General features: G+C 40.7%; 1 long non-coding RNA gene across 1 annotated transcript; it reads right to left on the bottom strand.

The window, feature by feature from the left end:
* Positions 1 to 15,721: 15,721 nt before the first annotated feature.
* Positions 15,722 to 37,754, bottom strand: LOC125083688 (uncharacterized). The gene is made up of 3 exons (XR_007122343.1): positions 37,540 to 37,754; positions 33,975 to 34,040; positions 15,722 to 17,380 (listed from the first exon to the last, which is right to left on the bottom strand). It is a non-coding gene; the product is annotated as an uncharacterized LOC125083688 (long non-coding RNA).
* Between the last annotated feature and the right edge of the window lie 34,335 nt (positions 37,755 to 72,089).

Raw genomic sequence — 72,089 nt, forward strand, 5'->3', positions numbered from 1 at the left:
CTGAGGGTGGCCATGTGCTCAATGAGTGATTTCTTGTTGGAACCTACATTCCTATGTACCTTCGCAATAAACCTCTCTCATAGAGATGGTTTCAGTGTGGCTTTTTTCCTTGTATAGTTTAGGACTTTTATCATTATAAACTTTTTACCACTTAAATAGTTTAAAAAACGGTGATCTAACAGATAATTTTTTTTTTAAACTTCACTTGTGGTCAGTATTCCTTGGTAGTGTCAGAATTTATGAGGCATTGTATCTGTCAAAAGAGTTCTCCTCAATGCTCATCTTATCATTCTCCTGTTTAACTAGTTCCTTTTGCTCCAAGGAAAACCCCTGTTTCATGCTAAACTGACCCACGGTCCTTCCTACTAATCAGCTTTCCCCGCATGGAGTTAAAGTTCTTCCTTCTCCAGAAAGCCTCAGTAGGATATTTACAAAACTCTGGAGAGATGTAGTCAAATCTTGTGTATGCTTTCAATAAGGAAATGAATATAATGGTAAAAGAAATTAACTTCCATATAAAGTCAGGAAGACAGGCTAGGATCATGAAAAGAACCAGAACATGTTTTCCAAAAGACTCTGTGGGCAAATAAATCCATATTTCCAAATCAATGCTTTCTAAAGCTCAGGGAGAAAAATAAATAATGGTTTCAGGTCAACATGGCTTTCCAAATTTACCACCTACAATTAAATCTGTAAGTACTCCCCAATGGTGCTTCAAAAAATTCCTGAATGTGCTCTTGTCAGCTTTATTCTGAACTCCTGGGGTACAGCATTATTTTCTTCTCTATTTTTGTCAGGAGATACACATGACTAGAACATTCTCTCCTGACACTTTTTGTGAATTGGAAAGATAAACTTCTGAATGCTGGATGAGCAATCTGAACAGACCTTTTCCTCACCAGTGGGTTGATCTCTATAATATGAAGCTACAATTCCCTGTTGGGCACTATATTGATGAAATATGCGGAGAAGGGCCATCAGTGTGTACCCAACAGACATTTGAAAATATGTGTCCTCATCTAGCCTAAAATTGGATTTGCGTTTTTCTTTCTTTCTTTTTTTTTTAAGATTTATTTATTTATTTTGAGAGAGAGAGAAGAGAGAGCATGCACACACACGTGAGTGGTTGTGGGGGTGGGGGCCGGGGGCAGAGGAAAAGAGAGAAAATCTCAAGCAAACTCTCCACCAAGTGGAGCTTGACTCAGGGACTCAGGGTTCAATCTCACCACCCTGAGACCATGACTTGAGTCGAAACCAAGAGTCAGACACTCAACCAGCTGAGCCACACAGGAGCCCTGGATTTGTCTTTTTCGTGGATCGATAGTGAAATACTGTTTCCAAGGTCAAGGCTCCTAGGGATGGTGTGTAGATGTGTGTGTTTGTGTGTGAATGTGTGTGTGTGTGTGTTTGTGTGTGTGTACATGAGGGCAAGTGTGTATGTGCAGAATTTTTCATGCTCTGAATTAATTCTGGAATGATTTCTCGGAGTTACTGTAGTCGGTTTCTGCCACACAAGGAGAACAATTGGACTTTCTGTTCATTGACTGTTTCCCCTGAGAAAATGAGGCCGGGAGGGTGGAGGAGTAATTTCAGAAGGATTCAGAAGGAATTCACAAAAATGGACAAAAGGAAACAATTTTAACTGTGAAAAGGAACAGAACTCAACTGTCCAGAATGTAACAAGTTCAGGAAGGTGACTCCTAGTACAGTTACAAGTTATCCATTACAAGTTAAGATTCTCTCCTGGAGTGGCCATGCTGAGCCTGTGGGTTAGCTGAGAACTGTGTGTAGGAGACAGCAGGAAATGGCACATTTGATTGGTTTTTCTCTGGTCTCTCTCCCTTTTTCTCTCTCTCTCTCTCTCGTCTACAACCAGCCAGAGCCAAAATGATTCTATATGGACCAAGTGTGATATGACCCATAATTTTGCTATCTTGTCTTCCCATCTCCTTTGCCCCTTTTCAGTACCTATTTTCATGTACATTTCGCATAAAATTGTCCTGGTTTATGTGGTCCTGGTTATGTTATTTCTCTGTCTACTTGCTCAGACTCCTGCCCTTCCCTTTAGCTCCTTCCTTCTGTTGCCTTTCTGATCTTTCCCCATCTCCTTTCTCTACTCTCTCTTTATTATTTTTTTTAAAGATTTTATTTATTTACTAAACAGAGAGAGAGAGATCACAAGTAGGCAGAGCAGGAGGCAGAGAGAGAGGGGGAAGCAGGCTTCCCGCTAAGCAGAGAGCCCGATGGGGGTCTCGATCCCAGGACCCTGAGATCACTACCCAAGCCGAAGGCAGAGGCTTAACCCACTGAGCCACCCAGGCGCCCCTCTACTCTCTCTTTAAAGGCAGGTCTAATCCTGGGCAAAGTTATGACATTTCAGTCATTCAGCCTTTCAGACTGGAATGGTTTCCTCTCTTCAATGGTGTCTGCTTTTCTATTGTTCCATGTTATTATGTCCTTTTCCCATCAAAATTTTAAAAAGTTTGGAACTGATGTACTCCAAATATTATTTTTCTGGGATGAATGTCAGCTTAATAGCTACCAAAGTATTTAGACAAAGGGACGAAATACCAAAGTGGAATTTCTGGGGGAGACTGGCTGGGATTCTGGGGGACTTCCATGTGTCCCTGCTGTCCTGCTCCCTTTGTCTTTCATGCAATTTCTTGCAACAGTGGGAATGCAGCTTTGAGAAGCACTTTACTTCCTCTCTCAGGGTCTTGGAGTGCTAAGGAAGGAAGCATCTGAATGGCAAATATTGGAAACGAGCCTCCAGAAGCAGGAAACTGAACCAGAAGTCCAAGGAGACCCAAAGAACTGGGAGAGGGCTAACAGCTAGAACAGAGTCGCTTCCACAGGTGTGGAGAGTCTTGGGTGTGAAGATTGTTCTCAAACTGGGAAACTGCTTTGTAACAGCCCATATCTGTTAGAACATCCCCAGACCTGGGATGCAGGTGCCATTGTCTAAAAATCAGGATTTAGGCTGTTGGTCAGGAACCTGACAGACATTGTTCAGATACTGTGAATATCCATCAGCTGTTTGGAGTCCTGATCACAGGAAGATTGCTCCAACCACACCCAACACCCCTGGATGCTCTCGATGCTCTCCACAAACCCTCTCATTCAGATTTGACCTTTAAAACTCACCTTAGGTTCCCTACTCTGGAAAGCTGTCCCTGCCTTCTCAGTTAGCAGGACAGTGCCTTTCCAGATGCTTTCATAGACCTTGTTTTCATGAGTGTTCTCACCACTTTTCATCTGACTTTCCCTCTAGGGGGTTAGCAAGATGAGGGCAGAGAATGCACATGAAACCGTCCATCGTGCTGAGCGCGTGCCTGACCCAGAATGGATGCTTAACAAATGCTTGGGGAACAAATGAATGCACAGATGATGTCTGTAAGGACAGCAGACAAAGGACTCCTTAAGTTTTTGCAACACCAGGCCCAGAGCAAACTTCTCCCAAGATGAAAAAATGTGCCTTTGGGTTCAAATGATGTTTGAGATTCTTCTTTGCCTTAAAGGGAGTCAGTGAGGTTGTAGAGAGTTGCCGTAGAAATGGATGGGAAGTAAAGGAGGAGGGAGAAGCTGACTCATTCCCTTGAACTGGCAAAATATATAGTATGCACCAGACAATGGGGAGAAACCATCCATCCGCCCATAGAAATCAGTGAAACAAAAGGGGGCTGGGTAGGTCCCCTCCCTTCCCTCCTGCGCCTGCTCTGGGCCTCCCTCTATTTGTTTTCACCAAAGCTCTGTATCTCAGGGCCTTTATGTTTGGCTCTTCCCACTCTTGCTGAGATAATAAAACCAGGGGAGGAATCTTGGGACAGGTTCCAGCCTGTGCGGTTCTGTGAGAGCTAGGGAAGGGCATAGGGCATTTGCAAGTTTACAGAGGTCGAGTACAAAGTATGGAGAATTGAAATCGGGAGGGGTAGGGGACCGGCTAGGTGACTACTGCTTTTTCTTATAAGCTTTCTGTATTATAGCCATTTCCAAAATTATCTGCATGTATTACTTTGATAAACTAGTAAAAATACTTGTTTTTCCAAACAAATAAGAGGAGGATGGAGAAAGCAGTCCCAAGGCATGCAGGGCAGTTGGGGGCGAAGGCATGAGTAATCATCACACTTTGGAGAAAGGCTGGTTTCATGCCTGGCTTGGCTCCAGCTCGCCACCGATACTCTGGTGAGATGAGCTGCGTTCCAGAAGGGTGTGCTTGGTCAGTGCTCCTGGATTTGGCTCTCTCTGCTCCGCACCTTAATTACCCTTTGCCCCTCAGCTCTGGTACCTGCTGACTCTGGGGCCCACTTCCCTTCTATATAATGTGTGTGCTTACCTTCTGACCTCAGTTTCCTTTCCAGTAACATTTCATTTCTTGCCCTAGATCCGAAATTATTGACGGTTGGCTGCTCAAGTAATAGCTTTCCTGACTTGCCTTGGTTTCCCGGTTGTCTGTTCCAGATGCTTCCCCATGAGGAAGCCCCCTCCTTAGTTTGTCGCAGTCACGCGGCAGTACCTCCATGGACAGAAGAACCAGAGCAAGGGCCGAGGAGGGTTGATGACAGGCAGTTGAACCAAAGGACTCAATCTCTGTAGTCATCCCAGCCTTGCTTTCAAGGCCTGTCTCTTTCCATTCCGACCTGTGTGATGCTGTATAAATCGCAGGAGCTTCCTGAGCCTTCGTTTCTTCATTGGCGTATGGAGGATATAGAGCATACTTACCGCTTTATAAAATCTCAACATCTCCAGGGCAGTAAGGGTATGATTTCATACACATTGTTCTTAAATGTGCAAAAACAGCGAACTATGGCTCCTTTCCTCTGTAATTGGTCTGTCCTCACCAAAGAGCTCCCTCCCTCTAGCCCCTCTGCCCAAGCCAGCCGAGCTTAAGGGGTAAGGACATTTTCAGTCCCCCCAGATGAATTTCATTCAATTCTATAAAGAAAAGCATTTCTTTAGGTGAATTCTTATCTCTGTTGGATAAAGTGCTCACTTTTTCAGATTTCTGCTTCCTCCCTCTGTTTCTTTCCAAGATGGCATCTGAATGTGAGACTTAAGTGATCTCTTGGTGGCAGAGGGAGGTTGGGTGTCCTTGGTGTCCTTTGAATGCCTGGTGATCTCTGCTGTGTCATGGCTAGTCTGGGCTGCTCCCTGAATTGCTGATCACTGAGGGGGACTGGGGCTCCCCCAGGGTGTTCTGCTGATGTCTGAGTCTAAAGCCTGTAGCTGGTGTAACTCATGGACCATCCCCATTTTGTTGACTGGGTCCTGCCTTAGCACCACTGCGGAGGGCTGGTGTGACTGCTCTAGATGCTCAGGCAGGCAGTCTACCCTGCCGTGTGGCCCGTAGGCCGTGGTGTGTCACAAGATGACTAGCTACTGCTGAAGGGGGAGAGCCCTGGTTGGTAGCATTTGCGGACTTGTGTAGTTTAAATACTCCAGCCTTGGCATAGCAAGCTACTAAGATGGTGTAACTGAATGCAGATTGGGAAGAAATGTGCAATACAGACACAATCGATATAATCTCAAGAGCAAGATAATAGTAAGAGGCAGTAAAATAACTATGGAATGATAATTTTGAATATTTCATTATCTTTATTTTTAATGGAACATATTTAACTGTAAGTTCGAACAATTTATTTCTTAATAACTTCTGTGTCCAACAACTGGCTTGTAAAATTTCTGACAATGAAACGTCACCTCACTGTTCAGGGAACCAGCTCTGGTCCACCTCTGGCCGGTTACTTCCTCTGCTTCATCAGGATAGCTGCCAACACGCTCCCAGTCAAGCCTTCAACCAAGTTCTATATCCCCTTTCCGGGGCAGCTTGGGAGAGCTAAATTTAGGCCCACCCTCTGCTATCCGCAAGCTGATGCAGAAGCAACCAATGATGCAATATCTTCCCGAACACTAAAAAGGAAGCAGAGTAGAAGCTCCTCTGCCCATGGCATTCAACTTGACCCACATAACTCACATCCCCTGTGACAGAATCTGTCAAACCAGCAGAAAGTCAAATTCCCCTAGACTCTTAAAGCAAATCCACTCAATGGCCAATTCCCAGAAACTCTTTTCACTGAATGAGAAATGCAACAAATTTATTTTTATTTTGTTTTAATTGACTGTTTTTCTGAAGAACATCTTAAGGAAGAATGCTAGACCTGGTCTCTCTCAGTAGCTGGAGGAAGGAGGCTCAGAGAGGCCGTTGTGTCAAGTTTGATCCAAGCTCACCCTGACATCTCCTTCCTGCTGCTCATCTCCTAGGTGTTCTTTTTCTGCTCAGGATCACTCTTCCTTTCTCCAAAGTCTCAGTCACTTCTTCTCCCCTTTGCAGATCCCACAGCCCCACCTCTTCTTGGGAGCTCTCAGGGGTCATGAAGGAGAAGGCCACTGCTCTAACTTTCCCACCTGGTGGCTGCTCAAACAAAACAAACTCCAAAGCCATTGGCAAAGCTAACAAGCCCACGAGAGCCCTGGAGATGAAGTCAGCACAGAGCGTTCCTCACAGCAGTGATCTGTTTATAGCATGATCTCACAGTCTTTTTTTCAACCACTCAGGCGTTTTTAAACGTTGGGCCCAAGCATCAGGGTATGAGGCATTGAGAAACCACCGCAGGCTTTAGTAGAGGACCGACAAGATGTGATCTGCTTTAGAAACTTGACTACAGTAGCCACATGTGAGAAGGACCAAAAGGTGAAATTTGGAAGCAGGGAACTTGTTCGAGTTCCTCAGAAGCCAGGCACAAATGACAGCCTGGAGTCTGGGATTGGAGAGGATGGAATTGGAAGAGCCCTTTCCTGGGTACTCTTACTTGGTGGACCTCCTCCCCTTTTATTCTCTCACTGTGCCCCATTTGTTTCCTTCCTAGCATCTGTGGCAATTTGTAATGTTATATTCATCATCCTCTGCTCTTCCACTAGCCTGGGTGCTCCATGGAGGGAGGCCTCTTTCAGGCCCCGAAGTATTCCCTCCATCGGGTACAGAGTTGGGTTCATACTAGGTGCTCCACAAATGTCTGTGGAAGAGGGAATGGGGCTGAGAAGAAAGCAAGGGTCGTGGGAGAAGCTTAGCTATGGTTCAGGGAAGGGAAAGGTGCTCACAGAGAAGAGATAAGAGAGATGGCCCAGATTCCAGAAAAACAGGACAGAAAGTGAAAGCAGAGGCATTAGCTTTGCCTGGGAGAAGGACTGTGCCTCTGACCTAGGAGGAAAGGAAGAATGCATGAGTGTTGACTGGATTTATAAGACCAGTGGTCTGTGTTTCCTGGGGAAACAGTAGGCCTAATTATCAGCTAAGAAAGAGAGGGAGAATAGGAGTAAGAATAAAGAGGAGAAGGAGAAGAAGGAAAGAAAGAGAAGGTGAAGGAGGAGGAGGGAGAGGAAGGAGAGGGGAAGAAGAGAGAGAGATGGGGAAGAGGAAAAGAGGAAGGGGAACTGAGCATTTAAGGAGGTAGTGAGAAATTTTAACAGAACGACTCCAAGGAAAGGAATAATTCAATGACCAGCAATGCCTAAAAAGATTTCTGAGGGAGGGCCCAGCTGAGAAATAATGTGACCAAATTAGCCCGGCCCCAAATCTCCCAGGTGAGAGGCAGGGAAGCGGAACAGGAAGGTGGGGGGTGGGGTCGGTGTTGGCTGTGGTCAGGATCTGCAGGATGCCATCTCTCTTCCTAGTTAATCTTGTGTCTAGCTCCAACAAAGAAAAAGGTTTCATGACTCCCAAAATGGGTTCAGATGAAGCATTCATCTCTCCAGATATTAAAAGTTTTGAATGTGTTAGATAGGACACAGACATCAGAAAGAGGCTCTCAGCGGTGTGCTTCTCTGGAGAAGGTCTTACCAAGGGGTGGGAGCTTGCCTGGTCCTGCCGAATCCTCGATCTGTGCGCTAATTCGCTTGCCCTGGGCTGTAACTTCCTCTGGCAGGAAGGCAGCTTTTATCTTAGAAATCATACTGATATCCAAATATCCTTTGCCCTTAGGTGACCGCCTGCTCGAAGAGAAAGTGCATGGATTTAGACTTTGATAGACCTGGGTTTGATTCCTGGCACATAGGACCTTTGTGATCTTGAATAAATCACCCACCTTTTCAAGCCCCATTGTTCAGAGGAAAAAGGAGGAACTCGCTGGAAAGGCAGAAGGTTGAAATGAGATAGTATATGTGAATCATCCCACAGAATGGACAGCACTAAGTAGACACTCAATTAATATTTTGTCACCCCCGCCCCCCGCCCGGGTCCTTTCCCCTCCTTCTCCCTCCTTCTTTGTCTCCTTTCCTCCCTCCCTCCCTTACATTTTAGTTACCAGTTTTCTGTACTGGACTCCTCATGGCAGGCAGGAATAATATCTTAGTCATTTAAAAATAACTCTTATCTTTATTCAAGTAATATTTGCACTTGCTACTAAAAATCTCCATTAATATCAAAGAGCAATGGCCTTAGTCTTCCCCTCACCCCTGTCTTATCCTCCAAAGAAAATTGTGTCTAATTCTTAATATTTTAGGATTTTAATTATTCTAGAGTCATTTCAATTTATCTAAAAGTATGCTTTTACTGTTATTTCCTGATTTGTCAACTTTAAAGATTATTTGTGTTCCTATATAAGAGAAGAGGATTTAGTGTTCTTAGGCTACCATCCCATCTCTGCTTCCCAAATAATTGTGCCTCCTTCTAATTCCTCTATTGGTTAACTTTATAATTTTAATTAGTAAATAAAATTTTTTTTTCTATCCACTGTATGTACCATCTCTTGTTTTTCTGCACTGAAAGACTGGGCTGTTATCACACATACTCTTCTTTTCAGCTCTCCTTCTTTTACTTTCTAACTTCTGTCATCTATACCTTTTCTTTTATATGATTGAGGTTGGTAACATTTGCATTCTCTTTTGGAACTGTAATTAAGTCTCTGTGCTTTGTTGATAGGTAGATTCTAAAGGATAAATGCCAGTAAATAGTGCTTGCATTGTTATGATTATGTTAATATTGTTTGTCATTTAATTAAACATATTTACTTTCTTGTTTAGAATTTTGTTTTTCCTATGGCTTCTAAATTGCCTTTCTTTTACTTCTGTTGTCTGCTTTTTATCGTATCTTTAACTCTTCCAACAGGAATCAAATATATGGATTTCTTTTCTTGAGACCTCCTCCCTGGAATCCTCCTGTTTCAACATGGGCTAATTGCTAGCTAGAATGGCTGCAAACCTGTTGTCTGAGACTTTCATTCATTACTTACTGAGTTGAATCTACCCTGTCCAAGATCCACTGACTTCCTCCTTTTAAGTTAATTAATTCATTTTACAGAAACATGACAAAAAGTTAAAAATCTAGGAAAGGTACATGTGAGGTAAACTTTCTAAGTTGCCCTTATATTTATGAGTAGTTTGGTTTGATTCAAATTTCTAGGATTAAAAATTTTACTTGAGGATTCATCTTCTAGTGTTCAGTGAAATTGTGGACAATCAAATGATCTTTTCATTGTAAGTGACCTAGTTTATTTATCTATCTCTTCATGGAAGCTTTTAAAATTTTACCTTTTAACTTTAATGTTCTGATATTTTAAAATTATATGAGTGAATATAAATTTTATTTCCCTCCATATAATATGCTACATACTTAATGGGCCTTTTCAATTTCAGGTCTCACTAGTACTAGAAAATTGATAGTACTAGTACTATCAAACTACTTTTAGTTTGATAATTGTCAATTCTATTATCTCTTTCCTCTTTCTAAAATACCTTTTGTTGAACACTGGACATTATGTCTAGATGTTCTCATGGCTCTTTCACTAATATTTTTCTCTCATATTTTCTATCTTTGTGTTTTTTCTAATTTTTCAAATATTTTATTGCCTTAGCCTTCCAATTTAAAAAAATACTTTAATAGACTTTCAATATTAAAATAATTTTAGATTAATGGAAAAACTACAAATATTTTATAAAGAGAACATGGGCTCTGCACATCATTTCCCCTATTAGCATCTTATGTTAGTATGGTACATTTGGTACAATTAATGAACCAATATTGATACATTTATATTAACTGAAGCCCATCTTTTTTTTTTTTCTTCCAGATTTCCTTAGTCTTTATTGAATGTCATTTTTCTGTTTTGGGATCCTATCTGGGTACCACATTATATTTAGAATGTGGTAAATAGGGTCCTCTTGGCTGTGATAGCTTCTTGAACTTTTCTTGTTTTTGATCTCCTTAACAGTTTTAAAGAGTACTTGTCAGGTATTTTGTAGAATGTCCCTCAGTTGGGATTTGTCTGATGTTTTTCTCATGATTCGACTGGGGTTATGGGTTTTCAAGAGGAGGTCCAGAAGTAAAGAGCCACTTCTGTTACATTATATGTAGGGTATATGCTATTAACATGACATCACTTTGCATGCTAACCTTGATCACCTGACTGAGATAGTATATCTTATGTTTCTGTACTGGAAAATTACTATTTTATTGCCTTCCCATATTGTATTCTTTCAAAAGACATCGGTATGTGCAGCTCACACACAGGCGGGCAGTTGTGCTCTGCCTCATCGAGGGCAGAGTATCTACATAAATTATTTGGAATTTTTCGGCATGGGAAATTTTTCTCTACTCTCTTATTTATCTATTCAGTTATTTATTGATAGCATTATGGACTCGAATACTTACTTTATACTTCGGGTTGTAATCAAAAACTTTTTGTTGTTGTTCAGGTTGTTCTGGCTTTGGTAACTGGGAGGTTTCAGGCGATGTGTTTGTCCCTTTGATATACCTCCAAAGTTGTATTTCTTTCTTTCTTTATTTTTGAGCATTTCCTTATTTTCCATCACTGTAAGATGCTCCTGGCTTACTTTGTATATTTCTCACCCCAGTCCTAGAATTAGACATTTCTCCAAGGATACCTGGTTCCATTTACTGGAGAATTTTTTTTTTTTTAAGATTTTATTTATTCATTTGATAGAGGGAAAAAGCACAAGCCGGGGGATCAGCAGAGGGAGAGGGAGAAGCAGGCTCCCCATTGACTTCGGAGCCTGATGTGGCACTCGATCCCGGGATCCTGGTATCACGACGTGAGCCAAAGGCAGGCACTTAATGGACCAAGCCACCAAGGCATCCCTGGAGAATGGTATTAGGAACCAAAATCTGTGTGTGTGTTGCTACTGGAGTATTGTTGCTTTTGGTTCCTTCAGCTGACATAGCAAGAAAATGTGTGTATATCAACTCCTGTATATGTATGTATCTATAAGTATTTCTCTAAGTTACATCTGCATCTATATTAAGGCAAACATAAGTTTGTACTGGTATCTCCAACTCTAATCCATTACGATGTGGATCATTCCAGCCACTTTCCCTCATTTTTCTGTAAATTCCCACTCCCAACAGAAAGAAACCTACCTCCTCCAATCCCCCATCTACCTACAGGATTGTTCAATTTCAGTATATACATATCACAGTATCATAGTTGTTAACTGGCATCCTAAAGGAAACAACTTTATCAACTAGTGACCAGTATAGTTCCTTTTGCCTTTAGTCTTAGAGACTCCATTTGTTTGCATTTGTTTGCAGTGCTGCTAAGGTCAACACCTTTTCCCATCATTCCCCTTGGGTGAGGTTGTTTCCAAATATTTAGAATACCATTAGATTGTTCTGTCACATTCTGCATTCATTCTGGGATCTCTCAGCCTCATAATATTCTTGAAGATTTCCTTAACATTCCTTTTCAAACCTTCTATTGACTTTTTTCCACTGCTATCAAATTTTCTTTTCTTTTTTAATTTATTTTTTTTTAAAGTTCCCATTTATTTACTTGACAGTGAGAACAAAGCAAGAGAGGGAACCAAGGGAGTGGGAGAGGGAGAAGCAAGCTCCCTGCTGAGCAGAGAGCCTGATGCAGGGCTCGATCCCAGGACCTGGGATTGTGACCCGAGCTGAAGGCAGACGCTTAACGAGTGAGCCACCCAGGTGCCCCTATTTTCTTTTCCAAAAATTCTTTTTACCCTCAGAAATTTTAAGATTTATTTATTTATTTGAGAGAGAGAGAGTGCACACAGAGACGTGCGTGTGTGGCTCATGTGAATTGGGGGAGGGACAGAGGGAGGAATCTCCACAATTGATCCTAGCCAAAAGGCTGAGAAGTGATTACAGAGAGAGAATCTCAAGCAGACTCCCCGCCGATTGCAGAGCCCAAAGGGGAGCTTAATCTCATGACCCAGGAAATCATGACCTGACCTGAAATCAAGAGTTGGTCATTCAATTGACTGAGCCACTCAGGCGCCCCCAGAATTCTTTTTTCTATCATCTTATTTTCTTTTTCATTGTTGGTAGTTAGCTGGTAGCAATCTGCATCTATAAAAATCCTCTCTCTGGGAACATAAAAACGAGATTTTTTTGAAGTTTCCTTCTCTCCATTTAGCCTGTTTTTTGCAAGGTTTTCATTTTGTTTATTCTCACTTCTGTGTTCCATATTAGGATTTTTTTCCCTCTGATTTCTGGTAATCTTTGCTTGACTGCTCCTGATTCAGAGTAGGGGAATCTGATTTCCTATTTGGAATCTCTGGAATCTCTGAGGGTATGAGTGTGTCCTGTTAATACTGAGTTTCCGTATAATTTGACTGGTATCTTGTTGGAGGAACCCCTGATATTCATGTTAAATCTTTCCACTTGGGTTGATTATGTAGAGAAATATCATCTAGTATTCTGCCAGAAATGTAAGGCCTATCTGCTAGCAAGCCGGTAGCCAGGTAATTATTCACTTAACCCACACATTTTCAGGATGAAATTCGCATCCTCAACTATACTTGGCTTCCCCCAGAGTAGAGACCTTTTAACCTTTCTGATCTCATTGTTGTGAAGGGGACTAACTCAAATACATGCAATAGCCAAAAGAATCTAGGGAGAGAGATCCAATGAGTCCCTGAAGCCTCCAACCAATCTTTTTTCTTTTGGCTCTTTACTTACCTCCTCTTAATACCCAAGTGAGAAATATGTGATGCTGCTAATTTCCGAGACTGATGGTTTTTGAGATGAAGATTAGGTCAGTTTTTAGCTTTCCTCATTGCTGGTTAGTTTTGGCCTCTTGGGCCTACAAGGCCCTTTGGTTAACACTCATCAGTCTGCTTTCTAGACTTTCTGAAACTGTGCTGTTGTATTACCTCCACTTATCCTTGAATATATACCTTTAAAAATCTATCTCTCTGTCTATCTCTCTATCTATCCCCTCCTTTACTCTATTTTACAGGGGTTTCTAATGAGAGCAAAGTTAGATTCTTGTGTTCAATTCACCGCCCCTCTTTCCCAAATCCAGTTGATAACTTTTTTTTTTATTATTATTAATTTGTCAGAGAGAGAGAGAGAGAGAGAGAGAGAGTGAGCACAGGCAGATAGAGTGGCAGGCAGAGGCAGAGGGAGAAGCAGGCTTCCTGCTGAGCAAGGAGCCCGATGTGGGACTCGATCCCAGGACTCTGGGATCATGACCTGAGCCGAAGGCAGCCGCTTAACCAACTGAGCCACCCAGGCGTCCCAGTTGATAACTTTTTATCCCCTTGATATAATGCATTCCAGATACTAACTGCTTGATAAGTGTTAGTGAAATTAAAATATATAGAACCTGGAAAATCTCCATTGCATTGTGCTCTTCAGTTGACTGAACACTAATAGTATACTGAAAATATACACGATGCTTCAAACGTATTTATCTTTGTAGTCCCTTTCTGCTTTCCCAACTAAATTCAGAACAACAAGGATCTTTATGACTAGTCCCTTTGGTTTCACATCTAAACAAGCCTCCAGGGAAGAGCAGCCAAACAAATTTATTATGGCTTGTAAATCAGCAATATTAAAACTGGTATTAGCTGTTAACACTTAATGTGTTGGGCGAGTGGGATTCAGCAGGGGTCCCTGCTTTCTCAGTATGGTCCTCAGTTAAAATAGATGAAGATGTAAATAATTAACTTTATCAATGACTACTTGTTCATGTAGCATTGGTCTCCCATTCCAAACACATTTGGCTGGATATTGATTATGTGGTTGAACATTCTTGGACAACTGCTTTTGCTTTGGGTTATGATGAGTTACATTGGATTAAAACTATCTCTTACCAAATGTAGCTTCCTACACTATTTAAATATAATTTGTTCATGTGCTAACCCAATGCTGGACACTCAGAGAACTGAGTTTTAGTCCTAGCTGTGCTCCTTCCAAAGTATAAGATTCTTGCTTAGTCCTCTCAGCTTCCCCAGTTGCTCTGACTTTCCATTTATAAAATGGAATTGGTGTCACTCAGTGACTGATCAATAATGGGCATAATACTAATCCTTGTTGAAGTGAGGACAAAATGAGCTAATGATGAAAAAATTTTGCTAGACCCCTTTATTTGTATAAAGGAATACTGTTATAAAATTTTGAGCACTGTGTTAAAGCAAGACTCATTTAACTAAAATATTTAAAGAGGGTAATGTACTTTTTTTTTTTAATTTCTTTCCAGCGTAACAGAATTCATTGTTTATGCACCACACCCAGTGCTCCATGCAATCTGTGCCCTCCCTAATACCCACAACCTGGCTCCCCCAACCTCCTACGCCCCACCCCGTCAAAACCCTCAGATTGTTTTTCAGAGTCCGTAGTCTCTCATGGTTCACCTCCCCTTCCAATTTCCCTCAACTCCCTTCTCCTCTCCATCTCCCCTTGTCCTCCATGTTATTTGTTATGCTCCACAAATAAGTGAAACCATATGATAATTGACTCTCTCTGCTTGACTTATCTGACTCAGCATAATCTCTTCCAGTTCCGTCCATGCTGATACAAAAGTTGGGTATTCATCCTTTCTGATGGAGGCATAATACTCCATAGTGTATATGGACCACATCTTCCTTATCCATTCGTCCGTTGAAGGGCATCTTGGTTCTTTCCACAGTTTGGCGACTGTGGCCATTGCTGCTATAAACATTGGAGTACAGATGGCCCTTCTTTTCACTATATCTGTATCTTTGGGATAAATACCCAGTAGTGCAATTGCAGGGTCATAGGGAAGCTCTATTTTTAATTTCTTAAGGAATCTCCACATTGTTTTCCAAAGTGGTTGCACCAACTTGCATTCCCACCAACAGTGTAAGAGGGTTCCCCTTTCTCCACATCCTCTCCAACACACGTTGTTTCCTGTCTTGCTAATTTTGGGAGGGTAATGTACTTTTAAAAAGTAGCAGAGACAAAGATTCCTGAGTCCTTTGCCTCTCAAGCAGTTTATGGATTAGAAGCAACACAGAGATTAGATCTTTTGATCACACCAACTCTCCTTCTACATAGTCTGACTTTGCTTTTACTTTCCTCCAAAGAACATGGAACAGCTGAGATCTTAACCCATTATAAGCACTAATCTTTCAAAAGTCCCTGTATTTTCCTTGGCTTCTCTCCTGACCTTGAAGTTAAATGTAAGTTCCAGGATCGATCTTCCTGCTCATCTTATAAAATTATTTTGTAAAACAATATGTAAGATTAAGATTGGGAGGTTGTCTCCATTTGTCTGCCTCAGCATTCAAAATCTCATTGATCCCAGCATTTTTTTCTCTATAATGTCAAGGGCTCTCAGTCACCTTAGCCAAATGTCATTCATTGTTTTTGAGGAGAAAATGCAAGTCTGTGTTTTACTTGTCTTCTCTGGACTTGGATTCCTGACATTGAAGAGGTTTCACACGTACTATCAGTGACAGTCAATTGGAAGACAGACAGACACAAAGCCATTCTCAAGGATTTCTTCCTTTATTTCCAAAATACCTTTTGACCACTGGAAAGGGGGTTGATCCTTCCCTTTTGTTTCTTTTAGTATGTTCACAGTGACACAGAAAAGGAGAGAGAGCATTGCACACAGGGAGCTCTCTCTTTTTTTCTTCCACATGAAAGACTTCATTGTTCCCCCTCCACAGTTGACTGCAGGCCTTGGAGAAAGTAGCAAAAGATCAAGAAGGACAGAAGAATGATTACTGACGTATTTTCAGAGTGGGAGGCTCTGACTAAATAGAAATCCATTGATTTGTGAAAGAGGATCCTTTTATATTTTAACACACTATTGGGGCTTGCTTTATCATTAGTGACTTTAGGACTGCTTGTACTTGATTTAATCAGGAATGCAGCCTTGAAGCTGACTTTATAAACCCACAGCACAATAGTTAGTTGTCAGCTGTGATTAGATTTCATTAGTGTAAGTGGAAAATGAATTAATACTTTTTCACCTTTTCCCCCTAATCCATCCCTTCCCTTCCTTTTTATTTTGAGAAAACTTCCCCCCTCCCCCACCTCACAAGCCTTTCCCTCTTTTCCTATTTCTTAGCGCTGGAGAATAAAAATATAATTATGTACCTACATAGTCAGTTGTTTGATTTTTGTATTCGTAGAAAAGCACAAGCACTCTGTGGTGCTGGCACTTTTGTGTAGCTGTATATTAACAAGATTACTCAATTCAGGAATTTTCAATGTATAATATGACTGCCAGTCTGCTGAGAGCTTTGGTTGGAAGAAAAAACAGGCATGATAGAGCCAAACATGGTGGTGGTGATGATAGTGGTTATACCGTACTTAGGGAGAGCTACTCATGGATTCATTCATCACTGTACCTTTGGTAACTCTTAAGTACAATAATTTATTAATTTAAATAAGACTAGTGTGATCTCGAGATTCTGTAGTTACCCCTCCTAGTCAAAATCCAAATTCACTGGTACAAATCCAATTGAAGAATTATCACTAGAATTTTCTCAGAAGTTTCTGCATTGGGTAATTGTTTTTTCTAGAGGGAGAAAGAACGCAGGAGGCAGAACAGTTGTGAGAGAGCAACACATCCCATGTTTAGTCTTTCGTAAGTGGAATTTGAAATGTCCAAGGGCTATTGGGTACAGCCATCCAAGAAGGCTTCACATGGCTCTCATTTGCCCAGCTCTGGGAGTCCCTAGAGCATAATCATCAAGACGCTGAGAGGGAATGAAATCATTTAGGAGACTAGGTGACTAGGAAGAACAATGGGCCAACTCTGGAACCCTGGGGAATCCTAATATTTCACAACAAAATGAAAGAAAAATATCTGTGAGGAAACAGAGAAAATCAGAGGGGTTTGAAAAGAACCAGTGGAGTCCAATATCATGGAAACTTCAGAGTAAATTAGAATAATCACCCAAGTGACCCCCAAGCCAGCTCCAGTCTGACCCTCTTCATGCAGGGTGAGGATTTGCAGCAAGAAGGGAGCAGCAGTGCTCCCCCACAGGTGATTGTAAGCACCCACCATTTCTCTTTGAGGGAAGCAACCATGAGACTTGGCACTGAAAAGGAGCTTGTTATTACCAGAAGGTTGGGGCCCAACTTGAAGGTGGAGTTCATAAGGTACACGCTTATTTGTGCCAAATTGATTCTTTATAGATGTTTTTTCTAGCAGGAAAAAAAAATTCATTTTAAGAATAGGAGATTATGGAATCTGGTTCTAATTCCCAGTTCCTTTTTTAGACTTTTATTACATTATATTTTGACCCATTTTTATAAATATACATGAGCACACATTGTACGAGCCTTGTACTTTCTGCAAAGAAGGTATTACAATTTCTGATATATTTCTATGGTTAGATATTTTTGATGGTATTACACGAGAACTATTTACCAGTGACCCTAGGCATCTTGGCAACATATCTGGAAAAGTCAGTTGCAAGGTTGGTTTCTTGTTTATTTATTCAGTCTTTCTAGTATTTCAGTCCCTCCCCCACCTTCAAGCTATTTTCTAGTCACTGAGCAATGTCCAGATGTGAGTTGCTATGAATTCAGTGGGTTATATCTATATTTATATATATATTTTTCATATATATGAAAAATCAGTCCTGAGTTTCCATGTTTTGGAAGAGACAAATACTAATGTTATGTGTTTGACATTGAAATCTCCAAAAAAAATTCATGTAATTGACAATGAAAACTCAAAAAAAAAAAAAAAAGACTAGTCTATTTTTAATTGAAAACCCCAAGGTAGAAGATTTCTAATTGGGGTAATAAAAATATTAGTCTTAGGTGAGATGATTTTTTCTTTGCACTTTATTTGAAAAACAGAGGACTGGAGAAAAGAAAAAATTCAGCCATTACAGTAAGTCTCTCAAGTAGTGACAAAATGAAACATTCTAATGTGGGAAGGAACACTGAACAAATGTCAGATCTGATCCTCTTCCTGCTACTGAAGTGATTTGGGGAAGATATCCCCAAGGTCTGGATTTTCTAATCTGTTAAATGATTGGATTATGCTAGCTATTTTTTGTTAATGCCCTTCACAGTTTCTGTGTTCTCCAGTTCCTGATAAGATTTTCTTACCAGACATCAATAATCTATACCATTGATGTTCAGTTAATCAATCCTTTTAACTGACGCACTAGAGTAACTGCACTGTCATTCCCTAGGAAATACATGCTGGACAATGACCATCCCAGAGTACTGGGAGCCAGAAGACTATTCAACATGTCCATGTATTTCTGCCCCCATTGGTTGAGTTTTCTGTGCACCAAGAGTCAGCTAAATTTGTTCCCAAATCTGCTTATGCCAGTTGTGTTTGTTATTGAAATTACATAATTTATCAAATAGTATGAAAACCAAAGAAATACGAAGTGTGAAAAGAGAACTATTTCCATGAGAACTAAAACAATTGCTCTGGATAGAATCTACAGGGGAGAGTTGTGTAGTAAAAGACATTATAAAATATTATAAAACTCATAAATATCTAGAGAGGTCGATTTTCATCTTTGTGGTTGACCTTATTTTTAAATGTCATGTAAAAGAACTGAAACTGGAGATCAGAGTTGATGCTTTATGCAAGAAAGTAACAGAACTCCAATCAGACTATAAGACAATGTTGTACAACAAAAGATTGATGAATGAATACACAAAGAAATGATTGAAGCAAAAGTGAACTATTTAGATATGCATGTATAATTTCTTATCTTTCTTCACTGTAGCTTTTATTTCATTTCATTTCGTTTTTTTTTTTATTTGCCCAGTGGCTACCCGTTCCAACTCTGTCTGATTAGACAGCATTTACTCCCGTTTATCATATTGAGGTCAGCATCAGGCTCAAATTTCCAAGTTTCCTTTGTTCTTTCAATATTAACAGGATATACTATACTAATGAATGATATGAGTAAGACCCCACAGAGCACTTTTCTTTTCCAGGCTTTTGAGATATAAATATTTATTTCAAAGCTAATTACATATTACATAGTAGAACCAATTCCTGGGATTGAAGCCTACCTCCTGTTCTTACTAAGAACTTAATGTCATCAAGGCATAGTTTTTACCACTGAGACATCACAGTAACACACTAGCTCACTGGGCTGCGAGGATGAACAAATCATGCACAGAGAGCATAGCACCTGGTATATAGTGGAAACCCAAGATAGGACATTTATTATCCCTTAGAGTAGGTTTCAAGCGCTTCTAATGACCAATTGACTTTTAATGTTGTAACGAACTCTAGAAGTTGTTGGATGAAAAATATTGAACGTTAGGCACCTTTTCGGGGGGAGCTGAAGCAAATTTGAAAGAACCAAAGGATGCCTGGGACCATATAATTAGATTGCACAGTGGCCAGAGGTCAAAACTAAACAGCAAGTTAGAACCTTCAGTTAGGGGTCAGTGATCAAGAGCGAGAGGAGATTAGTGTTTGCAGCAGCTGCTCCCAAGCGAAATGTTCCCTCAGTTGCTGGAGGTAATGAATTATGCCCCATGAACTGCTGGTATGAGCTCTGCTTCCTCTCCTACAGTATACTCTTAACACAGCAGCTAGGCTCAAGGCTGCATGCAAAGCTGCTCATTTCCCTAAGAGAAAGGCCAAAGTTCTTACAATAAATGGACTGCAAGGCTCTACAGTGATTTGGGCCCGTCAATAATGACCTCTTTGCTTTCAACTCTAATTATTCTTACACTCGTTGTCTTCTAGCCAATTCCTCCTCGGCATCTTTTTTTTTTTTTTTTTAAGAAGTCGGCAGTCTCCTGTCCTAAGATCTCTTTGTTCTCTCTTTTGAACATTCTATCATTCGGGAACATTCTATCACCCCAGTGGCTGGCCCAGCTCCCTCCCTTCCTTCAGGTCTTTGTGTAGTAGGTTTTACTTTCCCAGAGAAGCTGACCTTGACCACCTCTCACATCCCACCCTCTCCGCACCCCCCCCCCCTTAAGTTCCCTTTTATATATCATCACTTAGTCATCACGCCTGGTTTTTCTTGCCTCTCTGTGCTAGAATGTGAGTTCTACCAGGAGAGGTCCTTTATCCAGAGTTTTGTTTCTTTCATGTACTCAGGTACCTAGAACCATGCTTGCTACACTGTCAGAGCTCTTTAAATATGGATTGAATGAATGAATGAATGAATGGATGAACCAGGACGGTTCAGAACATAGTCCACAGGCTTCTCTGCCGTAGGGAAAAGCAAATGGCAGAACCAAGATCTGGGAGTCTATCGAGGAGAGCAATGATCTCTTCAGACTGGAATGGCTCCCTGACTTCAGCTACAGTTTGCAAATCTCCCTTTTCCCTGAGTCCCACTTGCTTTCTTGATTTTATTACTTAGAATTCAGGTTTACTCAGGCAAAAAGAGTCAGAGAAGTGTGGCCAGGACCCGGATGATCCCGAAATAAACATGTCTTTGCCTCAATTTTGTGACATATGAGCAAGTAGCTATGAAGACCTTTTTTTCCCGCTTTCCTTCATTGCTTGTCTCTAGGTTGGTTTAATGATTACCTGATGATTCAGCAGTTATGACTTTTCTTTCTTTCCTTTTTTTTTTTTTAATTCTTACAGTTTCTTATCCTCTCATACAGCATCCATATTTGGTACTGAAGATTTGTAAATTCCCTCGCTTCCTTTCTCACTCAATTGTCATTTACATGCTTTCAGTTTTCATAGCTCTCTTTATGGATATAGTAATAATCATAATGCAATGCCAATTGTACTGTAATGATAATTTATCACATTTTTTTGATCTACTGAGCCAGTACTATCTGCCATGTTCTGATTTAGGAGATTTCCTTAATTTTCTTATCTATTCAAGTAAAAGAATATGGCATGACTCAAAAGTCAGAGATGTAAAATTATAGACCCATATCACTATATTCAAATCAGAGGAATAGTGAAGCAATTGTTGAGATGTGGGGTTGAAAGACTGGTCCACAGACCAAATTCTTCCTGCGACCTATCTTTGTAAATAAAGTTTTATTGGCTCACAGCCAGGCACACTCTTTTACATTTTGCCTATGGCTGCCTTCATGCTACAGTGAATGGCAGAGTTGAATATTTGCAGCAACAACCACAGGTATGGACAACAAAGCCCAAAATATTTATCATCTGGTCTTTTCCAGAAAAACTTTCAGGCCTCTGGTCTAGATTATTTAGAGATTATTCATTTTGGTCCTAAAATATTCACATTTTTTATATAAAATTTGAAAGTGGGGAGATAATAGAATCTCAATAAATATCTATGGCCTAAATGAATGATGATAATTTTCAGTTGCACTCTCCACAAAAAAGAAATTAACTCAGGGACCTGAAGTCACTAGAAATATTAGCAATCGTTAATCTGTAACCCCACCCCCAGAATTAGTCCATGGGCCATAAAGCACACATTTACCTACTCCTTAGGGAGAGAGGAGATGAATCTTTATGAAAAGACATTCATTTCAAAGTGGAGGACATGCTCACCGGTGTGTGAACAAGACCATTCATTGGTGTGTGGAAAAAGAGATTATAATTTATGGCTTCAAGTTAATATAGAGAAAAGAAAGTAAGCTTCACTGATATTTAATATACAGATTGGCCCCAGTCCCTGCACAACTACAATCAGACAGGTATTTGAGATTTCTTAAGGGAAGTGTAGCAGTTAATCAGTCCCAAAGGACTGGCTATGGCGATCTCTCTTGTCTGATTTCTGTGTAATCACACACATTGAAGTGTGCGTGTGCCTGGTTAAGTAGAGTTAGGGATTTCATTATCTACTTCATAAAATGAATAAATGGATACAAAGATTCCTGTAAAAACATCTGACATTGAAGATAATAATTCACGCACCGCTTAATAGTGGAGAAAAAAATGGCAGAGTTGACATTTCTCTTAATCCTATAGAATCAGTCCTTCAGCAGCCAAAGAAGTAAAAATGTAATTCATAAATTCTGATGAACTTTGAAATGATGCGAGAATATATTGAATATGGATTTGCTTCCCCTATCATTATAGACCTCACCCTAGTTGAATACTGTGTCAAATTTAAACAAAACTTTTGCATAATTGGTGGCTTGGGTTAAAAAATGAGTGCCATGATTTAGTAGGCAAGATAATGAGGTCCATTTCCTTTTCACATCCTTCTATCATTGGAAATTAACTTTTTGGCTATGGCAGTCATTAAAATCGAGTACAGAAATAATGCATGTAAAGTTGGTCTGAATCACAAATGATACCCAGGATTTTCAAAAAATAACCAAATCTATCAAATCACACTGTTTACACAAAATTTAGTGATGTTAATGATTTTTAAAGGTGAGAACAAAAATATTTTCTTCTAAAGTAATAAAGTAAAATAAACCATTATTTATGTTACCTTTATCTCATTGTTTTACCATTTCTATTTTGTGCATGTTTTTTATGTATACAATGTTAGTACAATAGTATATGCATATAATTTTAATATATTTACATATTGAAGTAAATACCTTATGTATATACAATATATAATAATATCTACATATATAACATGTAATAATATATACATATATATCATATATACACATATGTATATGCTTAAATTTTGTATTATTCATTGGTACATGGGATTAAAAAGTTTAGAAGTCCTTGACTTAGACAATGATATATGGGTTCAGCCTTCCTATGGGAGTTACGTTAGGTTTTAGCTCTGCCTCAACTTGCCTTTGACTGGACTTCCCTCACCTGCTGAAGGCTTGTTAGAAGGCCATGAATTATAATAACTCATCTCCATGCACTTTTGTGTAAATATTTATCCCATACCATCACATACTTGTTTGTATATTTTACATTTGTCAACATTAGTGTTGTCTTTCATTAGTTCTGGCTATTTAAATACTAAAGATATTACTGATTCAACTTGATTTTTATAGTACTTTCCATAGGCAGTTAGCCAACTGACATGCTTGATGCTGTTTCCCTCTGTTCCTGGAGAAATTATTGTATCATTACAGATTGTATTGAATCTTATTGATTCTTAGATAAATAATAGGTGTGCTTTACAGATGTTGGTGTGTTTGGAAATGGCAGTTTTCCTGGGGCCCAGAGGCGTTTGAGGATATTGACTTTGGTCACTTCAGGTCGAAACAATAAATCACTCTCCTTAGGAAAAGTATTCTGCCTCAATCACTTAAATTTCTTTTATATTTCTCGAGATACAAAGAACCCACCTTCATACCACAAACCGTGTGAACCGAGATACCTCCTCTATGTCTTTTCTGGCCAAAACAAATCTACAATTTCACATCTCCGTAGTTACATCCATTTAAATTTTTTGTCATCTGGGAACAATCATGGTTTCTGAAACAGCACCTGCCATTGTCAAAGCTCTGTCTAATCCTTCTCACGAGACTGCAAGATTTCTTCTATTTATATTTGACTCCAGTAGTTCTTTTTTTCCCTCTATCAACTTTAACCCAACTGTGGAAGTTCTGACTTTTGTAATTGCTCAAGGAGAAAACTTAGAACTTGATGTCTGCTCTTAGATTGGCCAGAAAGTCTGGTCTCTCATTAGCTTCTTCTACATCAGGAAGCCAGTCTGGAAAGCAAGTCTCACAGTTTCTAGGGGATCTGCTAATGTCAAAATGCCCCTTCTGCTCCCAGTACAACTTTCACGCCTCTCTGCTCTGTGTTGCCAGTTAGAACTGAAATTCACGAGAACAGATTTGGCACTTGAGACATGGATGGAAGCGATTTGTGGGAAAGGCATAAAATGCCAGGCGTACCCCTCTTGTGTTTACGGTCAGCTACCCTATAAAGGTTTCGCTTTTGAGTGTGACCAACTTTAATTCCGTAATGCTCAGTTTGAATACTTTCTGGAGGAATTCACAATAACTGCAGACTGAGCTCTAGTCTCCTGACTGAAGAAGTCTTATTTCTTCTCCGAGCGAATGGCTATCTGTGGCAGGTCAGTATTGAAAACTAATAGCCTGGGGGTGAAGAATGGAAAATAGAGGGAAAAGAATTTTTTTGCGAGTGTACTAGATTTGGAACGGTTTAGGAAATGAGAACTCACTAATTGGTATTTCAGCCAAGTGTTTTGTGGGGATAGAGCTGTCAGCGAGTTTCGCACGTGAACAGTCCTCCGAGTACTCAAGCCTGTAAATCCCGGGCAGGGAAGAATAGCTACCCAAATGACACATTTTCTATTTATACTTCATGTCCCTAAACCAGCCCCTTATTTATGCTTCCAATGTGCCAAGTATATACTAGGCCCTTTACATAAATAATTTTAGCAGTTCTTAATGTATCTTCTACCCTTATACATCTGAGGGCTATGCCCCATTGTCATTAGAAGCAGGAGCTCTTAAGCAGTGGCATAATGACCCTTTCTCCTTGGTGTGGAAGCAGCAGGTTGTGGGAAACATGAGAATTTGGTGGAGAAACCAGAATTTAAGCTTAACCCTGGTGTCTGAGCTCCCGTTCTAAGCCACTGTGGCCTGACAGCCCCTATCTTTTTGCTCCTTCACTGCATGTTGCTACCGTCTTCCCCAGATTCACACATCGAACTCTTACTTCCCAAGGTAATGATATTAGGAGGTGGGGCCTTCTGGGTGGTGATTGGGTTAAGAAGGTGAAGTCCTTGTGAATGGGATTTGTGCCCTTAGAAAAAGGACCCTCCACCGGGCTCCTGCCATGTGAAGACAACAGTGGACAGTTAGCAGTCTGCACCCCGGGTGTGTGCCCTCACCAGATGCTGAATCTGCTCCGGCTTCCAGACTGTGAGAAAGAGATGTTTGGTGTTTGAAACAGTCTGTGGTATTTTGTTACAGCAGCTCAACCTAAGACACTACCTGAAGTAGCTACCAAGACTATTCGGTAAATATGAGTTAAGCTAAATTATGGCCTGTTCAGAGGTCTTACTAAGAAAGGGGTAAATGAGTGGAATCCAGGTGTGTCATAGACCCATGAATATTTCCTACCAGTTTTCTTTCTCTACCTAATAATGTTAGACAGCTCCCCCAACCCGATTTGGTCAAGAGGCCCAGGAGAGTGAACCTGTATGGTTCCACAGGGATGGGGGGCATGGAGGTGGGGAGGGATAGGGGTAAAGGTGACCGCTGGGTAGCTGCCTGGGGGTGAAGTTCCTGTAAGTGGGGTCAAGCGGAGGCTGGGGAACTAGGAAAGAGGAGAATGAGCTGCTGACTGTCTGACTCAGTGGAACCGAATCTCACCGACATGCTCCTGGTGGGAAGTTGGGTTGGCTGGTGGTGTTTCCAGTAAAGGATTAGTCGTAGGAGAAAAGGCAAACTCCTTTCCACGCATCAAGACTCAAATCAAACGTCACTCTTTTTGGAAACCCTCCAGACTTCCCCTGGACGAGTTAGGGCCTCGCTGTGCTATGCTTCTATAGCTCACTTTTAATATCTCATTGTAGGTTTTACCTCATTGTATTAGATTAAGTATTCGCTCCAGGGTGGTTAGCGTCACCAGCTTGTTGAGAACACAGAGAGCCTTTGAATTTATTTTTTTCTCCTAATTAGCTGCTGATTGAATCAAGAATTGATTAAATGAATTCTAACATATTTGTGAAACCTCAAATCTAACTGTCTTGGTTTATATAATGGGTATGAAGTACTTCATGGCCTGGGATTAGCACCAGGCTCTATTTTCTTACTTTCCAGATTGAAGCAGAACTGGCTCTAGGCACCCCCTGCCAGAAATGAGGAGACCCAGTATCACACTCCTCCTTTCCTGTTGTAGACTGAATGTTGGGGAATACCCACCTCCCCCATTCATAGGTCGAAACCTAACGCCAACATGTTGGCATCAGGAGGTGGGGCCTTTGATAGGTGCTTAGATCATAATGGTGGGAATGGGACTCATGCCTTATAAAAGAGAGACTCTCAAAGAGCTTCCTCACTCCTTCCACCATGTGAGGACACAGTGAAAACACTAAATCAGGGAAAGTGTCCTCATCAGATACTGAATATGCTGGCAACTTGTTCTTGGACTTCCCAGATTCCAGAATGATGAGGAATAAATTTCTGTTACTTATCAGAAAGCCAGTTGATGATCTTTTTGTTACTGCAGCCCAAACAGACTGAGACATTTCCCAATCCCTTCTGGATCATCCCCAGGCACTTAAGCAACAACACTTAGTCTGCTAGAATCCTGTTCTTTGGTGAGCAGGGGCCCTGACGAGTATCTGTCCTCTGCTGTCTTCCCTGTCTAGGCTCTGCTAGGACCACCAATTTTCCACTGTATGTCTGGTTCTGCTGCTTCAGACATTAGCAACACACAAGTTTATGCAGTTTCCTGCCAAGCAGCATGGCCCTTGAGGAAGGATGGCACCAAAGGATAAGACAACTTGCTCTTTGATCCTTCAGAACCCTTTGCTCACACCCCAAGGCTACCAAAGGACGCTGATGTCATTTCCAAGAGCCTGCATAACTGTAGTCCCACACGGTCTTTCACCTGACCGAAGCATATGAAGTTATCTTCTTGTCTTTGAAATGACAATCACTAATGTTTTTTTTTGAATCCTAGAATCCTTTCAGGAGGCAGGCTTCTTTCCTTCTTCATCTTCCTAAAATATAAATGGTACCTTCTCCTCCTTCCTACAATAAAATTTAAAAGACCATTAAGAAGAACTTGGGCCTCAGAAATACAAGAATCTGTCCACTACCTTTCTTGGGGAGAGGGATAAAATACCTTTTATTCCATCCACTGCACGGACGGGAGACTTTTTTATATAGAATTTAAAAATTCCAATACAAGTTAAATTATCACCTGCAGGTCACTCTGCTATATTGAAGACTCATAGAGCAAGAAGGCATGCTTTTGTTAATTCTCTTCTTGCATAGCAAGAGGATTTTATCTTTAGTTATGACCTAAAAATAAAAATCTATGTCATAATGTTTTAACCTTTATAATTTGTTTTTTAACTCTTGCTAAAAAAAAAAAAAAAAAAAAAAAAAAGTCCTGGTAGACAGTCCAGAAAGGAAATATTGCCAAACTCGCTGCCAGGAGCTTCCCAGAGAGACAACTGAGGAAGCCAATCTCATAGGGGTTCTGTTGAAAACAAGCAGCCTTTTACGGTCCCCCAATATCCTCACTTCGATGGTTTGGCAGTAACTTCTCAGGACCAGTGTGCAGGGGAGGGAGGTAGAAAAGTCTCCCTGTAGTGTTACACTTGGCTCTACTTGCTCCATATCATTTTATGCCTGGTAAGTCAATGAGACAGCTCGCTGATATATTAACCGGCATAGCTGCTCATAAAAGCATATCCATAGTACTGGAGACTTGGGCCAGGAGAGATTGTTTATCTCAGTTATACACAGGGTCCAGAGCTCTCCTGGGGATTATTTAGGTAATGACGTTAGACCAGACCACTGACCAATTGTTCTCCTCTCTTACTGCCCCCTTTGGGAGAGCATCCTTGGGGGCTTTCCCTGTTCACTGATCTCAGGACTGTTAAATAATGGTGAAAGTCATTAGGGTTTGAAGATTTTCTTTTTCTGGAGACTCCTTGGCCTCTAGACACAGGCATTTACTCCCTACTTAGCTTTCTTTGAGTTGAATATGCAAAGATGTTACGCGTGTGGGGTACTTCCTCAAGCCACAAACATAACCTGGCATGTGATAATACCCTCCCACACTCTTACCGTGCTGTGACATGGTATGATTCAAGTCCTAATCCTATTCCCCTTGAACTAGAATTAAGTGGTTTTAGTCTATTAAAGGCATCATCCTTAAATGAAACTCTTGAGGGCACCTACACGTCATAGGGACTAACCTAACACAGATCTCTTACTCTGAAGTTGAGCTTCGAAAAAAACCCCATAGCTCAGAATTTGACCTCATTGCATCAGGAAGTTGGACTTAAAAATCTGTCTCTAGTGTTCTGTGTCCTTTTTCTTTATCATCAGGTTTTTCTGACTTTGACTTGGGGATCAGAGAGGTAATTTGCTCATTGAAACCAACCCCAAACAACTCATTTTTTTTTTAAATTTTTGTTCTTTCTTCTTCACATTGCGTGTGTGTGTGTGTGTGTGTGTGTGTGTGTGTGAATAACTTGTTTTGGAAGGAACTCAATGTGAAAAATAACACAGGCGTGGGCCTCCACATACCAAAGCCTCAAGGAATTCATTTACAGCATGTTTAAATCTCAACCGAGGCCTCTGAATTCCACCCTGTACAGGTGGAAGCATGAGCAGAGTACATGTGATTGGAACTGAGTTGAGTCTTGGGTTAGGGAAGGAGGAAGAGAGAATCTAAACAACCTAGAAACCTGTTTGGATCGTGACAGGTGGCTGTTGATTAGGACAGGCATATAACTCACCTGGGTGCCTTAGTGGAAATGTCATGCCTTATTTTAGAAGGAAATTAGATTCAGTGACAGGAGACACACGCTAGGGACTAAATAACATTCTAATAACATATTTTAAGTGTGCCACTTACTAACAAGATCGATTTTCAAATTTGCTTTTGACAAAGATTAAAGTAAAAATAAAGGCAGGGAGTAAGATGGCAAATCAGTGAAAAGGAATGTGTAAAAACACACAAAGCACAATGGAGGGTTATATCTCGCTCTCCCCCTAAATTCTATGAAATGCTAGTTTATTTTTAAGGACCATTTGAAAATGGCTTTCATAATTGAATCAGATGCTAGAAAATCTATAAAGAGAGAAAACAGATCAGTGGTTGCCTTGGGCAGGGGATAGGACCAGGGATTAAGTATAAGCTGGCATGAGGGATATTTCCAGAGTAGTGAAAATTTTCTATTTTTTTTCAAAGATTTTATTTATTTATTTGACAGAGAGAGAGCAAGAGAGCACAAGTAGGAGAGCAGCAGGCAGAGGGAGAAGCAGGCTCTCCATTGAGCAGGGAACCAGACTCGGGGCTCCATTCCAGGACCCTGGGATCATGACCTGAGCTGAAGGCAGACCCTTAACAAACCGAGAGCCCTGGTGAAAATGTACTAGAACTGAACTGTGGTGATGGTTGCACAAGGATTTAAGTTTAAAAGAGATCATTGAACTTGTGATGGGTGAATTTTGTGATATATAAGTTAAACTTCACAAGGTTTCTTTTTTTTTTTTTTAATTAACAAGGTACAGCTTCAGGACATTAGATTTGGCAATGATTTCTTGGCTATGACACCAAAAGCATAGGCAACAAAATTAAAAACAGACACACTGGACTACTTTAAAATGTAAAACTTCTGTGTATCAAAGGACACAACCAACAGAGTGAAAGGGGAGCCTACAGAATGGGAGAAAATATTTTAGAATTATATATCTGAAAAGGAGTTAATATCCAGAATATATAAAGAACTCTTAAAACTCAACAACAAAACAACCTGTTTAAAAAATGGGCAAAGGGGGCGCCTGGGTGGCTCAGAGGGTTAAAGCCTCTGCCTTCGGCTCAGGTCATGATCCCAGGGTCCTGGGATGGAGCCCCACATCGGACTCTCTCCTTGGCGGGGAGCCTGCTTCCTCCTCTCTCTCTCTGCCTGCCTCTCTGCCTACTTATGATCTCTCTGTGTTGAATAAATAAATAAAATCTTTTAAAAAAAAATGGGCAAAGGTCTTAAAAAGAAATTCCAAAGAGGATATACATATATGGCTAAGAAGCACATGAAAAGAGGCTCAACATCACTCGTCATCAGGGAAAAGCAAATCAAAAACCAGAGATAACTCCTCACACCCATTAGAATAGCTGCTTTCAGAAAATGAGGAAATAACAACTGCTGGCGAAAACGTGAAAAAAATGGAACTTTTGTGCATTGTTGGTGGGAATGGAAAATGATGCACCTGTTTTGGAAATCAGTCTGAAGTTCTTCGGGAAATTAAAAATGAAATTACCGTATGACCCAGTAATTCCACTTCTGAATGTATACCCAAAAGAACTGGAAACAAGTTCTTTTTTATTTTTATTTTTATTTATTTGACAGAGAGACATCACAAGCAGGCAGAGAGGCAGGCAGAGAGAGAGGAGGAAGCAGGCTCCCTGCTGAGCAGAGAGCCCAATGCGGGGCTCGATCCCAGGACCCTGAGATCATGACCTGAGCCGAAGGCAGCGGCTTAATCCACTGAGCCACCCAGGCGCCCCTGGAAACAAGTTCTTAAAGAGACATTTGTACACTCCTGTTCATAGCAGCATTATTCCTGAGCAACCAAGTATCCATCGATAAGATGAATGAATAAACATGTTCTACACATACATTGGAATATTATTCAGCCTGTAAAAGGAAGGGAATTCTGACAGGTGCTACAACAGACGTGAATCTCGAGGACATTATGTTAAGAGAAATAAGCAAGTTCCAAAAAGAACTACTGTATGATTCCATTTACATGAGGCTCCTAGAATAGTCAAATTTCAAGAGACAGAAAACAGAATGATGGTTGGTAGGGACTGGAGGGGCTGAGGGGAGAGTGGAGGGTTATAGTTTAATGGGTACGAAGTTTTAATTTTGCAAGATAGAGTTCTGGAAATGAATGTTGGTGATGACTGCACAATAATGTGAACATACTCAATACCACTTAACTGTACACTTTAAAATGGTTACAATGGTAAATTTTATGCTATGTGTATTTTGTCACAATTAAACATGTAAAAAGGGCTAAAAAATTTAACCAGGTGTGCTTGTCAGTTCTAAAAACTGAAAAATTGGCTTTATCTTCTGTGGTCCTGGAATACCATAAATCATCAGTAAATTGTTGTAGATGTAAATGTATCCAAGATTGTGCGATCAATTCCGATTTTACCTCTGATATTCCTTTGGTTAGTTCATCTGTTGTCATGAAATTAAATCTTACTTTTGCATGGATAATCTTTCCCAAACCAACTTTACAAGTTCTAGTCCTTCAGCTCTAACTTTTTGATAGTATTTCTACTAGAGCATCATCAAATTACCCCAGACTCATCATGGGGAAGGAAATACACATATTCTTTGTCTTTAAATAGTATCTACTCTTAAATTTTCTGGGTCTTCCAGTGGTCTCAGTCATTCTTCTAGTTATTGTGGCTTAGATCTGTGGAGTCATTTTAGATATTCCCTGTTTCCCAGTGACAATCATTAGTTTTCCTGTTTCCATCTTTCTTATATGTAAACAGACTGTACAACATTGACAGGTAAGTTTAAATCTTAAAATATTGAGACTTTCTACAGTTAATCCTAACCCAGCTACCCCAGTTTATCTCTGAGTATTATCATGACCAATCCTCTACTTCTCCCAGTGTGGTCTACTTAACATTCACATCCTTATTTTCATGTATTTTAATAAACTCTTCCTTCCTAGATACAGTTTCATCCCCCTCTCTTCCCATTCAACTTCCTCAACCAGGAGCCTTTCGCGATTACTGAATCCTGTGGTCTTCTCAACCTTTTCTGAATAACTGCCTTGATACTGATTGTCTCTTCTGGGCTGCACAGAGGGTGTGGGCTCTATAAGCTGTTAGCACCATGCAAGAACAACAAAAGCAAACCCAGGATGGACCTGATGCCAAGAGAACATTGACAGGAGGCCATGAGTTTGAGATGGGATTGTGGTCAGACTCAAAAGGGAGAATTAGCACCATAGAATACACAAATGTAAGTAAAAGGAGTATGAGAATCCAAGTCTATGGAAAAGTCTGAGAAACAATCAGGAATATGAATTGGAGTAAATCCCCAAAATCCCAGCTTTTAATAAGAGCTCCAGTCACTGTAGCTAGACTAGTGAACAGTCCTGGGCAACAGACTGATTTAGGGGAAATGGTACAGGTTGTGCTCCTGAAAGACATGAATTCTAATCCCAACACCCCTCTCCCCCTGCACTTACTATCTGTGTGATCTTGGGCAAGTTACTTGAACTTTCTAAGCCTTGCTGTGTTCATCTCTAAAATGGGGATAATAACACAAAAATTATAGGGCTGTCGTGATGATCAGCTAAAATTAAACAATGTAGATAAAGCTCCTGGTAGATGCTTAGCAGTGGTAGGTATGAAACCTTTATTCTGGCTGAGGTTAATTGCTCTGTATGTTGAATAATAATCACTGTCTCTATGAGGTATAAAGATAAATAATCACTATATTATTGTATAAATCGTTGATGAATGTCAGCCCACATCTTAATTATGTAAGAACTATTGCCTTCCTTTCTACCTTCCTTTCTTCTTTCTTTTTTTTTTTTTTCCTTTTTCCTTTCTACTTATTTTAACTCTGATATGGACTGGCGGGAAACTCAATCTCAGGGATTCTTGTCCCTCTTCCTTCAGTTTTGGGCCAAGTGGACAGCCTCTTACTCATTGGCCTCTGTCTATCCAACATATGCTGATATGTTCACCATGCCGAGGACTCCTTTAGATCTCCTGCCACATTTGGGCCCTAGGGATCTCTGGTCAATCTGAGAATACTAGGTCAAAGTCCAGTGTCTTAGAAAGGAAGAAAGGAAGGAAAGATGGAAGAAAAGAAAAAAAATAGGAAGGAAGACAAGATGAAAGAAGCCATTAATCCCCAGATACTTGAGTTTGCTTGTTAAACAATAAATTATCAAAAGGAAGTCTTGTACGCCTTCTGGGCAGAAATGAAACTATCTAGAATAAAGCAGAATGGAGAAGGGCTAAAGAACTAAAGCCATGGAAAACCTAAAGTCCGAAGTATTGCAGAGATTTTTTTTTTAATATGCAACTTGAATTTTCTCTTCCTCTGGTAGAAGAGACATATAATGTTCAAAGGGTATTTCCAGTTGACTCAGACAAAGAAAATCTACAAGAAGATGTCTTCTTCTTTTGACCTTACCCTACCTTGGTTACTTAACTCCATCTTTGGGGGTCCAAATGTCTTCATCTGTAAAATGAAGGTATTCTAGCCACAAACTGTTAAAAATATAGTTAAGGGGCACCTGGGTGGCCCAGTCAGTTAAATGTCTGACTCTTGATCTTGGCTCAGGTCATGATCTCAGTGTCCTGGGATAGAGCCCCATGTGGGTCTCCCTGCTCAGTGTGGAGTTGGCTTGAGCATTCCCTCTCTCAAGCATGCCCCTCCCCCTGCTCTTTCTCTCTCTCTCTCTCTCAAATAAATAAATGAATAAAATCTAAAAAATATCTATGTAGTTGAATTCTAAAATTCTCTAGGTTATCTGATTGAGAAAAAAATTATTTTGGGGGGTGGGCTTTGTCATCGTTTTCAGAGTCATGGCTATAAAAGGGAACAATTCAGAGGCAAAATAACCTCTTCCTCCTCCCAACTGTCCTTGCTCTTTAGCTCCATCTGTATTATTGCCTGGATGACTTTCTGTTCTGATTTATAGTCATTTGCTGTCAAGTCTTATCTCCTCGTTTACAACTAGAGTTTAAATTCTTTAAGGAACGGATTCAGCTATCCAGACAGCTCCCTTTTCCTTCCTTCTCTTCTCCCTTCCCCCTCAGACAGATTCTTCTGGATCATAGTAAGCACTAACAAGAATTATTTAATTGGAAATAACCAGCTTTAAGAACTGAAGAATGTCCTCCGAAGGTTATTTATTGACCTCTCCTGGAAAGTTATTTCTGTTGCCTACGTTCTAACAAACTGAAAGTGCTTTTGTCCTAAAATACTTATTTTAAAGGGGTGTCTGGGTGGCTCAGTTGGTTAAGTGTCTGCCTTTGGCTCAGGTCATGGTTCCAGGGTCCTGGGATCGAGCCCCACATTGAGCCCCACATCGGGCTCCCTGCTCAGCAGGGAACCTGCTTCTCCCTCTCCCTCTGTCTGCCTCTCTGCCTACCTGTGCTATCTATCTCTCTGTCAAATAAATAAATAAAATCTTTTAAAAAAATACTTACTTTAAAAATTTTTGTTATTGTGCTTCACTCTTTATAGGCATTTTCTCTTTTAATCTCACAACAAGCCTGAAAAATAGATATTAATATCACTTTCCAGATAGAGAAATAAAGGCTTGGAGGGATTAAGGGGTTTGCCCAAGAGCACTCAGCTACTAAGCGGCAGAAGCTTAGTGATTCCTCAGCTTTCAGATTCCAAAACCCACCCCCATATAGTAGGGATGTTTTCTAAATTCTTTAAACAGAGCAGGTAGTAATTGCCTGACAGTCAAAGAGGCAAACTTGTTTATGGGTATTCACAGAAGAACAATTGTGAATTTGGAAAGAAAACTTTCTCTTCACAGTTCAGTCCAGACAGAGGTCTCTGACCTTAAGCAGCATTTTGTGATACATAGCACTGGAATCCAAGTCTTGAATCTACAAAAAGGGTGCTCACACAGGTTTGCCAGGAGTTTGCATACGCCATTAGTCTGCTCTTAAGCAACAGAAGATTTCAGTGAGAGAAAAGGAAAACATTTTCAATGCAGAGATCTAGGAATGAAACAGATTGACCCAATCCCATTAGAACGATTTAGACTGGAAATAATAGCCTTTCGCTTTCAGCTTGTTCTGAGTAAGCAACTATTTTCAATGTGCATCCCATAATGATTCCCAATTCTCTGAACACTGAAAACCCTTTCAACAATCTCCACAGGAAAACGAAGGTTACTATTTGCGGGGGGAGGAAAAAGATATCAGTATTGCATACTGACTATTCAATTCTATAACAAACATTCCGTGGAATGTCTCTTGCATGTATATTTCATGCTCAATCCACAGTGACCATGTATTTGAACATGAGATTTGTCATTTTTTTGCCCCAAAGAACAACTTCCTGTAGATATTTTTGTCTAATTAAGAACCAGGACAGAACTTGCTTGTCTGTGCTTGAAAGTCATTTTGCCTTAAGAATCCCTTCTTTATCATCTAGTTGTTCAGTGAGGGCTTTATTGACAATGAGGCCTTTTAGCTTGACTGTTTTATTACGATATTTAATATGATATATGAAAGTTTTAATATGCCATGTAATACAGAAGTCAACCCATCTATTCCACTCCCATTTATACCTTGAAAAAAATTAATTGTAGAAGAATACACATCTAGAAGTTTGTCATCATGGATACACCCTAGTAATTGTCTGTTGTTGACTAATTACTTACCTCACGCAGGTGTGAACACCGACCTCTCTCAGTGTTATTTCAGGCTCTCTGACTCAAAGTCACTCACTAGTAGTTATTGAGAATAAACAAAATTTTGGATGACAGAACATTAATTTTTTTTTTACTTTTTGTTGAGTATATAATTTTTTTTTTATGATGATGGGGAATGTAGTCTCCCAATTAGAGAAGGAAAGGAAAGGTCTTTTTTTTTTTTTAAAGATTTTATTTATTTTACAGAGAGAGAGAGAGATCACAAGTAGGCAGAGAGGCAGGCAGAGAGAGAGAGGGGAGGAAGCAGGCTCCCTGCTGAGCAGAGAGCCCGATGCGGGGCTCGATCCCAGGACCTGGGATCATGACCTGAGCTGAAGGCAGAGGCCTTAACCCACTGAGCCACCCAGGCGCCCCGAGTATATAATTTTTTGCCTGTATTTACATTACATTACATTACATTACAGTTTTATTTGTATATAAGTAAAATATATAATTCACATACTTTTATACATACATAATTTTTAAAATAATTTAAAAAAATATTTTATTTATTTCTTTGACAGAGATCACAAATAGGCAGAGAGGCATGCAGAGAGAGAGGGGGAAGCAGGCTTCCTGCTGAGCAGAGAGTCCTATGACTTGAGCAGAAGGCAGACCCACTGAGCCACCCAGGCGCCCCTATATACATAATTTTTTAGTCTTTAAATAGAATTTTCTTATTGGAGTTCCTAGTTAAGTAAATGAATGAGAATCTCATTTTAAAAATCTATGTACTTATTGTACTTATGCTCAGTGGGTTCCTATAAACTATAATAAAATCTTTTTACTGGCAAATATCTACCCAATAATAAACTGATAAATGAATGAAAGATAGGACTGTTACACAATTTGTTTCCAAACAAGTTGTTTGGAAACACAAGCTGTTTTCAAGGATGATTAATGTCTGACCAGTTCAACTCCCAGGATCCATCACTTCTGAGGCTGAGACCTGTTTGTGGGTTGGGTCAGTATGCACGTGTGTCGACATGTGCAGAAAATGACACTAAAAGTCACAGGTCACAAACTTCTGGTTATTCTCACACATGTGCTTTGATTTCTCAGCATGATGTTTTGCAAACTTGAACTTACTACAGACATTTACAGGTTGGCAAATATCAACAAAGGCAGATTTCTTAAAAATGAAAAAATGAGAAAAATGAGAACTCAGTCCTATAATTTCTCATAGCAAACGTTGGCTGGAGTCAGGGAAAGACTGCAGAAGTCACTGGGGCCATCCTTTCCAGCTGTCCCCTCCCCGACCATTGCTATGTACTATCTACCTGTTCCTTCTAGATGTTTGGGTCTGAGACCCTTGCTCTGAAGAAAATTCTCTAGCGCTTCCTTTTAACATAGTTGAATTAGTCATGACTTTGTGTGTGGTGACTCAGAGTAAAGAAGAATTGGAGCAGTCTCAGGTCAGCTCAGCGCCAGGTGTAACTGAAGGACACCTGTTCAGGAGCTCATGGGGGATATGAAGAGCCATAGGAAGAGGTGAGAACACCTTCTCAAATCCTTCCATAGATGGGAAGGAGGAAATTTCCCAAACTTCAGCCATTGCCAGAAGTAGCTTGAAATTATGTCATAGTCCTAAATTTATTTACCAGTTTATTTAGTCAATATTCGCCAGTAAAAAGATGTTATTATAATATATAGAAACTTCTGAATATAGGTACAACAAGGACATAGATTTTTTTTTTAAGATTTTATTTATTTATTTGACAGAGATCACAAGTAGGCAGAGAGGCAGGCAGAGAGAGAGAGAGAGAGGAGGAAGCAGGTTCCCTGCTGAGCAGAGAGCCTGATTCAGGGCTCCATCACAGGACTCTGGGATCATGACCTGAGCCAAAGGCAGAGGTTTAACCCACTGAGCCACCCAGGTGCCCCAAGACATAGATTTTTAAATAAAGTTTTCATTTATTTACATCAAGCTGATAACCTGGATTAGAAACGTAGCCCTTGGTTTCTCTGGCAGGGAAGTTTCTGACTATAAATTTATCCTCAGAACATGCTTTTTTATTAATCCAAGGATATATGCATGTAGAGTTCATGTAAGCCAGCAAGCTTGGCTTACATGGGATGGAGCAAAACTAAGAAGACATCTGGCAATTACCCTGGTAATTACCTTGATAAAAACAGCAGATCTATTTCTGTTCCATGATGGATATTTCAGTTTTAAATTAGTTCCATTACTACAAGGCCTGAATTAATTAACTAAGATGATTTGCAAACTGGCAAAAGTCTCCTTCAGGATGAAACAGGTATTGCTCGCTTATGCCTCTATTACTAGGTAGCTTTTACATGGATTCATTTTGGAAGGCTCAGCCCATGAGGTTCCTTACCAGCAGTCCTTTTGATCTGTCATGAAAGTCACCGCTTGAGAGAAATGGGATCCTGTGTGTGAGCCACTCCTCTGACCCCCAGGAGAGTGTATGTGTAAGAGAGAAAGATCCAGACACAGAGACATGCGTGGTGCTGAAGATGAGCTCACACAGCGCAAAGTGACACAGGCAGGGGCCATGTCTCTTGAATGGAGCTCCTCAGTTCCCCTGCTGCCCTCTGCCTAAGTTTGGGTTCTGAGTTTGTTGGCAGGCCAGGATGGCTTTTAGGAGGTGCCAGTCCTACTTGCAAATATTGTTGCTCTCATTCTGCCTAAGTTGCAATTTCTGGCCTGAGGTCATGACCCCAAACAGGAAGTGCCTCTGAGTTTCTCCAAACAGGGTATGTGGATGAGGGGCGGAGTTTAGCACACAAACACCCAGCTGCCAGCTTTTCATGTTTACAAGGGATCAAGAATAGGACACTTAAGGTCAAGAATATATCCTTTCTTCTTCCTCCAAAGGAGCAAATAGTGTTGTCTTACAGTCTAGGTGAAATCCAGACTTTAATGCCAGAGCTATATTTGGTTTGGAGTTTTTCTTTAATGCCACCCAGACTCATTTGATAACTATTATGATCCTCAAAAAACTGCATGAATAAAAAGTGACTTCAAATTAACTTGTATACACATCTGATCCATTTTGGCAGGGTGGGGGGGTATGTATAAAACCAAAACACTGGGGAATGGGGAAGGGGGAGGGAAAACCTCTCCATGTTTGAGGTGCAACTAAAATTAAGCTATAAATTAGTGTTTGAGTAGAATGGTAGAAAAACAAGAAAACGGGGTTGGAAGTGTCTCAGAGGTCATGTCCAACCCTCTTCCTGAGGATGCATGAATCACCAGCCCCCTCCCATTCCTTCTCTCTGAACTGTGTCATTTTTTTTTTCAGGTTTTAGCTACTTCAGGAAACCACAGTTGTTGGCTGATAGAAAAATTACAGCAATGCCAAAGAGAGAGCTATTTCTGCACACCCCCCACCCCAGTCAGTGAAGTGTTAATAGTACATAGTATGTATTAGACCTGTACTGAAAGAAAATGCTCTTCTTAGCTGACTATCAAGACATTTTTAAAAACAAGACCTATACCTGTGATTTTTGAGCTTTCTACTCTCAGGTTTCCTGCATATTCAGGGATACCAATAATGTTACTCCAATGAACAGACTTGGAACCAGCAAAATGCCTTCTTTACAACATTATCATTTCCATTAATTTGAGCAAGTGTTGATCAGCATAAATTATTTATGTGAGCACTGGGAGCCACCTCCCTAGGTGCAAGGCAATCTGTTAAAGATTTGCTATCATGCTACTGAATGGGGGGTAGGGTGGGGAGATATACATTTTATGAGTCATAAAGTTTTAGGAATATTAGTCCTGGTGTTTACATTGGGAAATGAACTCTTGATAAAATGCACTGTAAAACAATCAAACAAACCTCCCCCAAGCCCCAAACAACAGCATGGAAATTTAAATTCACTAAGGGCCTAAGTCAAAATAATGGGGGGAAAAATCCCAAACCTTGGTAGTATGCCAAATATCATGATCAAATGGAAGATTAGATATGGTCGTTAAAGCAGAAGGACTTAAACTGTTAGATAGGCTGGCTCATGACTTAATTTGAGTGCTAAGAAAATGTGTCTTTTGTTGTAGCTTCTTTGAGGGACAGGAGAAAGTGAGAAAAGAAAAGAAGGTGGACAAAGAACGAGCACTCACGGTGTTTTTTCTTATACTTATTGATGTCACTGAATCTTGTAGTTGTCTGTAGGCAAGGGATAGCCAGATGGTTCCTCTACTGCAAGTAATTGACAATCAAAACAGTTATTCTAACTTCTCCATGTATGTTAATGCATTTAATGCTTGCAGCAAGCCTGTGAGGTAGGTACCATCACTAAGCTATTCTACAGTTCGGGAAACTGAGACTCCGTGAGGTTAAGTGCCCTGTAAAAGGTCACACAGTTAGCAAGTAGAAGAACCAAGAATTGAACTAGGCAACTGAGTTCTAGACATCGTACTCTTAGTCATTGTGCTAAATGACTTCTCAAAGATTTAGTTCTGTGTTTTACAAAGTCTATTCTGAAATTCATCTGCATCAGACTTTCCTAGGGTGCCTCTTAGAAGTTTTCTAGGCCAGTATATCAGAATCCCTGGGAGTTGAGGCTGAGAATTTTTATTTAAGGACTCTCTTTTGCACACTAATGTTTGAAGATCACTGATCTAGGGAGTGAGGGAGAGAGAGAGTGAGAAACCCCCTTTGGCTTTTAGAAGTCAGAAGGACACACTATGAAACTCTCCAGACTTTGTATATAAGATCATGTCATCTGCAAATAGAAATAGTTTTTTTTTTTCTATCCCAATCTGTAGAACTGTTACATCTTTCTCTTGCTTAATTTACTTAGCGAGAATCTCTAGTACATTGCACCGTAGAAGTGGCAAGAGTGAACGTCACATCCTTGTCTTATTCGTAGCTCTCTAGATTTTGAAGAAAAAAGGGACGGTTGAAGGCCAATGTTTTAGAAATTTACTACTGGAAGCTGTAGTTTGGTATTTTCTGTTCCTGCCTGGATTCTATCAAGAGAGGCTTAGATGCCAGAAATATCAAATGTACTTCTAATTCATTCCCACAATGGGAGTGTGGGTGGCTCTCTGAGCTCTGTGAGCCAAGCACATAGAGATTCTTAGTAAATTCCTAATGAGTATGGGTGAAGGTCTTCAGCTATTGCCCTCCAAATTCAGGGTGGGGAATAGGTATGTCTGTGGAGATGACACTTCTGAGACCATTATAATCCAACCTCTGGTTAAGAAACATTGCATTGTAGAAGCCAAGCTTTAGAGATAATCCAATATCATTTGATTCCTGTGAGAGTCCCCATGAACAGTACTCTCATAGAGGTAAGGAAATAAAGAGGCTGTTCTACTTACTAAGGCTGCCTAAATTACCTCCAAAGTAAATGGTATGAATCAACCATTGATGTTCACAGATTTTTGTTGGTCAGACTTGGAGTGGATCACTTACTCTGCACCATGATGTCTGTGACTTTGGGTGGACAACTTGAAAGCTAGGGGCTGAGAATAGCTAAGACTGATTCACTAGCATATCCCACAGTTGATACTGATTGTCAGCTGAAACCTTCACTGGGGTGTCAGCTGGAATACCTGGAGGTGTGGCTTCTCCATGGGTTCTGGGATTCCTCACAGCAAGATGGCTGAGTTCCTAGGGCTAGAATTCCAACGAAGCAAAAACTATGTTTCCTTCTCTGACCTAGCCTTAGAAATCATGCAACATCACTTTTGTTGCCTTCTGCTTATCAGAAGAAAGTCACTAAATTGGACCATATTCAAAGGAGATAAATTAGACTCCATTCTCTGTGGGAAGAAGTGTTAAAGAAGTTGAACTTATATTTTCAAACTATCATAGGTGCTATGAAAAAAAAAACCAATTCAATGTAGTAATAATAGTATCTAACATTACTGAGCACTTATATGTCCGATCTTCTAAATATTCCATGTAATTTTCCCCAGTCCTCCCTCAACCCTGTAAGACAGGTGGTATTGTAATCATTATATTAAATATAAGGAATCTGAGATTACATAACTTGCCCGAAGCATAACTTGCTGGAAACTAATGGTCATGGGACTAAACTCCAGACAGCCTGGCTCCAGAAATACCTTCTTATTCAGTACTGAATACTACACTACAACTGAGAAAATGTGGGATCTAGCCCAAAGTACTAATTTAGAGAGGGATCTATTATGCTCCAAGTGTTTTCTATGCCCAGAGCCCCATTCTGAGGAAAGATGACCACTTAACAGTGTCTCTCTGTCCTATCTTGATTGCCTGACTGGGCAAGGGTATATCTCGATGGCCATCACTGGGAGCACCCCTGACATCTGGTGGGAGAGCTCTATAGAACTACTACCGCAGGGTTACTAAATGAACCCATCAGATCCTTCCTTTTGGTGGAACTTGAATAGAAGTCTGTCCAAGGGTAGTTGACTGCACGTAGATGGGCAAAAGGCAGGAGGTACATGGAAAATAAGTCAGAAATCCTCCGGAGGAACCAGAAGCCCTGGGATGCAGGAATTAAGAAGCAGAAAGTAGAACAGATAGCTAGCTACATGTTCCTGTGAACAAGAGCAGTAAAAGCAGAGGCAGAGAATAGTTTGTGCCGATAATAGCAGAGGATTAGAGCAAGCAGATACCCACATCTAATGAGTGCTTGCCAGAGCGAAAGTAGCAGACTGTGTGTTTACTAGAGCTACTCTTTTGTACCTTAAGCACCTGCTGTGTTTAGCACTGGGTGAAGTTCGGCTATGCTCCCTCCAACATTCCCCACCCTGTGCAGCCTTAAAACAAATCCTTATTATCTGAGGTAACATGAGTCTCTGTCTTTCTATTCCTTATACTTGAGATGCTCTCACCCACTGGGCCACTAGTGAATTATGTGGCCTGGGATAGGTCACTTCCCTATTGGCCCAGTTTTCTTGTTGGTAAGGTATCAGTTGGACCAGATGATATCTAAATTCATTTCTAGCTCCGAGGTTTATTATCCTAGACTTTGGCGTGAAGGGCTTGGGGTCACAGTCCAATTGCAAAGTCATGGCAACCCCTCACCCTCTTTATCCCCAGCTCCCTCTCTGACCACAGAGTGACTGAGATTTCTGTCTCACAAGGAATCGAAAGGCAGCAGTAGCGTGCCAAGTAACTCTGTGGCCTTCTGGTAGCTCCCACACAGGCCTCCCTGGGTTTGGGTGATGTTTTCTGCAGAGCCAGCAGGCCAGTGTGTGTGTGCTGACCTCTCCTTCTCTCATTTCACAAGAGACCTTGTCTGCTGGAGAGAGATGAAAATAAATCATGAGAAGTTGCAAACGTACTGTTGGGAACTGAGGTAAAATGTGGAAAGGCTGCTGGGTTTGGTGTGGTCAGAGGTGACTGTGACAACTGTCCAGGAAGGAAATTGGGAAGGGATGGTTTTACAGATTCTGTTTCATCTTAAACTTAAAATTCAGTTTCATCTCAAGCAAGGTTTATAGGGAAACAGACCAATATTTCCATTTCAGAGACATGGCGAAAAAAAAAAAGATGTAGAAATGTGGACCTGGAAAGGCCTACAAGGACTCCTGAGTTAACCTCTGCCCCCTCACACGCTTCTATCTGCACTTTCCCTACATAAGATTGGATTTGGAGGAAACCATCGGCAGAGCTCCAGATGGAACATTTGGAGGCCTGAAAACAGTTTTGGCTCTGAGATCAGCTTATCGTGTGGCCATAGGCAAAACCTTCTAGGGGTTCTCAGTATTTCCATTTGTATACTAAGGACGATACTGTCTATTTTTACGTATGTCACTAGGATTTTTTGCCAGTTAATGAGATATTAGGCTCTATTCTCCCCAGTTTCTCAGTCAATCCCACGCACTAGTCCAGATGTTTGGGGAGGGACACGGGTTAACTCTTTCAAGCTGTCAGGGGATTGTTTCATGCATCACTAGTGTATTGAACTAAAGAGCATCCTTGTATGGTCCACTCAGAGAACAGAGCTGCAGAAGTGCCCTGAATGGTCTGAGTGGTACCCTAGGGGCCTGCAAGAGTTAATGGGCTTGCGTCTGGTTTGGCTGATTGGATGGCAAGACATGACATAAGACACAGGAGAAAGAGAAGGCTAAAAAATCTTTACATAGGGGAACATTTAGAAATCCATTAGTAACAACTAAATGGCACTTCCCTTTCACTCCTCTTCCCCTGACTGATCTCTCTTCTCTCCCTCTCTCTTTCTCTCTCTCTTTCTCACACACACACACACACACACACACACACACACACACACACACCCATCTTGGTTTTATAGTATTGCCTGGAATAGCAAATTCAAACTGAGCAGAGTGGGAAAGGTGCTTCGAGTTCTTGTTGAAAGAAATAAATAGGGATGCCTGGGTGGCTCTGTCAGTTAAGCTGCTGCCTTCAGCTCAGGTCATGATCCCAGGGTCCTGTGATAGAGCCCCCCATCAGGCTTCTTGCTCAGCGGGGAGCCTGCTTCTCTCTCTGCCTCTGCCTGCCACTCTGCCTGGTTGTGTGCTCTTTCTCTCTCTCTATCCTCCCCAACAAATAAATAAATGAATAAAATCTTTTTAAAAAATGTTTAAAAAAAAGAAAGAAAATACATCTCACCCTTGACCGCCCCTTTTTATTCTAAATGTTCATTGGATGGGGTCATTTTTTTCCCTCTTCTTTTCTCCCCATATTTACAGAAGCCCAGTTACTCACCTGAGGGTCATGATTATCTTAAACCTGGGATCCAGTGAAGAAACAGGCTCCTGTGAGTATACTAAGAAACTCAGAAAAGTAGGTAGTGAAACTCTACCAATTGCCCATCAATAAGAGAATAATGTTACAATTCCTCAGGTTGAACTTGAAGGACTTTCCTCGTTGGGTCCCAGCCCAAGTTTGCTATTAGAATGGAAGCTTCCTTGCTCATTACAGCTGGGCATTTTGTGTCCATCATTTTGAACCTCAGAATGTAGTGAACCCAGAGTGGTCTGATATATTTGAAAAGTTACCTGTTAATATGACAGAACAATCACAGCCTCTTTCTTCACGTCCAAGGAGGCTTTTCCCTTTAATTGGCTAAATGAAGATTGGCACACAAAATATTTTCTTGTTAAAAATTTTCAACACTAAGTCCATTTCAACATTAAGTACATAATTTGGACTTAATTGATTGTATTATAGTCCTGGGGATGAAAACATAACAATAACAGTGTTCTTTTTTGTTTATTGGCATATCCCAACAAGACAAATAATTAGAATTTAATATATATTTAAGGAATGAGTAAATGAACATTAGTTCTCATGTTTCTCATTATTCCCATTTTCCCCTTCACAGATTGTGGGCCCAGCAGGCAAAGTAAATGAGTGAAGTCAGTGAGTCCAGATTTATGCATTTTGTTTGAGGTAGGAACTGTGTTGAACTAAAAAACACACATCCTGGGTACAATGGGCAGCTCTTGCCTATTGTTGCCACATAGGAGTATTGGGCTGGGCCTGCCAGATACTCTTATTTTCAAGAGAAGTTGAAAGTCCTTATTGATACATAAAACCTTCAGATTTTCAAATAATGGCAACATTTAAAGGTGTTCTGTGCAGTATTAAAAAAATTAAAGTAGTTCTAAATAAACAGAGAGATATACCATGTTCATGAATTAGAAGACTCAATATTATCAAGGTGAAAATTCTTCTCTAAAGTTAACCTGTCTATTCAATACTGTTTTAAATTTTATTTTGTATAGGTGAGAATGAATCAATTCTAAAATACAAAGGACTAAGAATAGAGAAAGCAGTCATGAATAAAAAGTACAAAGTTGAAGGACTTACACACTACCAGATGTAAAGTAGATAAAGATAGACAAATAGAACAGAGTCCAAAAGCAAAAAACACACAGATTTTTCACTTGATTCATGACAGAGGTGACATTGTAGTACACCAAGTAAAGATAATCTCTTAAATAAATGGTTCTGGGAAAACTGGTTATTTTTTATGGAAGAAGATAAATCTTGATCTCCACCATACACAGTATATAAAAATCACTTGCAAATGGATTGTGTATGTAATGTGAAACAAAATAATAACTCTAAGGAAGAGAGCGTAGAAGAGTATCTTCATGGCATTGAGGGAGGCAAAGATCTCTTAAACAGGATACAACAAATACTAGTCATAAGTTAAAAGTCAGAATTTCTGTTTATTAAAAGATACCAATAAAAGAGTGAAAAGGGTTGTTATATAAAATACACATTTTACAAGTGCATCATACCAGAATATATTTTTAAAATCTTTATATCAATAAGAAAGAAATACACAACCCAATAGAAAAATAGGTTTGAACTTCATAAAAGAGGATGTTTAAATGGCCAGTAAACAACTGAAAAAAGTGGTCACCTCACTTATCATTAAGGGAATGTGTGTTACAACTCCAGTGAGATACTGTTGGTGGGAGTATAAACAAGGACAACCACCTTGGAAACCTGCTCAGGAGTACCCAAAGCTGAGCATACACCTGTGCTATGATCTAGCAATTCTGTTTCTGTCAGAAATGTACACAAAAAACATGTACCCAAATATTCAGAGGAGTTTCATTTATAAAACCTCCAAACTGGCAACAAAAAGTTCCACCAACAACAGAGTGTATAAGTAAAATGTGGTATATTCGTAAACAGAATACTATGTAGTGGTGAGAAGGAATGCATGATTGTTACAGAGGCAGCATGGATGAATCTCATTCACACACACAGATACAAAATTATATACATTATATGATTCCGTTTATATAAAATCCAAACCAGGCAAAACCAATGCATGGTGATAGAAGTCAAGATAGTGATTACTTTGTTGGGGGTAGTGACTGGCAGGGGGCATGAGCGATACTTATGGGCGTGCTTGTAGGTGTTCTTTTTCTTGATCTGGGAGGAGTTACATGGCTGCATTCAAAATTCGTAACAATTTATCAAGCTGTACACACACAATTTGTGCATTTTTATGAAAGTAGGTTGTATTTTTAAAAACCAGGTTGCTGGGGCGCCTGGGTGGCTCAGTGGGTTAAAGCCTCTGCCTTCAGCTCAGGTCATGATCCCAGGGTTTTGGGATCGAGCCCCACATAGGGCTCTCTGCTCAGCAGGGAGCCTGCTTCCCCCCCTCTCTCTCTGCCTGCCTCTCTGCCTACTTGTGATCTCTGTCTGTCAAATAAATAGATAAATAAAATCTTAAAAAAAAAATAAAAAAAACTAGGTGCTTTACAAAAAATACTGTTCAGGCCAGACAAAAACATAACTGTAAGTCTTGTAGAGTTCATGGGCCTATAGTTTATATTATTTATGCTGGGTCAAATTTCTGATTGAGACAAACTGGCATCTTCACCATTCATATACTTCTGTTATCTCCTTCCTTGGAGTTTTGCCTATGTCCTGTGTTTGTCTGAAATTCTCTCCCCACTCCTTTCTACCATTCGGTCTTTTAGAGGCCACAGTGGGTCTGCTTCTTTAGCAGCAGCTATACAGCTCACCTGAATCACAAATTGATTCATACTTCCATTATATTTTATAAGTATAGGGCTTTTCTCTTCAAGGTTGTTCTCTGGGTCCCAAATGCCAGTCTCTTTCTGTAGGTCCATACAAAATGACCACAGTGAAGACAATGTAGCTTTTATCAAAAGGTAAATAGGTTGTATCTAACAGATCTTTATTTTGCAGTTAGTCAGCTTCTTTATTCTTTTAGTACTAAGATAAATATCTTTCACAAAATGGTAGGATTAACTGATGTGAGTATAATGATTAAAGGTTTTGGGGGCCAGACTGGTTGTATTCAAATCCCAACATTGCTGAAGTTCCTGGCTTCTGTGGACCTCAGTTTCCTGAAAAGTGGAGGTAATCACTATATACACACATACACACGTGTGCATTTGCACACATGCATACATACATATACGTATATAATGCTATGTATGGTATATATCTATCAATAATATATTGTATGATATAATATGTTGATGACATTAATAATTCCTCATGTTTTACGTATATTTATAAAATGTCAGGAGGTTATAAATAAAGCTCTTAGACCCATGTCTGGCATATAGATTTCACTTTGTAAATGTTAGTCATTTTTATTGTTTAGCTAGACAGAAGAAAAAGTTGAAGTCTGTATCTGGTGTGTCCCTCCCATTTTTTTTTTTTTTAATCTCTAGAAATGTTATTAGTCCCTGAAATTCAAAAGTCAGGTCCGTTCAACTAGGTTATGTGGGTCTCCAAGAGCATGGCCCACACCTTATATTTCTTTTAAGCATATAATGATATATAAATAGCTACTCTAATGGTACTCTATGCGTTTCTGTTTATAGTCTCAATTTATTCTATGCCTGTTGGCATGCCTCTATGGTGAAATACAATGACATATATTTCTGTATATATTTTCGCTTAATACCATGTAGTAAATGTTAACCAAACATCAGCCTTCTCAAAATTTAAAACTTCTACTGTAAATTCTGTCTTTTTTTCAAAACACTTTCCTCAACAAATGATCAGGAGGAAAGCTCTAAGAATAACAGCAAAAATGCAAACTGGGGAAAAATTCCCCCCTGAGGTTCAGACAATCTGCTGTCTTCTGGTATAATTAACTTTGGGATAAGAAGATGTTAGGAAAATGCAGAATGAAGGACAGACACCAAACACTCAGCAAATACTCTGACTGAGTTTAATTAGCAGTGATCTTCATGACACTGAGGTGATTGTTTGTTAAACAGAGCCGTCACTGACAATTGGTTGGGGTGAAGGAGGTGGACATAACTGTCTGAAAGATAAGCATTATGACTTTAAGGCAACACAACAGAAGCTTAGGAAGGTACTTCATCAATCTTGAAACTGTTCCAGATAAAATTTGGAGCTGTAGGGGTAGAAAGGAGGGAACTGAGAGAAGGAATCAGGATGGGAAGTCTAGAAGAGTACCTTTGGGGAGAAGGAGGACATTTCTTCTTTTTCCACCCTCATCATCCTCAATTATAAATGCCTGCTTTGTATATGCAACTTATAGCTAAGAATCTACGGGGCTATATTTTTTTCAAGGCTAAAGTACAGGAGTAAATCTAATTTCTCAGGGAGATTTCAGTTTAAACCACGGATATTAACCACAAAATGACTTAATGGGCACATTAGACATATTTTAGGAATACTCCAAATGGCAGAATCTTGAGTGTCATCCTTATTTGAATCACAGAGCTTTTCTTTTAAATTTCCTTTATAAGAAGCTTAAATTTCCCAAGTAGGGTGGCAGGGAGCGTGAGGACACACTTTTGGAAATTTTATTAGGGTGGCATAGAGGCACAGGTGCATAGCATAATTATTCCATCTACACTCAATTTCATTGCCAAGTGGGACCAGTTGGTGCTTCTAAGGATTCCACTTGACTGACAGATCACAGAAACTTGAGCATTGAGGCATGAGGCATGATACAGCAACTGCTCATGTTTCCAAAATGTGAAGAAAGCCCTAATTTTCAAGCGAGGGAGAATGATTGAATTAACATTATCAGGGATGTGTCCACCCTCTAATAAAACTGCTGCCCAGGATCCTCAGTTGACCTTTAATCTCAGATCTGTGGCATGACCTATAGTCACTATCATTCCATCATAGGCTTTACCCATATTTTGACTTAACAATAAGGAACTAGAGAAAGCCCATTATGGCAACTCTGGCAATAATTCACTATTAAAAGCTGCATTTTGAGTAGAGGAAATAACATTGCTACCTATCAAAATTATTGCTGTTTATATGATGCATACATATGGTGCATGACATATGGATTTTGAGCAAATGCATCTTTGTTTATGGTTCCTACTTTCCCTGGATTCTTTGTTAGTAGGAGGTAATCTTCAGCTGATCCCTGGCAAAGATCTGAGCTACTCTCAAGTCTCTTCTATTGAGGAAGGTAAACAATGGCCCTATGGTCATTTTAAGTCATAAACGTAGCTTTAATTCACTCTTCACAAAGTCCAGGGCCATGCGAAGTCAAAACTCCAGATATAATTTAACATCAAATCTCTCCTGCCTCAAATCTGAAATCTTAAAATCTCTCCTACTTCAGCCTGAAGTCTCTAGTAGGAGTGTGAGCAAGTTTGTCTCCTCTTCTCCCTGCATGTTCTCTGCTCACCTCCTCCCTAGGGTCAAATGCAGCGTGGGAGAAGGGAAAGAGAAACGCATAAGACCATTGTCTACTTGACTAGGTGGCTTTGGCTCTCTGACTTGGCAGATGGTAAAAACAGCCTTTTTTGGAAATCTTGGCTGGCAGGGACTTAGGATAAAAATGGATTCTTTCTCCTGTGTGGCTGTCTCATGGACTCTTCCTTTGCTGAACTCCTCTCTTCTGTAGTTTGATTTACCTCTATGGATGTATCTGTATCCGAGGTGTTCACTAGCAACCCCTTCATCAGTTCTTGGATATGGAGTGTGCATCCAGCCTTCTTCCACTAAGGTCACCTCATACCTCCACGTGGCCTGACTCAACAGGACCCAGGATTAACAGAGGCTGTTCTTTCCTGAGTAGTTCATTCTGGCCAACAGGAAACATCTATATCTCTTGCTCAGGCAAACTCAGAGTGGTTAATACAGCCCCAACACAGCAGCTCCCTGTCGGATCCACCACCAAAGCAATTAATTAGGTCCTCTCCTACCTCTACATTTCCCAAGGACCATCCACACTCTGCCTTAGTTGTCTTTAGTGTGGGTCAGGCAAGGGTCTTCTGCTGCTCCCAACTTTTGGACAATGTATTTTGAACTACATTTCTCTCCCTAGGGCTTGAGGCATGGAGGGGATGGAAGAGATTGACAGGTGGGAAGTAAAGATTCCTTTCTGTAGCATCCTTCTTCCTGAGACATTCACTTGCCATGCCAAAGGTTCTTCAGAGAGCCATTTACTTACTAAAACTCTATTTGGAGTGGGGTGTGTCTCATTTTTGACCTGATCGATTATCTTAGAGTCCTAAGAACCCAGTTCTACCATCTTGTTACTTGTGTTTAGTTTGCAAAGTGTGGAATCTTATTGTTTCATTTGTTTCTCGTGGTAACAAGAATAAGCCCCAAGAAAGAGATATGTCACCCCTTTTTTGCTGGTGAAAAACAGAGCTTGGAAAGAATAAATGACATGCCCAAGTTCACATGGCTTTCACTGACACTATTTATTCATTTGAATGCTCCCTGGGCTAAACTCCTTAGGGACCTTGTCTTCATGTTTGTGTCTTTGGCACCAAGGGCGTAGTAGGCAATCAATAAATATTTGTCTATGGAATGAATGCATCCAGGACTGCTAATGCCTAGTGAAGGGGTCAGAACATGCCACCCCCAAAGAGACAACTTTGGCATATTCATCTTTTTGAAGTAAAGGTGGTTGAGAAAGAGAAGATGCAGAAAGTACTCACGGATGTCCCCCTTTCTATCTAAAATCTGGTCATAGAATGTCTTATGAAGAAGGTACCCTCCCTGTACCAAGAAGAACATTCTTATCACCAGAGACAGGAAGTCAACACTGGAGTGGGTCTGTACAAAGACACCTACTAAAATAGCCCCCATCTCCCATTAGTCTCCCCATCTATTTCCTAGTTGCTGTCCCTCAAATTACTGCCTCAGCCCAAGTCCCTTTGTCTTGTCACATCCTCACACTTTATTGTTCTTTGTTTCAAAAGGTAGGTAAACTTTGGGGCCTATGGCATCTTTGAGTCTTCTTGTTCTGTTTGATGACTTCTGTGTACACATGAAAATACTGAACAGAATTTGCATATTTTTCTCCCATTAATCTGTCTTTGTGTCAGTTTAATTCCTAGGCCTAGCCATGGAACCTAGGAGGACAGAAGGAACTTTTTCCTCCTCTGCACTAGGCAAGTCCTTTTCCCTCTGTACACCAACTTGCCCCCATGCAGGTCATGTGATTTCTACCTCCAAGTCAACTCAGCCCCTGAAATCCCCCAACAATCAGTTCAATCCAGTTCAATGTAAGGGCAACCCAGGATGCGTGGGTTTAGATTTGGTAAATCAAAGATGTTCATAGATCGGTAAGGGTTATGTCCATTCTAACCTTATAAATATTTATTATATATTTTATTTTATAAATTCATACAAAAATACATAATTATATATTTTATTTTATAAATATTAATGCTAGAAATGTGGGTTTATTTTACTTATTTTTAAAGATTTACTTATTTGAGAGAGAGAGCATGAGCAGGAGGGGGAGACAGAGAGGAAGAGAAAATCTTAACCAGATTCCCCAGTGAGCACAGAGCCCCAGGCAGGGCTCCACACAGGGCTCAAGCCCACGACCCTGAGATCAGGACCTGAGCTGAAATCAAGAGTCAGATGCTCAACTGACTCTGCCACCCAGGATCCCCTGGATTTATTTTAAATATAAATTTTCAGGGTGCCTGGGTGGCTCAGCGGGTTAAAGCCTCTCTGCCTTTGGCTCAGGTCATGATCCCAGGGTCCTGGAATCGAGCCCCACGTCGGGCTCTCTGCTCAGCGGGGAGCCTGCTTCCTCCTCTCTCTCTGCCTGCCACTCTGCCTACTTGTCATCTCTGTCTGTCAAATAAATAAATAAAATCTTAAAAAAAAAAAAAAGAAAGAAAGAAAGTACCATGTTAGCCAAACAACATACCTATGGGTTGCCAGGATCTGCTTTGCCCTAAATTGATTCTGGAGCTATTTTCTTTTTCCTTATTTCACACCAACCTTCTCTTTTCTTGAGACATGGCTTAGGACTGAAAGCGACTCTGGAGATAGGGATATCAGGTAAGGATCAGCCTACCCCCTTCCACCTGTTTTCATCAAAAACAGAGAACTCTCATTTCTCAATCCTCAGGGAACAGGAGAACTTGTGTTTAGAACTGTTTCACTTTTATTCAACTGGAAGATGAAATTCTTCCTTTATACAACACTGCAAAGGGCTCCCCACCACAGTCTTACATGTATCTCATATATATAGATGTAGATATAGATATATATATAGATAGATATAGATATATCTCCATATATTACTATTGTTCATGTAAATCTGAAGTTTATTTGTGCTCTGAATGAGCAAGTTCCAGCTGGTTGTCATGTTCATGGCCATTAAGTGATGGCATGTTATAAGCCATGCTGAGAAGCAGTTGATAACAGATTATTTCTGGAAGGGCCATCCTTCCTCTGCTTTAGATTCCTAGTCCCACGCTGACCTCACAGATGTCAGAGGCTCTGACAGAGTATTTGTCTGCCATGGATTGTGTGATTCTTCCCCTCACCCATTTGCTTGTGGTGGAGCCGTCTTGGATCTGGATGCAAATATTCAGTCCCTTGAGTATTATAACCTAAGCATAATCTTTTAGCTTGCTTGAGGGGAGGTATAGATTTTCTGGAGCACTGAGCAATAAATTGTTTGTCTGTTTTTTAATTATCTGGGCTACAGCTTTGAGACTCCAGGAACTTTGATATCAGATATTAACAATAAAGAAATTTGCAAGGCTGGCTTTTTTGTGTGTGTGGCATTGTGGTTATTACAACATGCTTCATTTGATAAATATGTCAGTGTATGTTGCTTATGTGGCATGAATAAATGCACACATTTGTATCTTTTTATTATAAATAAAAGACATGGCATTTTAAGAGATCAACACTAACTGGCTAATGTATTCCATAGACTGTAAAGAAATGAAGCTTTCATTAACTCCTTGCATTTATGATTCAGCTGGCGCAGAGAGGTTTTCATTTCTGACCTAGATACTTCAAGTAGCTTGCTTCTGGGAAAAATAATAGGTAGTTAAGCAACAACAACAACAAAGACCCATGTCCTAATTAAAATCCCTAAATGTTTCATTTCCTTATCCATTGTCTTGAAACTGTATCACTAGGTTAAGAAAATGGTTTTCTGGGTTAAATCAGAATTTAATTGCTAGTTAGGAAATGTCAGGTGTACATGTGTTACATTTCACCTCAGCCAAAGTGTTTTAGGTTTTATTGCAGTCCTAATAAATTGGAGACCCAAGGTTTCGGTCTCTGAAAAAAGTGCCATTCGAGAAGCACGGTTCAGTAGACAATCTCATCTCTTCTTCCAAATCAAAAAGGAAATCTGTTCTTCGCTTGTATCTCCTGAAGGACATTCTAGGAATCCAAGTCATAGGCATCATGCATCCTTTTCTCTCCTTTCTTCGATTCTTCCACATTTTATTATTTATGACTAACTGCCCCCTTCCCCTTTCCCATCCCCACCCCCACTTAGGCTCTCTCCCCATCTATGTGGCTTGTACTCTGTTTTCCCTCCTGCTCCCTTTCAGCCTTTTTAATTGTGATCCACCTTCTCCTCTTCCACAGATTCTTTCCCTCCTTTCCTGTCACTCCAGGAGATGGATGGGAACCTGGAGCGGTGCATAGGTCTGGTAACCACCTAAAGTTGGCCTTCGGGGGATTATGTAAATATCCCTCCTTTGATCATTTTTATCTTGTTGCCTATGGCACTAAAGAGTTTAAAATCTGGCTTGTTTCGACCACATTGAACAAAATACAAAGAAATTGGTATATAATTGTTCATAACCGAATATTCTGGAGAGAATGAGATTGGGCTCTTTAATCACTAAAACGGTGTTAGTCCCTGAAGTGTTCTCAGGACTAGAGGACTACTCCATTCTGTGCCTATTAGGGTAACAAGGCTGTCTAGGCTTGGTGTCTCCATATGTTGTCAACCTTTAAGAATGGCAAGAGGAGAATTTATCAGAGGCGCTTAAAGTAGTGCTCAGCCTTCAAACTGCTCCACGGTCTGGCACCAGTTTCAGTTTAACCATGTTCCTGAGCACAGTACATTATTTATATCTCTATTAATAGAGCAGATTGTCTTGAATTATGGATATTCGTGTACACACAGACTGCTTTAATGGACAATCAGCTCGGCAGTGTCTTACACACAGCAGGGGCCAAATAAGTGGTTGTTGGGCTGACTTGAACCAGGCACTGGGCCTTAGACTCTCCAGCTCCCGGGCAGGTTTGTGCTGTGACCTTGTTTTGTTCAAGGGCTGGCAGAGTAGCTGGACATGGTACATGTTTCTGGAAGAGAGGTAGAGCAGCATTGGGGCTAACATCATCAGAATCTGTACGTTTTCTTTCTACCAAACTCAGCAAATATCTTCTGATCAAAGATGATGTGAAGGCACTGAATGAGGTACCCCAAGAGACACAAACTTAAAAATGACTCAGCATTCATCTTTGGGAATCTTACTGTCTTTGCACAAATATCATTCACACGGAACAGAAGGTGAAACAGAGAAAACCCATTATTTGCTGGCCTGTTAAAACATCTCTGGAGTGTGAATGCATATGTGTATTTGGAATATCTTTTACCCAGGTTCACCTCTCAGTCCTTCCCTGGCAATATTTCTCACTTATTTTCTAGAGGTTACCATGAAATCTATAAGTGCAATGATATAATTAATGCTTGGATGAGGAATCAAGGGTAGCCCTTCCTTAGGCAATTATTATTGAGGAAACCAGACCAGCCATTCCAGTGACATCTAATAAACAACTATTGCTGAGTCTTTGGTTCCAGAATGTTTTGTGTCCCTAAGCAGAATAACCCTCCTGTTTGTAATCACAGGTAGTTTCAAACTCCCCTTGGCTAGACTATCTTGGTTTTTCCAATCTTCCTGGCCTAACTTCTCTATACTTTGGCATTTACTTTTTTTTTTTTTTAAGATTTTATTTATTTATTTGACAGAGAAAGCGAGAGAGCACAAGCAGGCAGAGCAGCAGTGGGAGAGGGAGAAGCAGGCTCGCCACTGAACAGGGAGCCTGATGCGGGGCTTGATCCCAGGACTCTGGGATCATGACCTGAGCCGAAGGCAGACACTTAATGACTGAGCCACCCAGATGCCCCTGGCATTTACTTTTGACCAAAATTCCTGTATCCTGAACTATTCTCCAATAGTGCTACAATGTGTTTCGTGAACTGACTCTGGCTGAGTTTGTATGCAATCTTGGTAGAAACTTTGAGCTTTCTGGTGCCATCTGTACACAGAAAATTGAAACTGGGAGGTACTTTACAAAATAGTAATAGGAAGAAAATGATGAGGATCCAAGGAGCATGATAGTAGCAGTGAGATTGTAGAGCTAGTAAAGTGTAGCAGTAATCAGAAGACTATGGGGTGAATGGTGTCCCCCCAAAACTTAGATGTTGAAGTTCTACCCCCCACTACCTCAAAATGTGACCAGATTTGGAGTTAAGGCCTTTAAAGAGGTAATTAGGTTAAAATGAGGCTGTTAAAGTGAGTCCTAATTTAGTCTGACCAGTATCCTTATAAGAAGAGGAAATTTGGACATACAGAGGGATATGAAGAATGTAAACATGGAAGAATGACCATGTGTGATGTTTAACTTTATGTATTTACCTGCGTTGGCCACAAGGAGTCTTGGTCCAAATTACATTGTATCTTTCTGTAAGAGTCTTTTGAAGGAGATTTACATTTAAATCTTGGAATAAAGCAGATTGCTCTCTATGATGTGGGTGGGCCTCACCTAATCAGTTGAGAGCCTGAATAGAACAAAGGTGGATGTCTCCCACACCAGAGGGAATGGTGCTCACAGACCACCTGTGGACTTCATGTGCAACACTGATTCTTTCCAGTTCACCAGCAGACTACCTTTGGGCTCAAAACTGTAACTCTTTTCCTGGGTCTCCAGCCTGCTGGCCTTCCCCATCAGATTTTAGACTTGCAAGAGCCGGGGAGGAGCAGAGGGAGAGGGAGAGAGACAAGAAGACTCTGTACTGAGCATGGAGCCCTACATGGAGCTCAATCCCAGGACACTGAGATCCCGATCTGAGCTGAAATCAAGAGTTGGATACTTGACCAACTGAGCCACCCTGGTGCCCCCCCCCTTTTTAAAATCTTAAAACAAACATATTTGGGTGAAAATTGTTTTATAGTAGAATGAAGGAAGGGGATGCCATGTGAGGGAACAAAACAGAAATGCCTACATGCTTGTGAAATTCAAACATACTGCTGGTCCTTTCCTTTACACACACACACGTTTATTATGAAGTTACAGTGATTGTTAAGCTAAAAATTCAGCTAAGGTTGAAAACAGGATCACAGGGGCACCTGGTTGTTTTAGTTGGTGGAGCATGTGACTCTTAATCTCAGGGTTGTGAGTTTGAGCCCCATGCTGGGTATAAAGATTACTTAAAAATAAAATCTTTAAAAAAAGGAAATAAGATCACAAACAATTTCTCTCAGTGAATCTATTAAAGAACAAACTGTGTCAATGTACATGTTAAGAGAACAAGGAAGTTTTATTTAAAGTTCTGTTGAGACGCACGATGCCCCGTCAATCACCTTAGATCAGAACATCTGGTGGCTTATAGGTAGCTGTCAAAATGCTTAACAACAAACCCAAATAATTACCAGATGCTTAGGAAACTCAAGGCACTGTGCTAATCTGCAACAAGACAAAGGCAAACATGGGTTCACGTATTCAGAAGCTCACGAAATGCCAAAACACGATATCTAAACATATTTGTGGAATTATAAGTATATTTTCAATTACTCTTGGGTACTAATACCATCAATAAAGGTAAGAGTTTTTTAAATGGACCATCATGGTATCTCAGAGAAATTTCTTGGCCTATGAATTTTTCCTGTTCCAAACATTAATCACTGCTTCTGTTTTGGTTGCAAGATATATAGGTAATTTCATGTGAAGGCTGTGTGCAGTCTTCACAGAGATTTGAATGTGTCCTTAGATCTAGAGTAGGCAGCCTACTGAGAGAACTGTCTCAGTCTGCCCCTCTGTTTTGCTTATTGCTCTCTGACGTTACCCGATGAGAAAAATATAAATGCTACAAGTGCCAGAAACAGGGTAGTTGGAAAGTCACATGAGTTGGAAAGAGGTAAAATAATGTGGCAGGGATGCCTGGGGAGGTCCCTTGGTTAAGCATCTACCTTCCTCTTAGGTCATGATCCCAGGGCTCCTTTTCAGTGGGAGTCTGCATCTGCCTCTGCCTGCTGCTCCCCCTGCTTGTGCTCTCTCTCTCTCTCTGACAAATAAATAAACAAAATCTTAAAAAAAAAATAATAATAATGTGGTAAAAACAACACAGGCCCGGAAGGTAGGCAAGCCGGCCCTTCCACCCACTAGCTGGCTGGCTTTAGTCATCACCTGGCCTTGGGGAGGTTCGATTTTCTCCTGTTGTGTAACAGGAGTAGAGCAGTTTCTCTTCTACCTATCTCGTGGGGTTGTGTAAGGCTCAGACAGGAAATCTCCCAAGTCCCACAGTACCACACAAATGTGACTCACTGCCGTGAAATAACGTCACCAGTTAGATTAACTACATTGGAAAATTGTCAGAGTTGTTGCTCTTACTCTCCAGAAGCCTGAGTAGACAGAGAGAGCATTCACCTGCTTTTATCTTTCAGATGGGTGTGGAAATGAGGTGGGCCAGAGCTGGAAGAGGACCGGGAGAGTCCGGCTCACTCTCATATAATATTTAAAGCACACGAAAAATGCAGTGAACTGAAGGACTTTGAAGGGACTGACTCCTTTTTTTTTTTTTTCTTTTCTTAGTCCCATAGTTCATAACATGCTTGCAATGGATTTCTCCAAATTTTCCCCCAAAGCAAGTGAGAGCACTGGATGATCCAACTGGATTTGAAAAATCACCTCTAAATTTTTTTTTTTTAAATGCATTAACGGCTGGTCCTTAGAAAGGAAATTTAATACAAAACAGACAATCACTGTCTATCTCCCTTCCCTTAAAACAGAGAGAGAGTGATCATTCCTTAACTTCAACCTTCAGAGTAACCTTAGCTGATTAGTAGCTTTGGAGAAAAACTGAATAAACTAAAATGTACTGTACTCCTTCCTCTCTCCTACCATGAACTTGAGAGTCTGAGTCATAAAATACAGGCCTTGGCCACTAGTTAGAATGTAAGACTTGTCATTTCTGTGGAGGCAATTCATTTTTTTTTTTTAAGATTCTATTTATTTATTTGAGAGAGAGACACAGAGATAGTGGCAGAGATAGTGAGAGAGAGCACTAGTGGGGAGGGAGAAGGAGAAGCAGGCTCTCTGCCGAGCAAGGAACTTGACATGGGGCTCAATCCCAGGACCCCGGGATCATGACCTGAGCTGAAGGCAAGTGTTTAATCAACTGAGCCACCCAGGCACCTCTCTGTAGAGGGAATTTTAAAACATGATTTATAAAAAAACAAAACAAAACCCAACAACAAAAAACAAAATCTCTAGACATTTAGTGCTTGATGTTTCTGAGGAGACAGGGAATGTGTGTATGTGTTGTGTGTGTGTGTGTGTGTGTGTGTGTGTATTCTTACATGGGCTGAGGCTGTGTTTTTGGTGATTCTCACTTTTAAAACATTTCAATCTTACCAAAGTCACCACTCTACTATTTTCTGGCCTTGCTAAGAGAGGTAAGACTAGAAAAACAAGTTATTTTTGTTTCTGTGTTCTGTCTTAGCCCCAGAGTCTTCTACTTCCTTGGCTAGTGGCTGGATTTTATTTACATGGCAAGGAAAAGTCAAACATTACAAAAGTTTAATTAAAAGTCATCAGAGAAGATATTTATATTCTGAATTATAATGTAAATGTAGCTCTTTTAATTCTTTTACTAACCATAGTCATCTGAGGTACTTGACTTTCTGTGTGAGACCCTTAAGCTTTCCTATGCTAACCCCCATAAAAATCTTATTTCTTCTTGTGACTCCCCTCCCTCAAATCGTCTAAGAATCTCAGATAAAGATGGAGATGATGATGACTATGATGGTGTGAGGTCTGACTATACCGCTGTTGTTTCTTGCTGCTTAACATCATGGATGAAGACTGGTCCTGCACAGTCTGATAAGCCCTACATCGCCGCTAGGATGGTCTGGTTGGCCTGCATCTTTGACTGGACTCATCTTGGAGCCTTGGGTTAAAAAGAGTCCAGTTCCTAATTCCAGGGTGTATGTGTGGGGGTTTTCCCACACCACCAAGTGATTCTCTGATGTGAGCTGGGGGTCCTACAATTTCACTCAATTTTGACGCTGTCTACCCAGAGAAAGCATCAGATTACACAGGTTAAGAGCTCAGTCCTCCACTCTGCTCCTCGTCCATTTCAGACACCAGATCCAAGTCCAGGCGGTCACCTGAGCTTCTACAGATCAGTTGTTCCCACACCCCCCTCCTTGGGTTCCATCAATTTGTGAGAGGCACTCATGGGACTCAGAGAAACAATTTACTTAATAGATTACTGGTTTTTTGTAAATTAGGCTGTGGGTCAGGAACATCCAGATGAAGACTAACATGTTCCCTCTGAAGGCCACTCTCCCCAAATCTCCAAATGCTCACCACCCAGGTAGCGCCCCCAACACTGCCCTTTGGGCTTTTATGGAGGCTTCCTTACATAGGAATGTTTGGTTAAATCATTGGCCATTGGAGATTGGTTAAATTCCCAATTCCTTCCAGTCCCATGGAGGACAGGGCAGTGGGATTGAAACTTCCAACCCTCCAATTACAGGTTTTGTTTCCCTGGCGACCAGACCACATTCTTTTGGTGACCCGGGGGCATTCCAACAGTTGCCTCATTAACATAACAAAAGACACACATCTCTCTCACCACTTAGGAAGTTCCAAGGGCTTTAGAATTTCTGTACTAGAAATGGGACAAATATCAAATATGTATTTCTTATTATAAGTCACCATATCACACAGAGGAACCACAAATTTCAGTTCACACTTTCATGGTCATTGTTCTCCAAAGCACGACTGCTGTATTCAGGTGCCAGTGTTGGGCTCAGATCCTTATGCAAATTAGATAACCTCCATCCCAAGGAAAATTTCTGCTTATGAGGACTTGGGTAGATTTACCCAGCTACTGGGACAAAATCAAATACTGTATACTCGTCCCCTAGGACAATATGTGCCATTCCCCTAGGACAATATGATACTGGCACTGCATGGTTTTTTACTTGGGAGGGTAACTTAAGGGTGTGACCTTGAAGGTCAAAGACGATCAAACAAACAAAAACTTTCAGCCAGCTTTACCTCACATAACTGCAATATCTGGATGCATTTAGAGCAGAGAGATAACTACATATGCACTTAGGGCAACTGGCCTTCTATGACTCTCATCTGCCATTTTGGTCTGACCTATAATGTCAGAGTATAACCATACAAAATAAATGATTCAATCACTGGAGATACCCCAACTATATAACGAATAATATATTAGATACATTTTCTAGGAAATTGCTTTAGTGCTTTTTCCACATTCAGTCATCTGAAATATCTGATCTTTGTCCAATACTTTGCTCAGAGATGAGCCACTGTGACATTGGGAGACCAGAGAATTCAAACAGAGTGGTCAGTAGCCTCTCCCTAATTTAGGAATGGATGCTCTCTGCTGTTTCTGACCTATGGAATTACGAAAATTCAGCAAACTATTTTTATCTTCAACAAAATCTTATTGGTGTAACTGACATTAAAATTAGCTCTTGCATTTAAAACCTGGGTTTATGCAGTATGTTGCATCATTGTCAAAACTGACCTGTGGCCCAGTTGCAGAAGGAAATTACTCAAACCAAAGCCGACTGTCAGAAAAAGGGAGGTTCCTATCATAACTATATTATGCCAATAGGATTTGCCAAGTCAAAGAAGAGGGTTGTGTTTTCCTGCGTAAAGAAAAACAAATGTGTTTCCTACCATTTAATTTTTCAATGGCTATCCAGTTCAAATTCCAGCTATTTTTTTATGGTCGTCATTTTCAGCAATACTCACTCTAGAAGTTTGAATTGAGTGAGCTTGGATTTCCCCAAAGTTTCAAATGCCAGTAATTAAAGTATTTCTTATAATGATGGTTGCCGTCATGAAGAAGTCATCTCTGATTCAAGCCTGAGTTTTGGGTACTTTGGTGACATGAAGTTAGGTGATGCTCCTGTTCCTCTTCCCTAGTAGTCTGTCTTTGTAATTACTGATCCCCAAAGGTATTGAGAAACTTCCCGATAGAAAAGAACAAACAATATAGGTGTTTCGTCGTTGGAAGTCAGATTTCACAGGTCTCTGGGATTTGAGATTGGAAGTTGGAATGTGCAAGTGTTGGAGATGGGGCCACAAGGCGACAAGTTTTATGAAAGTAGGTGGAGTCCTTGATAAGAAATGCACAGTAAGGAAAATGTTCTGCTGAAAAAGTCAAACTCAGGTACACACCAAAGGTTGGAAGGTTCATGAGGGGAAAAGGGATGTTAAAGTGTAGCGACTGATACTAGAAATCAGTTCTAGTGAAAACCACCCTGTGTGTCAGTTGAAGGAGAAAGAAAAGAAAAAACACCTGCCTCACCATCCTTGTAACCCAGAGCCCAAAGTCCCTGCTGCTCTTCACCTCTGCCCACTGCCACCCAGTATTTCAGAGAGTCCCCAAGGAGAGCATCACAAACACAGCATATTATCCCCCTGGCCACTCTCTTACTGGCTGTGGACAATCTTAGAGTGACACCAAACAGCGGGAGGAACACAATCTGCAGAAATCCAGGTGTGGCCAACAATGCCTCCAACGTGGGGATCCATGTGCAATGACCGGGAGTGATTTCTAAGAGCTTCCTGAGCGATTCTGACATCGAGGGCAATGGGGGGAGGGGGGGAACACTCTGAAAAGGTCTGAAATTCCTTCCCCAGCAGGTCTGAGTATAACTGATGATGTGAAATTCTTTGTAGCCATAAGCTAGAAAAGTCAAGAGACATTTGGATCAATGTTATTTATTATCATTTTACTGGTAGTTTTATACAATCTTTGAAGGACAGGTCTTGATAACCAAGACCTGACTCAAATTTATCTTCAACTCATGTCTCCATTCCAAATTATGCAGTAGCATGTGTGCAACACACACACACACACACACTTTTGGGCAGCTCTCTTCTTAAGTGAAGTGGGATATTTCCATGGACTGTGTCCTTTTGCTGACCATCGTGGTGGTGTACAATAAAGCCAGGGGAATACTTATAAGAGAGACCATACCCAGTAGAAAAGCAAGGAGTTTTGAGGTGAGGCAAGATACAATGTAGGGAAAGTATACATATAGATATTGTAAGAAGATCATTTTAAATAAAAATTATAGCTAGTAACATATAGTTATTAAATATATATCTTACGTCAACTTAGGATTCCACAGCTATGCAACAGTTAACATTTATCAAACATCTACCATATGCCTGAAACTGTGCCAGGGCCTAAGATACAAAGATATTTAAGACATAGCCTCTGCCTTAAAGGATTTCCCAACTTAAAAGGGAACAAATAGCTACAATAAATAACACAATAGCAGGGCACCTGCCTGGCTCAATTGGTAGAGCATGCAACTCTTAATCTTGGGGTCATGAGTTTGAGCCCTACACTGGGAACAGAGATTACATTAAAAAAATAATAAAATCTAAAATAATAATAATGTAATAGCAATACTGTGTGATATTGAGGAAAGAGGGAGTAACTGCATTTAGTAAGTGGTTTGGGGGAAGCCTGGGTGGTTCAGTCTGTTAAGCATCTGCCTTCTGCTCAGGTTATGATCCCAGGATCCTGGGATTGAGCCCCTCGCCAGGCTCTCTGCTCAGCGGGGAGTCTGCCTCTCCCTTTCCCTCTGCCCCTGCTTGTGCTCTCTCTCTGTCAAATTATTAAATAAAATCTTAAAAAAAAAAAAAAAAAAAAGGAAGGTGTTTTGGGACAGCTTCTCAAAGAAGGGCTCTGTTGGCCTGGATTTGGAAGGTGAGTCAGGTAAGGAAGGAGGGAACATTTCATTGAGAGGAGCCTGTGTGTTAAAGCAAGGATGCCTAGACAAATTTCTCTGTTTGCTGGATGGAAGTCTTACAGTTTTTCCCATGGGCTATTCAGAGATCCCCCGAAGCTAGGATGACGAGAATTTAGGGAATGTTTTGGGGAGTGCCGAGGGTTAAACTTAGAGAGGCGAGTTTCAGTCACATCACTGAGAGCTGTGGTAAGGGGGCTAGATTTTATATTGTAGATAATGGGAATCCTTGAGGTGATTAAAAATGACATATTCAGATTCATGAATCAAAAAATTAAAAAGAGAGCTATCAAGCATCCTTATAAGTGACTTCTCTTTCCCATGTTGGTCCCTCTTCTTTGAGGAGCCCTTTCTCATATTCTCATTTGGATGGTACATGGCCATCTGTTCTAAGATTTGTCATCATCTTAGTCCTTTGCTATCATAGGTGTTGATTGTTGAAAAATAGATTTCATTTCTTGAGTCCATTCTTTTATTATATTGCTATAATGATTTGTGCCAGGAAAAAATGTTTTGAAGTTGAGAAACTACACATAGATTCTCATTTCTAAGACCATTTTATTCTGTGACAGTGGGAATGTGTCTTGCCAGTAAAATTAAGTGGTTCATTATTTCTGTCAGTAAATGTGATCTCTTGGTTTGTCAAATACAGTGAGGACTATTTGGAAGGGGAAGGGTTTTAGAGTTTTCCATTATAGGAGGAAGATTCTAGATCTGAGTGAGTTTACTGTGACATGTGGGAATCCATAGCCCATTTTGGTTTTAGTATATTTTTAAACATACTAAATTCAGAAAACAATGTTAAAGACTGTGTTTTTGCAGAAGACATAGCTTGCTTTATATTTAAAACACTGAATAGCAGAAATAAATGGGTACTTGTTGTAAATTAGCCTAGAATCACAAATTCCTAAGCTAATTTAGAACGTTTCTGATTTAGAGGAAAGTAAGCTTGTAATATATGGTTACATTCACTACCATTTTTTATCCTGACCACAGTTTGAATAGTTATGCAGGAATATTTGCCAGCATTGTGAACAAATCAAGCCTTCAAAATACATCATGGGCAGTTAATATCCACTATTGTAAATTAGAGATCGATATTTTCTTAACACTCTTCATTAGTAATGGCAGTCATATCCATAATCAGACCTCTCAGTGCCTCTAGAACTCATTTGATTGCACATTTAGTTCAACAAACATTCACCCAGCACCTACCCTGTGCAAGGCACCAAGACATATGCAAAGATCTTATGAGTCAGCCCTGGTTGTACTATTCTGACTGTATAGGTTTTAGTTGCTTAATATGTGAGTCCAGAGTCTTTCCTTATCAGAAAAAAAAAAAAGCTCATTTTTTTTTCTCATTCTCTTCCTTCCTTTTCTCCCCTACACCATCTTTTAACAAATTCTAGTATACTAAATTCTAATCCCATATCAGCAAATTGCAAATCATTTTAACACTGAGAAACCAGAAGTGACTAGAGGATAGGAACAGGGATGTGAGGAGAGATGAATGGTAGTCCAGTTCAGTGGCCAAGAACTCTGGGTTCTTGGGCCAGGTTCACATTGCCTCAGACTTGGGTTCAAATCCTCCCTGTATGTGTTTGCGTCATCAGCACATATGCATATCCTCCCCTTATCACTCACTAGTTGTGTGACTTTGGATGAGGTTCTAAACGTCTAGAAACCTCCATCTCCTTAGCTATAATAAGATAAGGATATTACTAACATCCATCTCATAAAGTGGTTTTTAAGTGTTACATGAAATAATGCATATAAAACTTAGCACATGGTTATCACATGATCAGTGCTGGTGATTGCTAAATATAGAAATGAATGTAGAAGGAGATCTTTCTAGTAAAACTTGGGAAGAGGTAAAGAAAGTTGATGAAGCAACTCTTGCCTTCACACCACATTAATTTCTTTCTTAAGATGGTAAGAACTCAGTTGTGTTTCAGAAGGTCCTTTGGCCAGAATAACTTCTGGAAAGAGCCCATGACTAATAACATGTATATTAGAAAACGGTTTAAAAAATAAACTCCTTATTGTGCAAAAGTAGGCCAGTGTATGGAGTGCCTTTTGAACATCTACTCTTAAATCTTAAAATCCCTGAAATCACAGTATAAACTGAGATGATAGGAGTTAAAACTCTTAAGTCGTGAAAATCAGAAAGGACCAGACACATTGAAACAATGTCACTTATAAGCATGCAAGCTATTTGCAATAAAGCCAATCTTACAGTAATCTTATAATCATCGTTTTGTAGCTTATATGGTCTAAATTTAAAATTGTAGTTTATATTTTTCTTATTGAAACTTAGAGTAAATAGTCTTCTGGAAAGCTCTGAGCGAGTGAGAAAATGAAAAAGGGAAATTATTTATACAGTATTCAGTCATATTAATCTAAGATTTTAAATCGCATCAATAATTTATTTCATGTGCCTATTTTAGTAATGGTTTTAAAAGCCTATGAGAGCTTTCTTAGAGTTATTCATTAGATCATGTTCCTTATAGATACATTTCTCAATAAGGCCTCAATTTCCTCCTTTTACTACATTCTTTTGTGAAGGAAGCTTACAGAAATTAATTCTTGTCTGATGTGGAAGAGGACCCTATGCTTTCTATAGGAGGTCCTATTAAGTGTATTTGAGTACGTTTCCCAAATAGGCATGTGTGGCCTCATCATGCACAAACATGAATGCCCTGTGATCCCTTGAAAACCACACCTACATGCTCCTAATGGCTGCTAACATTAACAAACGGGAGATACAAAGAAGCTGTGTACCAAAAAAAAAAAAAAAAAAAAGTCATGCACTTCCGCGTTTATTTCATCTGCTTGAAATTGATCTTAGCATATCTATGACATACAGCTTGAATATGTCAACTATTCTGAACTTAATATCGTGCATAATATATTCACAAGCATTATAGTTTTTTAGCACTTATTTTCAGATCAAAGGCTAAACGTTTCAAGATGCATAAAAATGGTTCACCTTGTGTACTAAGTCTTAGAAGTGATTGAAGACATGCCAATGAAAGACTGGATGTGCGTGCAAACAGCCTAGGAGAAACCAGAATTACAAAATGACATAGACAAAGGGCATAGAAGAAAGAGAAGATTGATTGAGAATAGAGTGGGGGGGAGAGGAAAACAACCTAGGAATTATTAAACGGAAGCATCAGATTCCAGTAACCAAAAACTATAATCCAAGTACATGTTGACAGCATTGCAAATATGTTATTATGCCTGTGACAAGGGTAAGTCTACATGTTAGGGCCCTGAGTTGAACACATAAACAAGTACAGTATTTTATTCCTAGTTATAAAGATCTTCAAGAATGTTGTGTTAGTTCTGATATATTAACAAAAAACAATTACATTCCCCCAGGGCACTGGGTACAACGGGCGTGGTTCTGACAAGTAACTTGCCTTTGAAAACCTAGCCCTTCCTTAGTTATAGGAATAGACTGGAATGTGTTTCTCCACTCCTGCTTGCAGAAAACTGCAAGTTGTTTTCTTTGCGAACGCTACGAATTTATCACTTCAGCCAAATGAAGAACCTACATTTTCAGGCAAGGGAATGAGTTTCAGGGAATTTCAGGCAGGAAATACCTGGCTTATTATCCCAAAACAGCGGTCCTCAAAGTCTGGTCAGAAGGCCCGCAGCAGTAGCCACCATAGCTTATCTGAGAACCTGCTAGAAATACAAATCCTGGGGCTCCACCCAAGTCCTACTGAATCACAAACTCTGAGGCGTGGCGCCCAGCCAGAATTTTCTGAATCACTGTCCGGGGGCGGTGCTTAGAACTCTGCAAGTCAGGTGTCAGATACGAAAGACCACATGATCACAGATGAGTGGCATATTTAAAGCACTTTATGAAACGTCTGAAGACCTCAATCAAAGGCCTCCTTCTCTATGAAGCATTCCGTGATGCATTCATGAAAATTAATCTGTTATTTCCTGTATTCTCCTGCTCCTGAAATTTCCCGGGATGGGGAGAGGCTTCGTTCCTTATTCATCAGGTTTTTTCCTGCAGTGTCCAGCATGCCACGCAGCAACTGATCCGTTTAAATATTAAAATTAAATTGAACAACAACAACAAAAAATTAAATTGGGGGCGCCTGGGTGGCTCAGTAGGTTAAAGCCTCTGCCTTCAGCTCAGGTCATGATTCCAGGGTCCTGGGATCAAGCCCTGCATCGCGCTCTCTGCTCTGTGGGGAGCCTGCTTCCTCCCCTCTCTCTCTGCCTGCCTCTCTGCCTACTTGTGATCTCTGTCTGTCAAATTAAAAAATAAAAAATTAAAAAAAATTAAATTGAACAAATGCCTGCAATAAATACATGTGCAACAATGGATTGCACTATGTGCGAATTCCTGCTTAACAGTGGCATTCACACATGATGGTAGAGAGGGAAGAGAGTGCGGATGCATAAAAGGGAGACAGGGGTGACGTTGGAGAGAGCTGGATTGGAGGAAGTGTCAGGGAAAGACTGAGGGTGTCACCTGTCTTTATCCTGAGTGTGGATTTTTCTTTAACTTGAGGTACATACTCAGTTATTAGTTATCTCATAGAACCATACGTAGGAAGATTTTTTTTCCAATGACATTTTCAAGGTGAATTTTATTTAATTTTACAATGGTTTGCATTCCCTGCTGAGCACTGGACACTCTTGATGCTGATGGAAGAGGCCTCCAAAAATGTCCTGCTTTAAAGGAATTTAGAGTCCAGGGCAGCTTCTCAAACCTCTGCACAACTGGCATTTGGGGCTGGATAGTCCTTTGCTGTGGCCACTGCCCTGTGCATTGTAGGATGGTCCCTGGGCTCTACCTAGTAAATGCCAGTAGCACCATCTTCTTCCCAGCTCCCCCCACCACCCCCGCCCCCCCTGCCAAATTGTTACAATGAAAAATGTCACCTGACACTGTCAAATGCCCTGGAGGGACAAAACCTACTCGGCTGGAACCGCTGTGCTTATGAAAGAAACAAAGTACAGAAGTTTCTCCTACACAGTGATAAGTGCTATGATACCCCAGGGCTGACAGATTGCTGGGTAAGGGCACCTCATGGAGACTGGGGGATGGGGGCTGGCATGAGGGGTGGGTGGAGAGAGAAATTAGGAGACTCTGGGCAGGAAAAGAAGTGGAGTGGCATCTTGAATACTGAGTAGCAGCCTGTGGGAGACATGAAAGAGAAGGGAGGAGGAGGAGGAAGAAAGGAGGGAGGAGTGATGGGGAATTACTTGTTCCCGGGCTGAGGCCGGGAATGAGAAAAGGCAGTGGCCTGACCCAGCAGGTTACATTCAAGGACCCAGAAGCAGGTAAGTGGCGTGTCACCCAAGCGTAAAGTGTAAAGGGGGGCAGTGGGCTTTGTAGCCGCAAGGCCACCGAACACATTGTTCATAGCCCAAGGTCAGATTTCTATTATCCTCTATGGTGAGGTTATCATCCATTTGTCTCTCCTCACTGCTGGGGAGCCCATTAATGATTTGCCCCTGTACTTGGTGCCAACAGTTAATAGACTGTAGCCTCTCGTATTTCTTCACCTGGCGCTGAAATCAGCTAAGCTTTTGCAGAATCTCAGGTGTTTTCCTTCATCTTTGGGGCAGGGACATGTAAAAAAGAAAAAAAAAAGATACCTAATGCCTGAAAATAGGGAGGAAAGAGCTCTGACCATTTGTTCCTTTATTCCATTTCAAACTTTTCATAAAGGTGGAAAACAATGATAAGGATAAAAATTGTCGTCCTTTTACTGGACTCTTTTGGCTGCCTGTGAGCTCTGGGAAAACAGGGTCAGCGTCTTCTTAAGGTTGACCACGATGTCTGATGTATAGACCATGCTTGACCAATGTTTCTTGGGTAAATAGATTTATATTTATTATTAGCATCAACATTTCATCTTACTCCATCAAGGCCACTGTAACAAAATACCATGGGCTGGGTGGTTCATAAACAATCCAGATTTATTTTTCACAGTTCTGGAGACCAGCAGGTGCAAGATCAAGGTGCTATCCTGCTTTCTGGTTCATAGAGAGACATCTTTTTGCCATAACTTCACTTGGTAGATAGGGCAAGGGATCTCAGGGGTCTCTTTTATAAGGGTGCTAATCCCATTCAGGAAGGATCTGCCCTCAAGAACTAAGCCCCTTCCAAAGGCCCACCTCCTAACACCATCACATTCAGGATTGGGTTTCAACATAAGAAGTCTGAGGGAACATTTTCAGAGAGTACAATACATGGTCAGCTTCTGTAGGATGTGATCTCATTGGATGACTACCGCCACCCAATGAGGTAAATAAGGAAATGTTTTTAACCCCATTACAAGTTGCATCTTACTCTTGACCCAGTATTAGCCATGACATACTCTCCTATTTCTATAGTGGAAGAAAACTGTTAACAGAAACATTCTGTATCTCGTAAAAGTACTTATTCTTTTGGTAGGTAGAAATGGAGACGGTGGGCAGTAGAGGTATGTAATTTTAACTCTTTAAGAGTCTATAAAAAGAATAAAGGCAGGAGGAGCTTCAAAGTCAAGCTTCTTGATTTCACCGATGAGGAAACCGAAGCCACATAACTACTTAGTATAGAGCTGGGACTGTAACCTCTGGACCTCTGAGCCTCTGGACATCTATGTTTGTGTGGATACCTGGGAATTTCCCAACTGGTGTGCACACCTAAAAATTCCATATCTTTCTAAGTGGTAGACCTCACACATCTGTGCAGCTGAAGCTCTTGTATAACTTGTCTTTTCTAAATAGGTATGTTCCAGGAGAAGGCCATTGTCAAGGTCATAAGAAACAGCACATTCAAACAAATACACATATGCCTCTTTTTTTCACACCATTATTGAACAATGCTATCCAGGTGTCCAAACAGAATAACCTGTCTGTTTTATTTTTCCCAGAAGAGGAAGCAATGGCCCAGAGAGTTTAAATATTGCATGCGATTGTATTAGCCAAGTCAACATCTGTTTGCTTCTTAACAATGAGTCATCTCTATTCCCTATAAGTAGGGCAGGAGGGCAGCTGGAACTTTCCAGCTCACTCCTTGGTCACTGCATCCCGTTTCTGCTGTTTCTATCCTCCATGGCATAGCTTCATTGGCAAAAAAGTGAAACAGATACTACCCCAGGGCTAAGTGTCTGCACTGAATCAGATGTCTTAGATTTATGTTATGGTAAACTTAGGGCAAAACGTAGGTCGATCTTTAGCAACAGTGTGAATAATTGAATCTCTTCCCCAAGTTTTATTGCTCAATATCCCCCCCAGAAAGGAACACCGAGCACACTCAGCCTGTCAGAGTCCATCGGCGGGTGTCGGATGCTGAGCGTGTCATCAGTGAGTAGGCTCCGTGATGGGTCATCACTGAAAGAAAGAAAAACACCTGAAAATGTTGTGCCTGAAAAAACAGACAGACAACCAAAAAGCAGAAACAACCCTTAAAAGCAGAGACTAAAAAAAAAAAAAAAAAGCAGAGACTAAGGAAATGTTGACACAGAAAGTATCATTCACTCATCTTGTTTGTTCCTGACCCTCGAAAGCAAAGGGATCTCATGTAGATGGGCTGTTGTGTCTGCCCCCATGGAGGTGGCAACCCAGAGAATCAAAAGAAGGGATCTTATTAAAGATGCACTAAGTTCCTAGTGCTCTAGCACAGCTGGGCACTCGCTGTAGCCCTTAAAATAATACACTCCTTTACGTGGCTGAGACGTTTGCCTCCCGTGTGTACAACTTGAATTATCCAATGGTCTGGCTCACGTCTCGTTGATACTTTCACTGTCTAGGACAACAGGCAGCACGGAATAAATGTTCAACAGATACTACTTTAACTGAATGAAATCAAAGTTTTAGGATGCTTGTTCTCCAAGGCTTCACGTGCCAAGGGGAAAAAAAATCAAGAGCTGGAAAAGTCACAGCGGGATTAAATTCCAGCATCCATTCATTTTGTAATTGGCATTTGGACCCTAAGGGCTTTCATTCCCTCTCTGTTTCCTAAAAACAAAGTAAAGCAAGACAAAACAAAAACAAAAACCAAACTAAACAAAACTCCTATGACATCAAAAAAGAGCCAAAAATAATGAGTAAGTGTCTGGTCTAGACCAATAGATGTCCTTAATCTCTGTGGGCCCAGGCTACGAGTGTGGATGGAGGGAAGGAAGGAGGAGGCTCCCTTCTCTCCCCACTCCTGTCCTTGCCCCAGTGCCAGAGGCTTAGAGAACACATGTGGTCAGCCCAGCAGTCAAGTCCAAGGCCGTGCCCACCAAGCCCCTTGGCAGACACTCATTTTTAAGTGGTGTACACCACACAGGGCCATTAGCTATGGAAGAACAGATGAGGGGAAGAGTTCCACCAGGCCCTGGAATTGGTCTGGTGTCATTTGGGCATGGAAGCAGGGTCTTGGACCCCAGGAGCACGGTCTGGGTGGAGGCGGGGTTCGTGTATGGGTGGGTATGGGATGCTGCTGGGCATGTTTCCTTGATCCCCAGGACACCTTGCACTGTGAGGAGCATGGCTGGCAGAAGCTTCTCTAAAACTAAGGGCCCAGGGCAGGATTCCCAGTGGCTCAGATCTATGGGCAATCACTGCTGGTAAACCACCCCAAGAAGTTGTCTGAAATTCCAGTTCCTTGATTCCATTCCCAGATATTCTGAGGTAGCCGCTTTGTGGGCGGAGCCCAGGACTCGGCCTGTGCAATCAAGAGGTGGCTCTTCTGTTCCTCTGGGGGATGTTTACCATCAGGAGAGAGGTCTCCTTCCTCCGTCCTCCTCCCCACACTGCCCTCCCGCGGCCCTGAGTGACTCACTCACCTCCTGTCGCTTGCCTCTGTTTGTTGTGGTTGCCAACACCACCTTTTGCAGACATGCCTGCTGCCTCTGTGTGCGCCCAGGTTGGGGTCCCCCTGCCCCCCCCCACTGCTGTTGTTTGTTCTGTCCCTCACTTGGCCTAGGGGACCTTCTTATCCTTAGTGTTGTCCCCACAATCAGGCTGCCATGCCTGAAGGACAGCTCTCCATGCTCCGCATTCTGTGTTCTCCCTCTGTCAGCTTTCACTAAGTGTCTGTGGCACCACGGGCAGCACCCACCCCTCCGCAGAGTTCCTGTTCTTGTTCTCTGAGACCCGAGTTGGGGCCCATGCTTTCCAGTATGCCCATCTTCTTAGGATCCATTTCCCCCGGAAGTTAGGGCAGCCTACCTC

Source organism: Lutra lutra, chromosome 13, assembly GCF_902655055.1.
Source record: "Lutra lutra chromosome 13, mLutLut1.2, whole genome shotgun sequence".
NCBI lineage: Eukaryota > Metazoa > Chordata > Mammalia > Carnivora > Mustelidae > Lutra > Lutra lutra.